The sequence below is a fragment of the Lytechinus variegatus genome, chromosome 18 (assembly GCF_018143015.1).
Source record: "Lytechinus variegatus isolate NC3 chromosome 18, Lvar_3.0, whole genome shotgun sequence".
In the NCBI taxonomy this organism is placed as follows: domain Eukaryota; kingdom Metazoa; phylum Echinodermata; class Echinoidea; order Temnopleuroida; family Toxopneustidae; genus Lytechinus; species Lytechinus variegatus.
The window spans coordinates 19,613,977-19,674,924 of NC_054757.1; the positions used below are offsets into that span (position 1 = coordinate 19,613,977).

Genomic DNA, 60,948 nt, shown 5'->3' on the forward strand with positions numbered 1-60,948 from the left:
TCTACAAACAGGCCCTGCACAAGATATTATATTATTATCACCGTTCTCCAATATAAATGCTGAACACCAAGTTAGAAGACAGACTGAAGTTTCCATTTTTAAGTCTTTGATATGACTCGGCCAGGGGCTCGAACCCAAGACATCCCGTTCATGAGACAGACGTTTTACCACTGAACCACCATGGCTGGGTTGGCTGGTTAAGCATCAATCCTTGAGGCACTTGGTCTTTCTGTTCGAGTGTCATTCTAATCATGCTAATCCAGGTTCGTCTGAAACTAGTTCGTCTACTATCCATGTCGTCTAATTATCATGTAACCCTTTTAACCAATGGTCCAACTTCAAGTTAAAGGTTATACACATTCAAATTGATCTAACATCACTTAGTCTGCATGATTAAAAGATCTGAGGCCCGTTTCATAAAAGGTTTTATAATAACAAGCTTGCAATAACAGTTCAAAGCTACGGAAATCATTAAATTTGACTTGCTGATTGTAAACTTGTTATATAAATTGTGCATTTGTAATAGTAACAAGTGTTTATGGAACGAGACCAATGTTATTATCCATTTTTTTTCCAGTAAGTGCAATGTAATAGGAAGAGGTCGTCGACGTTTTCGTCGCATAAGAGTTACTCGGGAGTTCTTGCAACCACTACGTAGATGCTTTTTGGAAAGCTGAGGATCTATTGTTCAAAGCCTTACATGACAAAGCTACTTTTGTCGAAAATTATTGAATCGGAAACAGGAGTGTCGTCCTAGACAAAAGACACATTTGTAATATTTCGTCAGCTCAAAATCATACGAAGATCTGCTGTCCCGGTTTCACCAATTTTCGACAAGACATATTCATTGAGACTTGACGGTCATTTTCAATAGATTTACTATGTTGTAAAATCCGTCTATGTTGCTATTGCGAAAATTGAATATTAACAATGCTCAAAGTCCAATAATAATCAACGATAGCACGAAAGTTGCCATGTGATTTCAAAGTGACCATAACGGTAACTTTTCTATTCTGAAACAGGATTGGTGAAATAAGTCTCGTAGGAGTATTCGATAACATCCGATGTATCAAAAATCCGCTTAGGAGTAAGTTTAAAGTCGATTTAAAACAACAACAACAACTTGAGTTTATGATACCTCTTGAATAATACTATCTGTTATTTACCAATTGGAGCCACTTCAACCATTAACTGGATTTTCAAGCAGGCCCTATACACAATGTATTATTATTACCCTTCTCCATTCTATATTCATTGTCATCATGCCCGGTTTCGGAAATAATTTAGTGATCTCAGCTAGTTATCAAAGACCCTAATTTTTTTTAATGAATCAACAATTGTGTTGATGAACTGCAATGAAATTGTAAATATTGCTCTTATAACGATGGATGCCTAATTAATGACAGCAATCAAATTACTTATGTTTATCGAACCCTGAATTTACGTACCTGTATCCGAGATGGCGCCATGGTTCTTTTGTATTGGGGGAGGGGCAAGCTGATTTTTTTCTTTTGTGCTACTTTTTCTCCTCTTTTTCTTTTCCCCTTTAATTTCTCTCTTTTTTTCTACACGACTTGGAAAATCATAGGGGAGGGGGTCACCCGCAGCCCCTTTCTAGCGCCGCCCCTGTCTCTAGTTTATCATTCTAGGAATAGATAATCAATCTTATAATTCTACTTTTATCTCGCACTGTCTGAAGTTTTTTATCCCATAATTGTTTGGTTCAATAAGATATATTGATTGCACATAGTTTCTCGCATTGTTCCTTTCGTAAGAGGCAAATTACTGCTTTCAAAACTTTAAAACATAATCAGCGTCTGGGCCGCAGATAAAAACCAGCAATGATAGGGCATTTTTTTATGTTATGACACCTTAACATTTTTCTTATTTTTCAACAAACAGTGATATGCACAACTCAAAATGAGACTTTTTTACATCCGATTTTGATGAAATTTTCAGTGTTATGCTTGTTGGATTTTTCTCTTTTTATTCAAATCAACTTTATGTTGGGGTGGACTTGTCCTTTAAGGCAGCGTTAAAATGACACCGAATTCTCCCGAATAAATTCAGACCTATTCTAGCCCAATCCGGTCTAATTCGGATGATTTCGGTGGATTCGAATGCTCCTGAATTCGAATATCACCGAAACCACCCGAATACGCCGATACGTGTACTCTGATGGATTCGTATCTGATCCGGTTCCGGTGTAACTAGGCCTTTACACGAGATGGAGGAGGTTATAGAGATGAAAAACAAAAGTAAAGTAGTGAATATCATGGTATTTATTAACGCTCTTTTGTTTCTTACTCGACGTATATGCATCTTCTTCTTGTAAATCTTAGTGACACAATAACATAGATGACCTTTTCATCGGTGCCTCTGAAACCATGTATATTTGCAATTTAAGACATAAGGCCCATATTGTCTTTGTTAAATCATAGGTCCATGGTTAAATCGTAGTATTGTATCATACAATCTTTTAACGTATAAATTATTTGAAAAATCGCATTCGACCACTACCGCGTTGTCAATATTTAATGACGAAGGATTACGAAAAGAGTTATACAAATTAAAATGGCTAAAGTCGTGACCTTTAGCAATGCCATGATCTTTATGATGCAGTATCAAATTATCACTTCCAGGGGAGAAAACCATAAACTGTTTGATAAAACTCGATAGAGTCAAAAGTTAGGAGAAGGAGCAGGGGGAAGCCCCTCTAGTATCTCGGCTATATAATCAATCAGCGAGCTTCTTGATCAAATGTTTTACGCCTTGCTCGTAGCAGAGAGAGTAATGTCGTAAAAAATCTAATAAATTCAATTAAATAGGCTGGAGGGGCTGGATTACACAATGTGCAATTTTGTAAATTCTTTGAGACATCGTTGTATATAAATGTGTACACACACCGACGCCAGACATGTTAGATTTTTATTGTCCAAAACTTTCCTTTTTAATTCAAGCATCTCCGAAGAACAAAGTGGCGAAGTTTGATATGACCACCTTTCCATTACCGAGCATAAATCCTCTGCAAATCAGACAGGTATTCTTTCCCAGGGGGCATCTGCTGTTATTCCAGCAAGACAAAAGAAAATACACAATAGTCCCTAGCGAAAAGACAAGCTCATGCACAAGATTTACATTCTCAGATCAAATATGGAAATGATAAATCACAATTTTCGCCCGAAATAAAATAAACAGTTCTTAAAATACACTTACTCCGTCTGGTCGAGTGAGTGCGGGTTTCCGTGCCTCGGAACACGTAAGCTTATCTCTTAATAGATTTATAAGATTTCTTAAAGCAACCTAAGTGGTTGTTTAGATCTTTACTGACCATTAACTTTCGCAAGGCATCGCCAACGAGGAAATTCACACTGTGTTTGATCCTCATCTGAAACTGCCAAGATATTTGGGTAACTTCGCTTTTCTTGGGAAAGTAATCCGTTCAATGTCGTCCGATTGATTTGACAAAAGGCAGGAAACACCTTCCACAGAATGGACTTTGTCGAAAGGACTAAGGACGATCAGGACATTGCGGTTGCAACATGACTGGACTTTTCCCCGGCACTCCCCGTATTTCACACTATCCTTTTCTAGAAAGTGGAACGTATGCTGGTGATCTTGTGATTCGACTGATACTGTCTTCTCGATAGCTATCGGAGCATAGACCTAAACAAAAGAGCAAGAGCAACACCTGATCAGCGGAAGTGAGATAGCAGGCACTAATCTGAAAATCAGTGCCAGTTTTGGCTGCGCCTTATTCTAGGAGGGATCTCTTTTCGCGTTGCAGATATTACTTGAGCTATGCAGAATAAGAAGGTTCCAGGGGCAAAGAAGCTGAACGGGACCGACTTCAAGCTGTAGGTCAGTTGAAATTCCACCGTATCCATGAGCTGTAATGAAAAAGTACCCATTCGTGGAGAAAACCCATATTTTCCATACCTTACATCAATAAAAGAATTGCTAGGATAACAGTTCGGCTTACAGATATCCGACATTACCGGATACATACAATTTCAAGATGAAATATACGACGTAGCGTATAAACAAAAACACAAGATAGCGGTTTTGTATCCTTTCCGAAAATGTACAAGTTTCTACATTAAGCATAGGGTCAGATGGGGTCTTGTTTTGGTGGCGGAAATGTTCCTTCACACCTTGATGGTTTCATTTCATGTTCCTCAGTTGTATTATGAATATTGTTTGCATGATAACATTCCTAGATTCAATACGACCCAGCTAGTCGCGATCGTTTCCTTGACAGAAGGGTGGCGACGGCAACCCTCCCATCACACCACAAAAGTCATAAATCATACCGAAAAACAATCCTACCGCTGCTTCACCCTACGATTTGTGACGACATAGGTAGCATGCTGTAGCATGTACGCCATTCCATTTGAGTTAAGGTGCAGATCTAAACTTGGCGAAAGAAGATTTAAGAGCGTAACAGGTGGGCATATAAAGTTTTCAGAAGGGACTGAACTTGGAGATAACCTAGGAATAAATTTTCTTTTCATTGGACGACGACTGTTTGAGAGGGCTATCCACTTAACCCATTATCAGATTTGCATTATTTTACTTATATCATAAATCATCAAATCATTCACCATGCACACCATGAATTGGTGACATTAAACCAAATGCCTATGACTTGTAGTATGTGCACGGATCTTATACGTCTCTAAAGTACCGCTAAAAGATCAAGGAATGCAACAGGTGAACTTCGGCCTCTACTTCTACTTTTACATCTACGTTTACTAACACCAACTTCTACTACTTCTACCACCACCACCACCGCCACCGCTACTACTACTACTACTACTACTACTACTACTACTACTACTACTACTACTACTACTACTACTACTATTACTACTATTACTACTACTACTACTGCCATCACCACCACCATTATACTATTGCTACTAGTACTATCAGTACTAATTTTACTTCTAGGACTATTACCACCACTAATACGACAACGACGATGATAAGTGCATGGTATAGGTTTAGGTAGTATTGGTGTCTTTGCATGTTCTGTGTTCTTTTCTGATATATATTTTTTGGTATTTATTTGCTTTTTTTCTTCAAATCTCTGTAATACTTGACCAACCCCTATTTTCCATTTACACTCCTTTATAATCACTCACCACTTCTCCAGATAGGAGAAAGAAAAAATCAATCCGACAGAAATTTGAATTTATTGATCTGAACCTTTCTTTAGATATATTCCATTAATAGTGAAAGGCTTTCCAAGGCATGAAACAGTGGTTATCTAAACGTGATTTATTCTCTGATTAAATGGCTTGGCTGAAATATTTACGACCAGCAATAGACCAATTGTAATAACCACCCCGTTCGTGTAAATATACAGGCGAGCTACCCCAAAAGGTTAGATATATTTGAATATATAATATTGTCACGTTCCATACTTTAAAACGGAGTTTTAGACTACACCTCTTTGAAGATGAGAGAGGTTGGCCTATCACTTTGCCCCCATAAAAATGAGTGATATCTAACGTCTCCCTTTAGAGATTAAATTCGGAAAAGTTGTAAAAATCACAGTTCTTCAAGAGAACACTCTCAACCAAATGAATATTCATTGCACAAAAATAATTCTTTACGTTGGTATTGCCAAGACGAGTGAAATTGATTGTAAATGAAATAAGGTAAACAGTTCGAACTCATAAAAATAGTAATCCATTTTCTTGTCATTACGACTCGTTTTGAATAGGTTATCACCATTTGTATTTACTTTGAATAGAAAGTACCAAACATTTCAATAGGTGAGAAGCAGAATTGAATTCAGGAAGACCGATGCGATACAATTTGGCGCCAAACATAAATAGGCCTACGTAAAATCCTGAATATTCTTTACGTCTGCCAGTTAAGTATCGGTATGCGGTGAATGGGGGAAGGCGGGGTAAGTTGTGACACTTTTTGCATTTTGCATGATAGAATTGATATGACTAATGATATTTTAGAAATAAGTAGGGCCTACCTTGCCTTTGAATATGATTCTTCGGAAATCTTTTTCACCAATATACAATTTTCTACCCCCACACTGAAAGTCGTCGTGACCTTTGAAAAAAAGATGTCAAGTGGCATAACTTGCCCCATCTGTGGGGTAAGTTGTGCCACCTTCTAGGGTAAGTTGAGCTACAAAAACTATGTACAAAATGAACGCGGGAAGAACCATCATATCAATATTTTTTATTCAAAGTCTTTTCACTTGCTGATTCTCTATAAATACTAAAATTCTCTAAAAGGAAAAGAACTGTCATGTGAATTTTCTCTTTTCTGCCTGCATATCAATGGCTTTTTAAGGTTTGATTGTTTTTTTATTTACATTACCATAAGGCTCAACTTGCCCCATGTTGGCTGGCTCAACTTACCCCAGTCCGAACTTAATGTGACAAATTCGCATCCACACATTTCTTATGCATCCATCATGTAAAAGACTGTGACAAGAATGAAGGTCCATACCTGGACTGACAATGTTGTTCTTATGTCTTTATTATATGTAAAGACGTATGTGTGTAAAAAAACACTTATCTATTTCACACCCTTTTCTACTTTTTTGGCTGAAATTAGTATTTTTCCCTCTAAAAAGGTACTTTTTGTTTCAAAGTTGAAAACAATGTGGTGGGGTTAAGGGTTATGTAATGGGTCATCAATACATGACACCATGCCACCATAATGTCTGACTCATTCAGTATTGGTCTGGGGGTGGTTGCTCAACTTGCCCCTATGCTCAACTTACCCCGCCTTCCCCTACACGTATGTGGATGTGGAAGAGTGTTCGTGTTTGAGTTGGATACGTGTGTGGGGTGGGTGTGTGTGGGTGAGTGGGTATGGGGTGGGTGGGTACGTGCGTGCGCACTGTATTGGAGTATCGTATTTATTTTTCTAGAGTCTATTTTTCTGGAGTCCTTTGTTTCAATTAATCCACTCGGAAGCAATATCTGTAACTCTGTATTAAGAAGCGAAATTGAGAATTTGGGATTTGCCAATAAAATATCCCATTTCTACAGTTTGACTATACTTCACCTACCCGTCTATAAGCTTGAATAAGCCTAGGAATCCGGCAAAAAGGTAGCCGTGAAGCCGTCTTAAGCTTCAAAGATTGCACCAACCATTTTGGAATTTAGTTATCTCTCATCTACTCTTACATCAAACTCTTCTGAAAGTGAAATCCTGCAGTTAACCCATCAGATATCATTTATCCTGGTTGTTTATTGTTGAAGTAGAACAACTCATCTAGACCTTTGAGTTTAGCTCAAATTTAGGATATATATGATTATCTACCTTTACATCAGTGAAAGCGTAGTGGTTTAGCGGTTCTGATTCTCGCTTTTTTAGAGGGTCATGGGTTCGAATCCCGGCAAAAGGCATAAAAAAGAAATTAATGTCCAAACGAATCTGACTTCAGGTCACAGTAAGTATGGCGATCATAATTGGAGGATATCAAAGGACATAAAACACTTTAAAGGGGTTATGCAACGAATTAGCTGCGTTGTTACGCCAGTGTACAAATCAACTCTCTGCTCCACTTGACGTTTAAGTGTATGGCATCTGAAAGACAAGTTGCCACCATTCATTGCATGGTACAAGAAAACCATGTAACAATGGCTTGCTCAAGGTATCCTGGAAGGAATCGAGCCCTTGACTCGTGTAGGGCAGCTTATAACACTCGGCTACGGATTATCCAAGATATAGGCCTTGATATATGTAGACCACTAGACCAAAAATATACCTAGACTTATTTACGGGCTTAAAACACTCGGAAACGGATTCTGTAACATATAGGTCTACATATACTTAAACACTCTGACAGGAACTTAGACATAGAACACCGGCCACAGATTCTTTATCGGTTTATACTGAAATGGCGTCACATTCCGACACACACAATACGCTAATACGCTATTTTTTTTTAAAATAAAGTCTCTCGTCGGACTAAGAGAGAATCGAGAGATACTCTCACAGTAGATAGGACATTAATGTTGACTTACTCATCGGCATTGTCACGAATTCAAGTTTGATTGGGTGGGCTTGAGGTAGGGACGACCGGATGAGGTCAAAATTAATCTCGATGTTTTCCCCATCTCCGATCGATATTTTAGATCCCGAGCTAATGTCTTGTCTTTATCGGCTTACACGGGCATCTGCATAGGTTCTTTATCCTTTTACTTACACCACTTAGCTTTCACCAATAAACTAATCAAGCTGCATACATCCACGATAATATTGACAGATGGTTTGCAAAAAGATCATCAACTTAGTGAACGGGATAGATGAGGAGGTGCCCCTCTTCCAATAAGTTCTATTAGCGCCTTTTTTGTAAGAGGTTTTTTTTTCACTTTTGATTTCTACTATTACTACTACTAATATGCTACTACTACTACTACTACTACTACTACTACTACTATCCTACTACTACTACTACTACTACTTCTACTACTACTACTACTACTTCTACTACTACTTCTAATACTACTTCTACTTCTACTACTACTACTACTACTTCTACTACTACTACTACTACTACTACTGCTGCTACTACTACTACTACTATAACTACTTCTACCACTACTGCTACTACTATACATACTACTACTATAACTACTACTACTACTACTTCTACTTCTTCTTCTACTACTGCTACTACTACTTCTGCTACTACTACTTCTGCTACTACCACTACTGCTACCTGCTTCTACTATACTACTACTATTTCTACTACTACTACTACTACTACTACTACTACTACAGTATTAGAAGTAGAATCAACTGTTTTCATAGGCCTATTTATTTTTTTAAAGGAAACACCTACTCATTAGTCATGCGTTCATTCCTTAGCTCTGTCTTTCTTTATTTCAAACACAAGTTGTGGTTCATGCGGCTACACTAGAGATTAATGTATTTTTACAAAGGATTTTAAACATTCATCAAGGTATGGCTGTCGAGGGAGTGCTTTATAATTATTTTTTTCTTGAGGTGGAATCTTACCTTTCTAATTCTCTTTCTGAATTTCCTCTCATTCTAACACGCGAAGTTTTAGTTCGTAACTATTCTCTCTAACATCACGGCAGTGCAATTAGAAGCGACTGCTCTGCGCTGACAAACGGATCGAGCATACATGCGGAGGGATTTGTGGTTGGTGGTTTCAGAAGATGGGCGGGTAAATGCTACGGTATCTTCCAGTCGTCTGCCCAGCATGACAAAATCAATTCGAGATTCCTCATCACTACACCATTCTTTTTCAAACAAAAGTGTCTCCGTTTCCTTTCTACTCCTCAGAAAGAGGGAAAATGCGCATGGAAATTAGAAAGTGGATTTCAATGAAAGAAACCACTTTTTGTCGTTTCCTGATGAAAGAGAACTAGAAATTCCGCGGCTAACGGAATGAGTGCGAGCTATTAATTATTCATTACAATTAAAAAATAAAGAACTGGTGCTTCCTGTGAGATACGATGAATAAATTATGTTGCAACCACAAATACATATGTTATCATATAAAAGTATATTAACATCGATTATATCAATTTGTTTACGATCAATTTTGCAAAATGCCAAACGGTTATCATGAATTTATTTACAAGTTCAAGATAGACTGCACAAATGGGTAATCCCAGTATTACTCGGTGTATATTCAGTCTTCATTACAGAAGAATTGCTGCGGAATACTTTGCACATGTTGTCGTTATGAGGACCAAAGGACCAGCTTTTATCGGATTTCAAACCACAAGTACGACCAACAAAGGCATTTCTTGACATCATTTGCTAACTCTTATTTGGAATACGATGTCGTAAATCCGATTAACGCTGTCTTGCCAACAAGAGGTTCGACGCTTTCTTCTTCAATTCAGCACCAAACTATTCTCTGGGTTAAATTTCATCTTTTGAGGAAACCCTGGTGTTTCTTTTGTGTTTAATCCAACTCATTACAGGGGTTTGAAGGTGTATTTTGAAACGTGCCCTTCTCCGACGTAGGTGGTAGCACGGTTTGATAACTTCCCTTTAGAAAGGGTCACACCGACGAGCGACCTGATTGGGTGGAAAATCGAAATGGATGGTTTTGTTCGGTTGTTTCGGCAGAAGTCATAATGATGCAGGAAAACCATTCAATTGATGGAAATTGAAAGGCGATCTCGGCTTGAAAAAGAATGAAGTGCGCACATACTTTTACTAATCTCGAATTCCGCTGGTGTTATGACGTATCCATCTTGGCCGGCCGAGAATGGCTGCATGATGTTAATTATGACGTTTGCAGGGACTTTAACATGGCTTAACAGTAATATTACACTGATCCTTTTTCTTTTTTTGAATTACGTTTCCGTTATCACCACTAACAACCTTTCTTTCGGCGATTATTAAGGTTTCCTTTAACTGAACATTATCATCGTTTCTTTCTATCATATAATATAGTCCTACCTAGAAGATGTTTCAACTAACATCACTAGAGGAAAAAGATCTTGAAATCCAACAGTTGAAAAGTGAAGTGTATGGGCAAAGTGCGTGTACTAAAGAGATGCTCCAGGCTGAAGATATTTATATCTCAATAAATAAACAGAGCAAAATGCTGAAAATTTGATCAAAACTGGACAACAAATAACGAAGTTATTGAATTTTAAAGATTCGCAATATTCCGGTGAAACAGTTCTAGGTATGTCTTCATGAATATTTTTAGGCGGGATGATGATGTCATATACCCACTTGTTCTTTTGTATTTTATTATATGAAATTAGGTTTATTCAAAAATTTTCTACCAAGAACTAAAAAAAATGGATTGACAACTGATTAAGTGCATTAGTTGTTTATGGCTGCAACTTATTCCATCATAATGGAGATACATCATATACACATTTATGAAAAAATGAAACAAGTGTGATTTCATGTAACAACATAAGAAAAAGTGAAGTGGGGATGTGACATCATCAGCCCACCTAATGAATATTTATGAAGATAATGCCTTCAACTGTTTCACCGAAATAATGCAAATCTTTAAAATTCAATAACTTCGTTATTTGCTATCCGATTTTGATGAACTTTTCAACATTTCGCTTTGCGAATTTTACGCTAATTATTTAGATCTGAATATCTTCAACCCGGAGTATCCCTTTAGCCCTTAATAACATCCTACACTGTGAAAAAAAGAGTAAATTTACGTTGGTCATTTTTTTGTTGGGTAATATATACGTTGGTTATTGTTTTGTTGGGCATTATGTGCCCAATACTTAGGCAAATTTTTACTCTGCCGCTGCCAAAATACAGATGTCCAATTGTTGGGCTAGTAATTGCCCTGCTGAGTGGTAAATGTTGCGAAACTTTACGATCACGAGTTGCGCTCGCAGCATGCTACACACGGTCGATAAGATATGGAGGAGCTTCTAGATGACTGGGGGCTGGGAGCCTCGCTGAATCTTTCATAGATGAGTTGCTTAAACGTTTTTTTTATTTTTTTATTTTGGACTTTACGTTAAGCATAATTTGTAAGGAATTTGTCAGAATAGGCCTACATACATGACATATATCTGACGCTGTTTTGTTTTTGCTTCACTCACTTGAGATATGCACTTGCACTTGTATGCAGCGTTATTGTGCATGCAAAGCACTTTCGGATAAGGTCTCCGGATCGACACGGACCAGGTACACGAAGTGAGTGTAGGCCTTGCCCAGATGTTGGGTTAATAACTTTATTAAAAAGTTGGGCAAATTAATGTCCCCCAAAATGTAGTTCAAAATATTACCCTACAGTTGGGCACATTAATGCCCCAACAACGTTGGGTAAAATATTGCCCAGTAGTTGGTAGGGTTGACTATCGGCCCAACGTTGGGCAAAATATTGGGTAAATATTGCCCAATTTTTTCACAGTGTACTAAATGGACTATATGAAAATACATGGGGAAATAATTATATTGACATGAATATTGATATTCAGGCATGAAGCTGGTCCTTGAGTGGACCCTTGAGTGGTAACATTTATAACATTTTATGTTATGAATGTTACCACGAAACGTGCACATTTCATGTATCATCATAAACCTAATGAGAGGTTCTTTTCATTTGACTTTGCAACACTTTGACATTTGAAGAAGAAGCAGAAGAAGAACATTGAAGAGTCATGCTTACAACCTCTTATGAGGCCGCCATCAATTCAAGCCTAACCGCTCACGGTGGCGGTCTCCTGCGTTCATTTATTACATTATATATATATATGTTTACATTCATAAAATATTAATTTATACTCACATCCTTATTTGTATTTATTATGTAATATGACCACATTGTTTATATTGTGAATTATTTTGTATATTGTAATTGTAAATAATTTTGTATTGTATTTTTTGAACGCAGAAATAAATGCAAACAAACGAACAAACAAACCTTATTTGTCTCTGCAGAAGAGAACATAAAACTTAAGTAAAATGTCACAATGTGATCGATATATTGAACATACGAGATAAGTAAGCATCCTTTTCAGTGATTCTCGAATTCGTTTACATGTTGAAAAACCTAAAAGTTGTTCTGTTATGAATGAATAATGAGTATTTTCATTATCGTCAATTCTCTTCGTATAAGTCTCTGATTGGATTATACTGATCCGAGTTTCGAATCTTTAAGAAAAATAATGGTTTACAGAATCAACGGAGCGAAGCTATTATCGTGCGTAATTATAAATTGGCAGTTACACATGGACATGTTAGCCAGCTGGTGCCGACGTTCTGTACGCATGACCAGCCGTTTTATCAACAAATAAACTTTCTTGGTATCAAACATTAAATTCTTGATATAAATATTGCACTTCATTAATAATACAAAATATCAAGAATTCAATTACTCAGTCGTTACAAAGAATCATTTAAGCTGTATTTACAATTAAAAAAATATCAAGAATCAAATTCCTTTTCATGAATAATCATTTACGTTGTCAACAAAGACGGTTGTTGAGAACTAGAAATGGGACCATGAAAACGGCTTGCCATAGCCTACGTATGTCGTCATTAGCTTGCTAAAACGTTCGGGGTGTGACAGCCCCTTTAACCAAGCTGACACACATCACCTCGTTATATTACTACCAAGTCGTTTGACGGATGGGAGACTAAAGGTTCTTGAGGAAAATCAAAAGAAAATCGAAGTCCTGCGCCCTTTGATGTGATCCGTTCCAAGTTATCACAGACCAACAAACAATTAGCCAATCCAACGCAATCGTTCTGAAGCTTTGAAACCGTTACCTTCGCTCTACAATAGATGGTTTCGATTTTAAGGTAACCGAGACGGTGATGATTATACCCTGGACAAGCTGTCGCATATGACCTGCCTCTCGTACGTTGCAGACATGATTTACAGAAAGAATCACTTCAAATAGAAGTGCAATTGTGGCAAACGATTTCAAAATGAGTTCGTTCAAAATTCAATGAAATTACCACCCAAGTGTCAGTATGTATGTATGAATAAAAAAATATATGTGCCCAAAGATTCTGAAAGAAATTGAGTAATTGCTGAGAAATTACAAAAATAAACATGGTATTCCCTCCAAATGTCTTTCAGCATGTCCAGGCAATAAAATCCGCAACCCACATTGTGCTCGTCTGTGTTGGGGATCTTCGGTTTGATTTCTTGACTTCACAAAGTTCATTTTATGTAGCTGTACCAGAACTAGGTGATATGGTGACGATTGACCTTGTTTTTACAGACTTTCTCCTGAAATCAAATGCAACCCACAAAACAAAACGCGAGTCCAAAAGGCGCAATTCGAAAAACAAGCAGCAATTGATTGTTTGGAGATGAGTTTGATTACAACTCTTTCTGTAACGGGTCCCTGTAACCATGGTAACTCTTTTGCTCGATTCGGGCAGGGATATAGTCTACACAACGACCATTGATAAAATAATGAAGTTATCCACAATTATTATAATCTCATTTTCATAGGTTGGAGTCACCGTTTTTTTAAGAGCAGATGTGCGGGATTCTTTTTCCTGACAAAATTTTAAAACGAATGCTTTGATAATACTATCAGATCGACTAAAAGATCAATTCACCAGTAAAAATTCTGAAACCCTCACACCAAACCCATCGCCGCACTGACTAAACATGCATCTCCACGGTAATGAACTTTGCGTTCTTCCCTTCTACACCCGTGGCTGATAAATGATCAGCAGCTGAGTAAAGGTTGGTAGCTCTTTTGATCTTGTCTGTTTGTTCATAAACTCTTGTGCTGATCTCTGTAAAATAAAGAGTTCTTGAAAGATAAAAGAGCTCCTGCAGCTGAATAAGTCACGTTTTGCGCCCCCCCCCCCTTGTCATGCGACAGTCCCGCCAGTGAAACCGACTCCAAACCTAGCGATGATAATGTCATTGGTAATAACGTAATACCTTTGGTCGGTCTGGAGTCGGTATCACAGGTGTGAATGCAGGAACATGTTGGCATGATTGGTCTTCTTGAATACCCATCCCAGCGCTGCAAGGGAATGTCACAATGTTGGACCAGGGCTTCGTTGCATAGAATTTTCATTACTAAGGCAAAATCGCCATTATGGTATTGGGTTAGGGTAAGGTTACCATTGTATTAGTAATCAGCAGACAATAAAAATCAGTTAACCAAATCAAGATCCTGGACTTGGCACATTGTACAGCATTCGAATTTGCAGCCATCAGATTTCTTTGTGCTACAATCATGAAATTGGTTCTTGATAATTGGGCACTGAAGGTAAGGATGGTCTGATGCTCATTATGAATAATAAGAGCATGGAGGTGGCAGTTAAAGCAGAATGAGCTTACGATGTCACCATCATTTTCATTCTTATCATCTCCATCTTTATTATGAACTGTCGTGTTTTATTTCTTTTTAAAATAAATATATACCCATTCTGTTGTTTCAATGTCAGTAATCAATTCATTGAATAGGGATTGTCATTTTTTATTGGAGCAATCTGCCTCTGATGACAATCCCTCTCCTGCTAATTGTAAATGTTGTAACATGTTACTAGTGGATCATTTGTGTGTGGGTGTGTGTGTGTTGAACAATATTTTTGTACACTTTATCTGTGATTAATGGCAAAACCTACAGTGAACAAACCTATGTTTGTTATGTTATGAAAAATGTTTTATACGAAAGAATGTATGCAGAAGAGAAAAACGAGTAAATCAAATCGAATCAGAGAGTGAAGAAGCAACCAAGTTGACGAGGAGAACCCTTCGCGCCCACAGGTGAGGTTGAGGTCATGTTCTACTGCTAAGTCTAATCCTTGTGGAGCGTTGTGGCCCAGTGGATTAGTCTTATGGCTTTGAAACAGAGGGTCGTGGTTCGAATCCCAGCCAAAGCGTAATTTCCTTCAGCAAGAAAGTCATCCACATTGTACTGCATTCAACCCAGGTGAGATGAATGGGTACCTGGCAGGAATTTATTCCTTGTACTGCCACCGCGCTGTAAAAGGCTGCGGGGCTAAAACCAGGGTGATAATATTTCAAGTGGAAGTGCACAGGGATGTTATGACATAATGTGATATGCGCTATACAAGAACTGCGTTATCATTATCCTTATTCCTATAATTATAGACCCTTCGTAGTAGGGTCCATGGTCTAATCATGGGTTATGGACACAAATACGAGCAAAAAGAAAGCACCAGTCTTTCTTGCAGAGGAGGTGAAATATGGTTACAAGCCCGTATGACCCGGTACGGCATGTCCCGAAAATCTTTTTATTAAAAATCTCACACCTCCAAACTTGTAAATCAGTGGCAGTAAATCACCAAACATTGAATCAAACTTCTTGTATCGAGATTCAAGGAGGAAACATTTTGATGTTCGCCAGTTACAGAATGGTTTATTTTGTTTTCTTAAGGCATCATGTCAAATTCCTGAGGGGCCATTTGTGCCACTTTCCTGGAGTACTTTCCAAGTGTGATGATCCAAACCATAAATCGCCATCGACCACACCTGCAATATACCTTTCACATTTTAAAGGGTTCATCGTCAACTGCCTTTGCCCATCAATTCAGGTGGGTGTTTCATAAAGCTATTAAGTTAAAAGCGACTTTAAGAACGACTGGTGATCGTTTCTTGTGGTAATAGAATGGTATAATGAATTGGCGATAGTTTATGGTTTAGCGCGTAAGAAAGGTTCACCAGTCGTTCTTAAAATCACGAACAGCTTTATGAAACGGCCTCCTGGATGTTAGATATTTGAAATGGCGTTTGAGTTCTGTAATACTTTTACAGGTTATCTTGGTAAGACCGTGTGTGGTAGGCTCTATGCTTTATGTTTATTCTTGCTCAACAACGTTCAGAAAGATTCTTTACATGTTTCAGTCGAATTGTGAGACTCATTATGAAGTTGCCGAAGTTCGCACATATCACGTAGTTAATATACAACACAAAATCCATGATACTTTTGTTTTGTTTTTTAATAGATATAAATGTTTTTATCGGTCTATTTGGCTTGTGAGACAAAAAAAAGTAGAACTGCATCGATTTGGTGACGTCACACTATAGACCGCCGGGTTCCCTGTAGATGTTGCAATGTAGGCATGTGTTTCCAAATATCAAGACCGGCAACAAATATGTTTATTCTGGATTTTATACTAGCCTTTGTTTAAAAGAAACAAAACATGTCTGAATAGATGAATTGATTATTTGCTAAATGAACATGCACATAAATATATGAAAAATATATATTATTAAATAAATAGATGGATGAATTTATAGATATATCTATAACTAAATAAATTAATGAATAAGTAAATAAGTAATTGAATAAATAAATAGATAAAGAAAATAAAGAAATAGATAAAGAAATATATAAATGAATAAAAAGAGTAAACAAAGACTTAGATCAGGCAAATGATCACTAACATTTGCAACTTCATAGCGGAGGTTGCTCATGCGTTATCACTATATCACTTGATATAACAACATCTTAAGTTTCCAATTTGGTATAATTTTTAGAGACTGAAAAGTACATACATATTCAAAAACTTAAATCATACAGGAATATCTTTATTTTCTTTATACAAAAGTGCAATGACCTCTATTTATGAATTTTCAAAATCATGTACAGGTTTATTTTGTGTATATCAGATGCACTATACGAAGAGTGTTATCTGAAATTCCTGCCCCATTCAATACGGTTATTTTATACGAAAAAAGTAAAATATTAAACAACCTTCGGATTGTCTATATAATTCAGACATCTTTAGATCAATGGAAATTAATACGAATCACTTTAACCCATCGCCCTCTGCTTGACCCAGTTAGGTCATCACAGGTCGTAGTTTGAACATGCAACAAAACTGATAAGATAAATACTTCGCGTGTCCTTTGACAAGATTTACAAATATCGATGCAGTATAATAGATGTCTCCATTCAAGTGATTCCAATGTTTTGTCTGCCGCTATAACTGACAGATATTACATCAATATGAAAATTATAAAGAATGTTTGGAGAAAATCCATCAAAGAAATAAGAGTTATATTTATTGGCATAATGGGAGCAGCGCTTCATAATATTATGTCATACTTTATCTTTAACATAAAGGTGTCACAATTCCTCAAAATGATCTACCTTATTATACGCCCGACCCCCATTTTTCTCAGGTCTTACTTCATTTCATAAACTGACCAAGTTATGGCCCTTTGAGAACATTACAGACTCACAAAAGAACAAGAAATATTAGAGACAGAAAATTTCGTGAAGGTACCACAACTAGGGGGTCGGACGTACATATTTCATGGGATTGCCCATATGGTGTCATTAAGGACAATTGCCTTTTATTTTCATAGGAGCGTATGTACAAAATTAGGTCCGATACATACTGAACGTACAGATGAAAACAAATATTTTAAATTACACTTAAAAAAAATCGTATTGCATCAAATTCACGGCAATATGGGGAGCTGCTTACCTGTTGATTGTCACAAAATGAAAACCTTAAGAATCTATGGCATGTCTTTTGTTTTAAAATGAAAGGTTCTTAATTTATCAAAAGAAATCCCATTTTAATCCTGAGCGATCTTTCTTTAAAACGGAATAGTGCAAAATCCACAATGCATTGGCGACCCCTTATTCATGTTATTTTTGTTTAAAAAAACCCCGAATGAATAAAACAAATGAATGAATAAAACAAAACGCGATATGATTTGAGTAAAAGAAAAAAAGAAATCGACAAAGTAATTATACTGTACTGTGCTAATAATACCAGGTCTAATGTTACTAAAGTATGATTAAAGTAAAACGTGTTTTCTTAGGATTTCACATGGTATTTACAACGTCGACGACTTAAAGTTCACATAGCGGTTGAGGAGGGCTTATGATGATCAAAATTTTGCCATCATAAATGTGACATTTCAGCGAAAATGACAGGGGAAAGAGAAATCCAAAACCTTTGTGCTACACATGTTCTACTTCTGTATTGTAGGCAGCCTACAGCGTTATCCACGACAATTTCTTTTTCATTTACAAGTATATTGAGACACAGCTTGCTATTTTCTGCTTTATGAGACAATTCTAAGTGAAAACGTTTTTGTTACGACGTAATGAAATCTTTGCACGTTTTCTGCTTCAAGTTCGAAACAAATAATTTTAATATTTGCATTATATGAAATGAAATGAATAGTACGTTGAATGGTTTTAATTGTTGTGAAAGTTTTGAACAGTCACTTCGCACTTCTTACAATAACTTTCTTCCTTCACATTTGTTCGACCAAAAAACCCCAAATGGTTTCACAAGCTAATCCAGGTTTGAAATCATATCATGAGCGGCTATATTTCACTTTCTCTAAAATTCTTCGAAGGTGTGTTATGTTATCAAGCCTAAAACCGCTTTATCTCACATCTCTTGCTGTATATCTTGGCATTATTCATTATAACCTCATAACCTACAAAGCCTAATCCAAATCGTTTTAGAAAATGTTCCCACGACAAAATATAGGGTGTGTCTCACGAAGTATTTGTCAGTGATTTTTCACTGACAAATTTCCTCTGAGCCAATCAGATGCAAGGATTTCAGTAGCGTATAACCATGATCAATGAAAATCACTGTCTATTTGTTTCATGAAACACTCCCATGGTCTCGCCCTTTTGCTATTTATGTATTTTTCTTGTATATTGTGACCTCGAGAAATATTCGCAGAAATACAAATAAACACGTGGCGGGAAACCCTTGTGGGGGAGCCTTTCTCGAACACAAATAGTCAATGGTTTTTCACCGACAATTTGTTATAAGCTACTGAAATGCGTTCATCTGATTGGCTCTTAGAAAATTAGTCCGAAAAAAATCACTGGCGAAATGCTTCATGACATGCTCCCCAGGGTTCTGTACTATCAGCTAGCATTTCGTGCCCAGTTGTTCAGATCTGTTGAATGATCCATTGTAAACTATACATATTGCATCATTCTGTTCCAGATATCCAAGGAGACCAGACCCTAGACATTGATTTGATAAGCAAAAAAGAAAAAAAATCCCATCCCTCCTCCTCTATCAATTGTTCATACTTAATCGAACCTAAGCCGGGAAAATAATAGTTGCGTTTTATATCCTTTGGAAAATGCACTATATAACTCCATATATCATCATAGCAATCATAATTATGAATTTAAAGGACACGTCCATCCCAACAAAAGTTTGAATTGAAAGAAAAGAGAAAAATTAAACAAGCAAAACACTGAAAATTCCATCAAAATCGGATGTAAAATAAGAAAATTATGACATTTTAAAGTTTCGCTTAATATCACAAAACAGTTATGCACACCTTGGTCGGTATGCAAATAAGGAGACTGATGATGTCATCCAGTAACCATTCTTTTTTGTATTTTATAAAATTAAATATGAAATATTCTAATTTTCTCCTCATTGCCAAGTGAAAAAACGATTAATTCCCCCTGAACATGTGAAATTAGCATTGTTTGATAATATTTCATTCAAGTTGTTCCTTATTGTCAAATCTGTAAAAAATGAAATATTTTATAATTCAAGTATTTAAAACAAAAAAAAGTAGTGAGTGAGGAATATCATGGTCTGTCTCATGTCCACTGTATCCGATTTTGATGAAATTGTCAGGGTTATACTAGTTTGATTTTCCTCTATTTATTCAAATTAACATCATTCTAACATGGACTTCACCTTTAAATTAATTGAATTTTTAAAAACATTATTCATATAAACTGGGTCCAAAATAAAATGAACAGTATTTTACGCAGGCTACCTTCAATAATCTTTACAAGGGCACTGCACAATTTTCACTCCGAAAAAATGAACAATATTTTTGCACAGGCTACCTTCAATTAGTTTTACTTAGCATATGTCAGTGATTAAGAGATTTAATCACAGAGGCTATAGCCCCTCATATCAGATGGTTTCTGTATCAAAATTCACAAAACGCCCAAAAGAAATACCTATGAAAATGAGAAGGGATAAAAAATTCCTGTTTATTACAAATATCATTCATGGGTATTTTAAAGTGACTGGTTTAATCACAAAGCAGCTACAAGAAGTTAACCTAAAACAATCACACTGAGACAGGCAGGTTAGCTAACGTCAAAGAATGTTTGGAATCAAATGTCCAAAAAGCCCCCCCCCCCCCCAAAAAAAAAGAGTGTGATATTTGGTTCAGAATATATGGGTAGGCGGAGCTTCACGCCTTTTTATCCCACAGCTGTCTTTTCTTTTGAAAACTTTGGTGAGGTCGTAAAATGTCTGTGCCGGGAATCAAACCTGTACCCCAACTCTTGAGGAGTGCCTTAACCACTAGACCAGAGAGACGAGCGAGAGTGGCTGAGGCGAACCCTATCCGACTGACCGTCAGATAAACAAATTTTCAACTTCACCAATTATATTTCTTTTGTCGGGCGTAGATGAGGAATTATCAGATTACTTTTTTATTAATCCAACGATATTGAGGCGATCATTTCTATCAATATTCTTGATATATTCTGAAGTCAATAACAGCAAGAATGTCAACCACAAGATAGTTTTAATGGATTCTTGAAAAAAAAATCTTGAAAATTGTATATATTTTTAAAAGTTTATTTTCATCCAAAAGATTGAACTAAAATGACCCTTTTAAGTTTGGTTACAACCATGGCTGTCAGACTAAAGAGAGTCGCATTAACTTTGCATTCTTCTAAATTTCAATAAACATAATAAAATACCCAATAAATAAATATAATGCCTGATATATTGATATAAATGACAAGGAGGAAAATATATTGATTTTCGCGTACTTAAATGAAACGTGGGAAGTTAACTGGCCATGGTGACATAAGAGGAGTAGAAGAATATTCTAATTTACTTTTTGATTTGTATATGCGACGTGACCAAACGGTTAACAAAAAAGGGGACCCAACATTTTATCCCTTCGATTTGATTTACAGATCCTTGGCTGGCTTTTCCAAATTCACAACCTTTCATATTTTCATAAATGAATTCTCGTTTGTCAGGTGCCTTTAGGTGCCATTATGCTTGTACATTCGGTACAATCACAGGCGCGGATCCAGGAGGGGGCCGAGCCGCCCCGGCCCCCCTATTTTACTTATCTTTATTCATGATTACCTTTGTTCATGATTATAAAGACTGCTCTGAATCTTCAGTTCTAAGGACATCAAATATTAAAGATTTTTAGCTCGCGCTTCGCGCTCGCATTATATATTAAGACCACATGAGATACCTAATATTGTTTATAGCAATAAAAACTAACATATACTTAAAACTTCAGTCTTTAGTTAGGACTACCCCGTGAAAAACCAACAAAAAAAGCCAGATTTTAGCGGCCAATCGAGAAAAATGTTGATCAAAATATTTTTCGCCCCCCCCCCCTATTGGCGAAAGCTGGATCCGCCTCTGAATCAGAAGAACTATTAATACTGTAAAATTATATAATGAGGGTTTACAATTTGACCTAATTTCGTTATTACGTAGATGATCGTTAATCGTTTTAGCTGAAGATTCTGTCTGTTTTGATAGAAATATGCACAATGCCTTTGATGACGTCAGCACACGTGGATAAAATTCAAATTCATTAAAATCTATTTCTCACTTATGAATATGTCATTTCCTCCTTCCACACGTTCGCTAAACCAGTTGAACTGTATACAAAAGAGAAAATGAAAATAAAAGATTAATAAAAGTTTTAAGTTTTAAGAAAATCTAATAGAGAGTAAACAGGTTATGAGAATTTAGAATATTGAGATCTCTAATGCGATGGTGACCCCCATTTCATGTCATGATCAACCTGTCCTATTGTTGGTGTACATTATGTCACTCCACTTTTCTCTTTTATTAAGTATACTGTCATTATGAGAGAATTTAAACATATTGAAAAAGATGTTTCTCAAAGTATATCATGGATGATTTTTTTAGCATATGATCAGAATGAGAAGAAAGAAATGTTTTATTTTGTATTTTCAGTGTCCAAACTGCCAAAAGGTAGAGTTGTCATTGTGTGGCATCACGGTTCTTCTTTGTTGCGTTGCAAGTGGGAGGATATCCTTAGCATTTGTGTTCTTGACATTCAAATGCTCATCACTTTCTTATTGTGTGTCCAAATTGTCGCTAAAGTTCGTTAATCTTTTTTTCTTTGATTTTTCTGTTTTCTCACAGGCATACTTGTTCGCAGTGTTTACTCTGATTTTGAAGTGATAGATTCAAGAGGTATATATACATTTTCTGTCGTGTATAATCAACAATTCCGATGTTTCTGACCAACTGGAAAGTAAGGAGTTATTCATGTTTTTGGAAGCAAAAACTAGTTGAGGTTCATTCTACTCAATACTTGAAAGCATCAACAGGACACAAGAGGTGCCTGCGACGCACATAGACTTACTTTAAAAAAGAAATTATTGATGGTACTATGGCACTTTAAAATTTTTGTTTAAACGTCGGCTTAGTCTGTAAATTTCACGCATTTCGTATTTGACCTAGATAAAAAAATACAACAGAAGCTGGAATTATGCTTTTTATTCAATTATGAATTATGAACCAAGTTACAGGGCGCATTGAAAGTGTTTTCCTGCATTCACCTATATCATGTATATGGGAAATGTCGAATACATCTCCACCCTTTTTGTTCGAAATTGAAAGATATTCATAGCTCAAAAGCTTTCTGTGGTTAACAGCTAAACGAATTAACAATCAGCGCGCAGTCTCGATATCAATTTGCGATAGAACACTGGCGTTACGTACCCAACGGCCTCCGTGGTATGATGAAACATATGTTTGACCAATTATTTAAAGGTGTTAACAGAAAGGTGTTTAGCAATTAAATGGAAAGCAATTACCACAACAATCTTCCATTGAGACAAATTTCATTGGGAAAGGATCTACATAGACTCGTGCATATGATGGGTGACGGCACAAAACGTGTGACCCTTGATTGATTCATGATTGGTTAAAGCATTGAACCTATGTGGGTCCATGGTTAAAGGGGGACTGTCGTCACAACAATCAGAAAAACAATGACATTTGATGGAAGTATGACACTCCCTATTGAAAAGCGAACAAAAAATAAAAGGTTTTTGTGTCAATATCCAGCAAATTTTGTAGAGCATTTGAATCAATGTCCATCAAAATGTGAGAAGCTTTAGACTCACTATAGCAGAAGGTAGAGATAAGTTTGAGTCACTCTCCAACAAAATGTGAGAAGCATTTCAGTCAATATCCAATAAAATATGTGACCAGCTCTTGTGTCAATGGACCCCATAATTTGAGAAGACATTCAGTAATTTTCCAAACGAAATGTGTTTTGTTTTAGTCATTGTCTAACAAAATGTGAGAAAGTTTGGTGTCAAGGTAGGATACATATTACAGGTGAGAAGCTCTTACGTTAATGGACATCGTAATTTGAGAAGACTTTGGGTCATTGTCCAAATAAAATGTGAGAAGTCGGTGCTTTCAAATGATGTTATCTGCATATTGTTTGAATGTTATAAAGGTTGTCGAACATTGCTTGTGGCGTGTTTGGTAACATACAGACGCAACAGGTCAACAGATTGTTTTATAAATCAATGTATTTCTACGTTGGAGTAGCTAAGGAAAACCACTTGTGTTTACGCTTTGGTGTAGGGGTGATTCTAACTCAACATACATTACAACGCCATCAGTATCAAACATCACCGCAACAAATCAAAGCACAGCGGAAGGGAAGTTTTCTTTCGTATGGATAAGTTCTCCGCCAATTCGTGACAGACCAATCGTGAAAGAATTCCTTGCTCGAATACTGCACCCCAAAGTTCCAGGAAACACTCACAGCGTGTATAGTACACATGGTAGAAGTACAGGAGAGTGAAAAGTTCGAGAATGTAGGAGTCATTAGACATAGATTAATTGTGGACATATCTTAAGCTGATTTCTTACGCTGTAGGACATTGAATTCCTGTTGGGAATTATGAAAATCGGTCTACTTAGAAATGTACTTCGGACCTGCCTCCTCATTCTCTCTCTGTTTGTACACATGAAAATACATCCTCGACATACACGAATTTACTCTCACCCATATCCACGTAACCTTAATGCTCTCCCCTTCTCCCCCTCTTGTCATACGTAAACACACACCCGCACACCCTTATCCTCATACACCCACACCCACAATTTGATTCTGGATCATCTGAACACGAAGATGGTAGTTTCAATTTATTGACGCTCTTGTGGGCTGTGTTCTGGGTAGGATGTGTGCGTATATAAGTGTGTGTGTGGGTGTGTGTGTGGCTGGGTGCGTGTGTGTGTTTGATAATGCGCGATGTAAAATTCTTTAACCCCATCAAAACACATTCATCACGGCAAATGGTGTTAAAAATGTTCCTATTTTGTCTAAAGCCATCTGAACTTTATGAATCATTTTATATTCTTAAACTTATAAACATATTATTCTCTCTATCGAAAGTAATTTATTGACATTAAGAAAAGTTCGATTTTATCAAATCTCTCCATGCACAATTCACTGTTGCCTCTGCTACAATACACATTTCAATTCAATTGCGTATTACGGTTATATTACCTGATATTTTAGAACTAAACCGAACTAAACCTGGGATGTTTTGTACAAATCTTGACTTTGTTGATGTGTTGATCACACCCCTGACCCGTCAGACTCGGAAAATTGAATCATGTCTTTATTTAATGTGAAAGAACATGAAATGATTTCCGCAACCGCTGAGCGGTAATATACTCAATTTTAGAAATATGTATCTATCCACACACACCTTCAAGACAGGTAGCAGTTGGTAGCACAACTAATTCATTTAAATGATTAGGTATCGTCTCTATCGTATTTCAACATCTCATATGTGAGACTTGGTATGTGTCTAAAGCAGTATGGACGTGCCGGATCACTTACTAGCACCTCAAATTAGATAATGAGTGGAAAGATATGATCCTAAGCGTTGATAAAACGTGATACAGGATTTCTTATGTGTTGGTGTCAGTAGTAGAAGTGCTGTTACCGGATTTCTAAGGGGTTCCAGAAAAGAGAGCCTAAGCAAATCCACACGTGGTCTAAGCCATAGAAAAAATGGGAGGGCTTCCAACTGAAGGAATTCCAAGATGGAGTAAATAATTCGCGATAAGGTGGTGTGGGATCTTTTTAAAAAGATGGGTAAAATGTTTGTGTGCGAGAGAGAGAAAGAGATGTTAGGAGGAGCGGATGCATGCAGATGCGAGGAATCATTGTCACATATTAATGATATATACCAAGTATATTTCAGCGCCTTGAGCACATAATCAATGTGGATTTGGCGCTTTAGAAATACTCTATATTATTATTATTATTATTATTATTACATACGCACACACCCTCACCCACAAACACACAATCCTTCGTGCCTTTACACGTACATACCCAAACGAGCGTTACAGAGCCCCCCCCCCCCTCCAGATATAAGAGAGCGAGAGAGAGAGAGGTGCAGGGAGAGGGAGGGAGGGGCGGGAGAGAGGGAGAGAGAAGGAGGAGAAAGAGAGAGGGAGAGATAATGACTATTTCCAGACTATTTAAATATATTAATACTTTTTTGTTTTAAAAATGAAGAAAAAAAACGAATATACATTGAGAGTACATAATCTTTGAAAAATGAAATGTTAGAGAGAGAGAGAGAGGTAAAAAGTGGATAAGAGGAGAGGGGAAAGGGTTGGGTGCACGACACTGGCAAAAATAACCCTTGCAGGCTCCAAAGATTCTAGGGCAAGAATGGAGCGATGCAGACAGCTTGCTTACTTGCTGACATACTCGCCGTTAAAACGGAGGAAAGAGGTGCAGAAAAAAAGAAGCCTGGATAAGGAGGAGGAGAAGAGAGAAATAGAAAAAAAATCACCGCGACCCGACTTTGGGGGTTTTGGCCTCGCAATTCATCGCCCAAGGAGGCCTACCCCTGTCCTGCTGCGATTGAATTTGGAGGGAAAATGTTTGATGAAAAATTGGGATGCCCAATTGAGCCTCCTTTGTGGGGCAATGGAACAAAATGCATATGACCTCACACGATATTATCATCGGTCATGTCATGTCATCTAAAGTGTGCGTATGTGTGTGAAAAGCAATATAAAACTATTCTAAATCGTCCGATGACGACACAATTGCATCATTTTGCGTAAGTATTTATGACATATTATAAAACAAATCAATTTATACATTATTATTAAAAAATCGTATACAATTAACAAAATTAATGAAATGAGACTTAAAAAAATGAACTAATTCAAATGAACATTGTAATCATATTCTCTCCATTCAAAGTACATTTTGACATTATGGGCTAAAGTTTGTAACAATATCACTAATTGAAAATTGTCAAAGAATAACATCACTATTCATACCTTTCGAAGATGTTTAAGTCGCAAAAAGACAGGGATTATCACTGTTTTGTCTATAATGACTCCAGTACATTCGGTTTTAAAGATAAAAACCAGTTGTAGCAACGATTTCAAAATGAGTTCGACTATTACCACCAAGTGTTTGTATGCATGAATAAAAAAATGTGCCAAATGGCTCTGAAAAAGTGTGTATCAGTTGAGAAATCAACAAGATATATAAACGCAGAATTCTACAAAATGCCGGGTATTTTTCTAAACATGGAACTATCTGAACAATATTAATACACTGTCCCACATATACCTTTTTGTGTTAGTGATCATCAGAATTATCTGTTTTCAGCTAAGATTTCATTACTTCACAAATATAAGTTTCAATGTACCAGAACTAGGTCTTTTATAATATTGTGGTATTCTACCATGATTTTATAACTTTCTCATGAAATAATTGTTTGCTGCAACTACCTTCTTTCACGTTTTACTGAATACCCACACGAAAGTTGGCACCATATCAGAAACTAAAAATATTTATTTTATTTATTTATTTATTCCGTCTTATTTTACCAGGGTGGCTCTGTCAGTGGTTCAAACACTGTTATACTTAGAGGCCCTGGAAACAATAACAAAAAAATACATTAGAAGAAAATTACAGTACATGAACATAAAACTTATTGTCATCTACATATGGAATCAGCAACCACATGGAATCGGCAATTAGATTGTTTTTAATTAAAAGGGGGATACATAACAGGTATTGACCGATTGTTTAAATGTCGCTTATTAAAATACTTCTTGGAAAACGTATCCAAAAGGGTAAAAAAATACCTTAATAGGTTTTCATGCCCATGCCACATTTGATGCCTTAAAAATGCAATATGCACATAAAATAATTTTGCACAAACTGTGTAATATTAAAAAAATAATGATTATCGACCCCAACTCTTTCAGCTCTTAGGACACTGTGACAGTACCTTGTAAACAGGCCTATGGATTTGGAAGTTTTTTTTAAATTCTATTATACAAGTCCCAATGCTCATGTTACATTCATTTCGCAATGCGGGTACATAAACCTCTTTGCATGTGCGTGCGTGCGTGTTGGTGCGAGTGGGCGCAGATATGTGTGCGTGTGTCTGAGAGTGCGCCTGTTTGCTCACTATGTTCAACTGTGATCCCTTTACTCGCTAATGAGTGAAGCATTTGCGGGGTCATTTTTAAGTCAACGAGGGCGTAGGTCAAGGGTAGTGATTTTAATATATGCAAATGCGTCAACGACTGCGGTTAACCGTAAGGTCAATGTTATTTTTTTAGCTTCATTTTTTTTCTTCTTGGCAGAGGTTTGAAGAGACATGAGGGAAAAGGGTCAGAGTACATAGAGGTCACAGACATCTGATTTTATTTAGGGACGAATGGAAAACCAACTACATATATATAAAGATTATGAAATGCCCGGATGTCGATAAAATAAAAACAGCTCTGACTGAATATACCGCCATCCACGCAACTTTACTGGATTCGGAAATTTTTAAATAGTTCTAGAGAGGGAACAAATACCTGACAATCTAAATTACATGCTTAGATATATTTAATGAAGCATCTGATTATGCAACTGAGATTAACTGACTAGGTGATCTTACGTCTTAAGTTTTTTAGAGAATGCAGAGCCACGCAGCTCATTATGATTATCATATTGTATCATTACAACAATATTCACAGCTAAAGATATTTTTTCACCATCATAAGATCAAGAAACATAAAAACCCAATCGTGAATATAATTTTGACGACAATGGACCGATAACTATAACAATGATAATGATAATAATGATTATAACAATGATAATAATATAATAACAATGGAAATATATACAAAATAATATGAAGATAACAGTGATGATGATGATGATGCAGATGATGATAATGATGATGCTGATGATGATGATAATGATGATGATGATAATGATGATGATGTGATGGTAACACTATCGTTAGCGGTAATGATATAAACAACATAAATAAAGAAAAATGCAATAATAGGCATTTTCACGGTGCCGTCTTTCTAGAAATCTTCTCCTACTTCTAAATTTAATATTTAGGCCTATACATGATCATGATGATTCATGGCCATTGCTTCTTTGATTTGGATGTAATTTTTTCGTTGATTGATTGACTGATTGTATGAAATTTTCCCATGTTGCAATCACGTTAATGTCAGTTGATTTCATACAGATTTTCATCGTCATGAAACTCTATTCATGTTAAATTACACTCATGCAAACAACGAAATCACAATATGTAGCACATTATACATCTTAACATGTTACACTTATCAAATGCATTCATATCAAGTAATAAGGACTTATAAAAATGACTTTGATTTTTACGCTTTGCAACGCGGTAGCACTATTATTAGAAGTTATGAACTTCTGGCCGAAAAATAAATGAAATGATATATCTATAAATTATCAATTTTAAATTCCGAAAAGATGCAAATAAATGCAGAACAGATACAAAAATGAGTAGTAAAATACAATAACGTAGAAATCAAATCACAATTTAGTAATGCTGATTATAGCATTATTATTCTTATTTGGGCTCCTGAATCAGGATCATCGAAAAGTCTATAAGCACTTAAGACGGCATTCAGCGATTACAAATTAGATATTCCAGTATCTTATTCAAATTCCTTGCCACCATATTGTGTTTACACATTCTACACTCCCTGTGGAGTAATCCAGGCCCAGACTGAGTGCAATTAAAGATGTTTTGGGTATTCATCTTTGCAATCGGTCTTCCTGACGTTAGCCTCCGGCCATAGCCCTGGTCCCATGGACCTAGGTCCATGGTCTTACAAGGAGTTGCGATTTGATCCTATCAACCAAAACTATGGACAGCCAGCAGTTGCAACATCGAAAATGCGCATGCCTCTCAGTATGATTGTATATTCATGCATTCGTCATTGTCTTGGCAATTCAACGATGTGCTCATCTTTGTTTACAAAGGACCATTCTGCCAACTTCCTGTATGAAAATGATGACATTGTTGGCTTTCCATATAGTTTAAATTGATCAGATCGGTCATAACTCTTTGTAAGACGGGGGTCAGGGCTCCGATGCATAAAAGTTACCGTTATGGTAACTTTGGTTTTGATTGGTTGGTGATCAGCGTTACCATGACAGTTACCATTGGACGGCAAAGTTACCAATAATCATAGCAGCATTATGCAACAGGGCCCAGGTCTGAATTCAAGTACATGGAGTTGTGAAAAGACCCGGTGAAAAGACCTCTCATTTAACATTGGATAACGAGAATGGCAAGACTTACCTCTTACAGGATCACACTTACTTCCACATCGGGAACAATCACAAAACTGGTTACAGTACCTTCCAAACATAAGAAACAAAGGAATATGATCAAACTTCGAGACTGATAGATGGAAATAAGTCCAATAAGGGCTCCGACTGGTCCACATAACGTTCGTTCGATTGACTGAATTTGAACTGTCGCGTCGAGCCTTGATATCGTTCTAGGGCAGGTTTTTCGCGGCGTCGGGTCAGACTTGAACTCGTCTTGATATAACCTCTCCTCAGTCTGCAGTGGTGTATTGAGGAAAAGGTGTCTACTTTAAAATCATACGACGGGGAGGGGTGGGGTGCCAAGAGTTGAAATGGGGCCCGATTTCAACATGTAAAGATGGGGCCAACGCTAAACTCACGACCCTTTAATCTTTTGACATGCACCGTTATCTTTCCTTGGTTGTGCATCAAATTCATCTTTCGTGTCCATTTATTTTACTTTTTTACCCCATTTCCTTTCTTTCTTTCTTTCTTTCTTTTTTTCTTTCTTTCTTTCTTTCCCTTCTTCCTTCCTTACTTCTTTCTTTCTTTCTTCCTTCCTTTACTTTTTTTGTTTTCTTTGTTTCTTTTATCCGTGCACGAGTGTTACCGTTACTATTATTATTTATTATTATTAATGTTATTATTATTATTATTATTCTAATCATTATTATTACCATTATTATTTATATTACCATTGTTAAGATGAGTAATAGTAGTAGTAGTATCACTGATATTTATATCTTTATAAAGATTATTATTGCTATAAACAATATTCAGTGTTATAATAGCTTATATTATAACTGTCTATATTATCTTCATTATGTTCATCATCATTTTCATCATCATCATCATCATCTTCATTTTCATCATCATTTTCATCATCATCATCATCATCACATCATCATAATTAAAGACGTTTAATAAAGGAGTATCTTTACCAAAGAACATCAAGACAAGTGATGACGAAATTAATGTATATGGATCCTAAATCCAGGCTTCTTGACAGATGCCATCACAGCCCATGAATGTAGGAAAGTTCGATCTTGTTAACGGAACCGTATGGATGACCAATCCAGAACGGAGTAAGGGGTGAAAGTATACCCCCTCTCTATCCCCAAAACATAATCCTAATCTTAAACCGATCGATAGCTCAATTATATTCGCCAACTCTGTGTTGTAAACAATCCTGACACGAATCAATGATAATGGTTGTTCCCAGTTAACACGCCAATGTAAACCTTGTGATGTATAAGAAAAAACAACTTCGCTGGCGGTGATTATGTTTACGTCCACAGACTGCCCAAGACAACTTAAAGCTCTTCATGACGAATGAAACTATCCAAGACCCAATTTGTTGATATTACTAAGCGAAATAATACGCGTCACAAGGAGTAGATGATGATATACAAATATCGTACAGCAGTGGGTGCAATTACATTAAAAAACTTAAACAAATTAAACACTTAAACGAAAACAAACAAACACACACACACACAAACCAACATGAAGCATAAGTAATTCGTTCTTATAAGTTGAAAAAAAAATCACTTTTATCTTTTAAAGAAGACAAGGATAAACTACTACTCAGTGGCATAGTGGGCTCCCCAAAATTTGAGGGGGCTAAACATGGCTTTCGTGACGATTTCCTTAAGTCCCTAGTGAGCGAAACAAGCGATAAAAATGTTGACCTTTATCAAATGAAAATGTAATTTTGCGATTGATTTTGACATAACATTCTGAATAAACGTCACATCTTACCCTATTCCCTTTCCTTTTCTTTCTTTGTTTTTCTTGGTGTTGGAACTTCGGGGAAACCATGGCCCCTAAGCACCCCTCCCACCTGCGCGCCAGTGCTAGTACTTTGATTAAGGTTTTATTTCAACAATTTCATAACCTGTTAAACACAGAGATATATTTACCAACGAACAAACTGAAAACTGGCAAAACCACATCGGGTTCGTTTTTTATTTCTTACCAGTCACCCCCCCCCCCCCTCCTCCGAAAATAAAAGTCTGAAACGGTTTCGTGGATAATATTACGATTGTGCCGTTTCATTTTTAAATGAGTTGGTTACAACAATTTTTTTTTTTTCTTATTCGCCCTTTTCTGTTCTTATATGAAAGAGCCTCTGACAAGGAGGCATCAGAGCCCCCCTTCTTAAAAAAAAACCCTGTTAGACAGAATAATTAATAAAGTCTCAGTGTGAAAGCATAGTTTCTACGTGAAAATGCTCAAAATCAATACAGTAAATCACATTAAATTCGAGCATTTCCACACTATGTTCAAACTTTACTGGGGAAAGTATTGCTCGTCATGGATTCGGACCCAGGACCCATTGTTCATGAGGCAGGCACTCTACCACTGAGCCACGATACACAATTGCGATGTCATCAGTTTTGATGCGAGTCTTCAGGTCTAGAAATACGTTTTACTGTAAAATATGGGATGTATAATTTTCTTAATTTTAGCATGATAAAGTGACAAATGTGATAACATTTTTTATTTGTTTTACAGTGCATCAAATCGATATCACTGCTCTATAAATGGCTGAGATACTATACCCTTCAAACAGGGCTTGAAGACTATTTTTATTCAATAGTTCACTTTAAGAAATATCCAAGGCTACATCATTGTTCTGATTTCTTTTTACATTTGTCTTTTCTTCGTTTTTTTTTCAGCCTCTTCAATGCCTGCCACCCTATCCTCCCTCCCTGCTTAATTATAGCATTACATTTTAAAGTAGACCCTTCTTTCAAGGGGCACGTTGCACAAAGAGTTGTGTCCAAACCGAAACTCGAGAAATCTAGCGCAAGTTACACATACGCGTGTATCATTGGGTGAAAATCAATATGCGTTTGGTTTTTTGAGTTGCAGTTGATCGTAACTTTTCCTGCAACGGGCCCGATCAGAGGTAACTCCTTCGAAGAGGATAATGACTTATTGTCAAAGTTTTTTGAGCGATAGTTGTCGCTGTGATCGATAGTATCGATCGGAAGTAATCCCTGTTGATTCTTTACATGTATACCGGAATCAGTCAGAAACGGCAAAGGGTGCAAGGATCACCGGTTGGGGGTAAAACCTCACCCATGTTTTGAACTCGGGGAGGGGGATAGAGTCAAATATATTGCTGTACACACGCATGACCCCAAAAACGCGTTTAAAAGGTTTTTTCTCAGTTTCGGACGCGGTCCGCGCGTGGAAATATATTTTCAAGAAAAGGTGTGGTGAAAGACCGGTCAATGGTCAATCGCGGGGTTAAACGTATATAGGGTATTTTTCCCCAAAAAAACTTTTTTTAAGACTAGCCAAACGTGTTCAGGGTATGTTTGTTTCTTTTTTGCCCAAGCTTTTTGGCGACAACATGTTTAGGGTTCAACATGTTAAATAAAGCCCGCGAAAAACTTGTTTAGGGGGTTATTTTGCACACAGAGGAAAACTCGTTTAGTTTTTTTTTTGGAAATTCCTTGGTCACCCCTGTGTACAGCAATATATTTGACTGCCCTCTGGTATTTCGGAGGGGGGGAGTGAGTGGGAGACCGCTTTTTCTCACTGATTTGCGTAGGTAATAATTATACCGTAATACGACTAGTATACCTCTCTTTTCCTAAGCTATTCTTTCTCCAATCTATCTTGCCTTACTCTTTTTCTTCTTTTCCCCTTAGTTTCTTTTGGTTTCTTTTCTCGAAATATCATTTGGGCGATGGCCCCTTGCCCCCCCCCCCCGTACTGAGCAGCCCCTGAGGTGACAGTTCTTGTCGATCGATCAGAATTACAGTTTTAAAAGAAAATGCAGTTGATTAGACAGATGAACCTCGATCACAATTTAAAAAAGAACTGTTTAAAATGTTAAAAAATGCATTTTACTAATTCAAATTTTAATGTTTCATTTTCAATATCCAATCTTCGATGAATTAAGCATGGTTGTTTTAATTGTTAAACAACTACTCAAAGTTTATATATAGGACACAGCGCTGTATAAAATCTTAAACCGCGTTTTACTGTCAGTGTAAGTATTATAACAAGTTACCCCATGTTTACTAACACACACACAAAAAAACATACCAGACATAAATGTATGTACCAACACAAATGTGTACCCATATTTGGAAAGGAGGGGTAACTTTTACTGTGTCTACACGCTGCCCAAGATCCAAGAGCCGGAGCAGCGTGTAAACACGGTAATTATAGTGTCTAACAACCTGCGTCGCATTGCAATAAATGAACTTGCAATTTGAAAGCCGAACTTTACACTTTACCCTACACCGATATCCAAGCGGGATGATATTGCTACATGACTATACCTTAAGTGCACATCTGCCCAGGTGAGGCAAACATTGAATCATCGCTGATGCTCACACAGCGAGCCAAGTCAAGACAAAACATACTTTAACGCAGTCGGTATATCATGTTCCATAAATTGACAATTTAATCATATCATTTAGTTTACAATGACCGAGTGATGGAAGGGCTTGGACCCACTCAGGAGGTCTGCGTTTCCATTGGCGTCAAATTTGAACGCAGCTATTCGCCCCAAGACCATGGCAGGGTCGCAAAGGGTGACCAGGCAATATGGGGGAAAATACGGGAGAAAAGTGAAAATCTCGCTATACAGTGCGTATCAAAAAAAGTTTACACTTAGAAAAAATGCTGTAAAATCATACATTTGTCATATTCTGAAGATTTTTCCACATTTTATCATTGGTACAGATCCATTTAAACAAATGACGATATAATTGTCAAAAAATATTTCCGCTTGAGTGAGCACCACTGACTTTTGAAAAGTTAGTGAAAAATGATTTGCGCAGAACTTTGAAATAGTTATGCGAATAAAAGTAGACCATAATCATGGAGAACACATGGAATTTATTTGTAAAATTGATTTGAAGATATCTTTTACCCTTTTAAACTTGTTTCCTTACCCGAAACACTTCGAAGAGTGCATTGAGGCCTACCCCACTCCCCCCACACACCGAGGCCATCGTGACGATATTTGCTTTACACTGAGCTGTCATTTACATGAAATGGCTTAGGCTTGATTTTTATTTTGTTAATCATTTTCAAGCTTGGAAAAAGTGTGGAGGAACAAGTATTAAATGAAAAATTGAATGTAAAACCCACTTTAAATGATAAAAACTTAGTGAAAAATGCTGGAGATGTCTGAAATAAACTTTTGTTCAGAATCAGTTATGTCCTCAGATCTAGCTGGCACAAAAAGGGTGAAGGCTGTGCTTACTAAGTGTTGAAATTTCAATTTGGGTGGCAAAATTGCTACAAAATGCTTGAATGTATCTGTTTAATTTCAGTTGACTAAAATTGCAAGGGAAATGTATGAGAAACGTTATGCTGGGTAAGATTGATTTCGCCCTTTCCCCTTGACACAGCGTGAAAACGGGCATTTCTGCGCAAACAGATTTCTGCGAGCTTTACAAAAACGGACAGTGCTCACTCAAGTGTGACTTTCTGTCAAAACTTTTACTTTCATCGGATAGATGAGACCCAAACCCAAGAGTGTATGTGAAAAAATTACCCACATGTTGTATATTTTTTTATTCACAGGGCTTTTTCAAAGTGTAAACTTTTTTTTGAAACGCACTGTATAGTTATGGCATAGCAAGGAAGAACAGTATCGTTTTGGCCAAACCAAGAGTACTGCGTTGATCCCATGAATGGTGTATGCAAATAATCTGCCTAACTTTATTTTAACAGATAAAAGAATCATGATAATTATACAGGATGATATTCATTTGTCTTCATGCTATATTTTTTAATCAGTAGGCTACTCACAACGCATCTGTATTGGCGGAGGGACCGTCAGGTCACTTCTACTTTAAAAAACACAAACATTCCTGCAGCAGAGTCTCGAGAACACCTGTAAGCTTACTGCACTGTGTAATCTTACATTAATTTGTGTAAAATTACAGAAAATTGGTATGTGGTGTGTGTAACCTGACAAATTAATTCTTTGAAATAAAACTGTATTCCCTTTTTTAACAGAGCTTTAAAATTATAGAGAAATTGTCACTAACAAAAAAATCTTTCCTGTTGTTTCAATTTTACAGAATGATTTGTTTACTTCTTTTTGTAAAATCTGTTTTTTCATTTTTTTCTTCTGAAAATTCGTCTGTTTTTTCCGTCTTTTTAGAACAGTGTACAATGGTTAGGTTTGCTTTCCTCTCTCCTGACCGCAAACTGATGCATTCGAAATATTACATTAAAATTGTTTTTGTATCTTGAATAATATGTTTGAAGTGCCGGAGAAAATTGGGAGGAAATTGATTTTGAAACAGGAGGTTAATCATCATGAATTCATAATCACAAGAGAAATTATAGTTCCATGAAAGAAAAGAGAAGCTGTTAAGGATCGGTTACTCTAACTTTCAAACATATGGCCCGTATTCTGAAGTCAAAGTCAGGTTTAACTTAGACCACGGTCTAACTCTGTGCTAAAATTATATGGAGCCAAAATTTCAAAAACTATGTTTATATTGTATTATTATTTTTCCCTTTTGCTTTTCATAATGAAGAAGAATACTTCAGTTATTATTCCCAGACAATTATGAACAATTTGAGTGTACAATAAGTTAATAAATTGGATGTGTACTGCTAATGATTTGTGCCCCATTTGGCTCTCCATACTTAAACCGCAGGGTTTAATTTGAGCCCGAGTTCAGAATACGGGTGAATGAGTATAGATAGCAACTCGTGTTTCCTTTGGCGCTTCATCATGTTCATATCAAAGGGGAAAATAGAGCAAAATGTTATTTAGAAATGTGCAAATTGACGAAATTCATTTTAAAAACAATTAATTTAAAAATATATTATGGAGATGAGAAAATGTTGGGGATTTTAGATCTGGTGGTGCCAAAGCGATTTTCATTATCGCAATAGTAATAACATGGTCACATTTGTTCTACGGCGGCCGTACGGCGAGTCGAAAACAGCCGTTTTTAACATTTTTGTCCAACTACATGAAGGTGATTTGAATCGAAATTGATAAGACGGCTGATTTCGACTCGCCGTACGGCCGCCGTAGAGCAATAATTGTGAACAGGGTATTAGAGCCTGGTCACACCGCCCGAGTGTTGTTTGAGTGGTCGTGGAGCGGTAGGGAAAGGGGGTCGAATTTCGCTCACAAAATTGAGGAAAAAATCGAAAAAAAAAAACAATCGAAACCGAAAATGGTGAACGGTAGCGAGCGGTGATGATTTTTTTCTCTCCGCTCCACGACCGTTCCAACAACGCTTGGGCGGTGTGACCATGCCTTAATACGATTTGTCCCATATAGGCGTAACGTTATGGTAATTGTGAGTTTGGGTGGTGCTGACGGGTGATTGCTTAACTAAACCATGAAATTCATATGTCATTTGCAAATATATACCAATCTTATGTAATACTTATAACTCAGCACAATAAATCCTCAAATTTTCTTTGAATTTGATGATTTCCCTCAAACATTACTAAATAAAGGAAGAAACTACCGTTTATTTTATTTTTTGTCCATTTTTTAAATTTCATTTACACACGGCTGTGTTTCGCAGTTCTATTTATACGATTCCAAGTCACTCTCTTTGACTGAGCATGAGGACCAGTTAAATTGGATAATTAAGCTCATCGATTAGTCCAAATCTCCTGTGGGAACTCAAGGGTATTGTAATTCATGATTGAAACGGTATTCTTTTATTCGAATTTGCAGTAGACCGTGACTTTCGTCGTAAAAGATCCCATTGTAGTAAATAAATTTTATTACAGTCGTGACAGTTAGGCTTATTGATGGTAGAATGTCCATGTTTGATTGAACATACTATAAGAAATAGTTTATGGAATAGCTATAATTAAAAAATTGTCATATTTTCTTTTCACTTGATTATGGTAATTTATTACAAATCAGGTTTTTTTTCTTGGGAGGGGGGGGGGGGGGCGGTGACCCAACTTTACTAGAGCACACTGCTTTCATGGGCATTCAATTTAACTAATATCTTTTGTATTTATAAAACAAACTATTATGTTGTTCTTTAAATATGATACATCATCTGAATAATGTCTCATTGTTATGCTTTGTATATATTTTTACATTCTTCATTTTGTATATTTTAATGGAATATAAATGAATTCAATTCAATTATAAGAGAAATAGAAATATTAGATTCACAGCACTCGTGTATAAATTGTGAACAAGGACAGCCACTGCCTATATTTCCTTTTTTTATCGTAAATCAAATGAATGGAAATGATTCAGACATTATGGAAAATATGTCTTATGTTGTTTTTTATTGTTAAATATATTTGTGAGTATATAGTTGCACACTAGTATATATATGTCTGATAAAGCATTTCGTATACCAGGGAACGCCTGGCAATGTTTGGCGTGTGATGGCGCTCTTTAAGAAGATGCTATAAATTTACATTCATTTTATATGCACTGAGATACAAGTTCACTTTTTGTAACTGGTATCAACTTTCCTTTATGAGAGAAATGAAAATTTTGATAATCTTTAATCGTTGTTTAGGTTTGATTGTAGCAGTGCCATCAATTTATATTCAGCCTTTCATGACTTGTATTACATTTCCTTGTGTTCTGTTTATTGTTTTTTTTCTATTTTGGGGGCAAACAGTAATACACATCAAAAAGGAACAAGGGCAATGAAAGAAAAAAAGCGTTGAATGTGTCATTTACCAGACCAAATTCCGTCAATGAATTGCGATGCAACGAACGTCAAAACATATTTATATTCATTTACAGGATTTTTAATCAAATGATTTTTCGTGAACTTTTTTTCTAGGTATTTTTCATTTCATTAAGTGTTTCTGCACTTTTCAATTGTATACAAATCAACACACACACAAATATAAAGCACGTGACAAAATATCAAACAATCAAAAACAGTGAGCAAAGTTGTATTTTCTATAACATAACGATTTAAGAAAGTTGCAGGGGTTGCCACTATAATCATGCCTGGTCCGTCTTAAGAGCTCTTAACTAAAAATCACCAGGTTCCAGTTGTATAAAAGTTACTATATATATCAACCTTGCCATCCAGTGATAACTACTTGCCATTGGATGGCAATGCTCAGCTACCACTCGAATTCAAGATCTCCATTGAAGATATCTGTGGATGACAAGGTTGCTATATAATGATAGTTTATTTATTATGCAAAGGGGTCCAGGTATATTTCTTAAATATACTGTTTTGAAATTCAAGCTGTATCAGCTGTATTAATGATTTCGTAGTAGATGATAACCTTTAGACCCATCTTTATTTCTATAATTTTTTGAAGCTCAAAACAATCCAAAAAATACATTAGTTTACTTGATACCCTGAATTAAAAGCATATGAAGCGGCGATTTAGTGATTTTGGTCAATTTAGGGGGTGAGGGACGAGACTACAGGCCCCTGTTCAAAATTTGAAAATCGAGGGAGTACGTCCTCCCTTCTCCCGGGATAGCCGCAAATATTTACAAGTACGGGTAAAGAAAATCGGAAATAAGACAGTATCTCTTTGTGCACACGCCGTGAGATCAAACAAACACACGCCCTTTTCTAGTAAAGACGCATTAGGCTAAATAGGTGCGTTGCCCGTTTTGGGTTGTAAAAGAAAGAATAATGACCCCCCCCCCGAAATATGCTATAGGCCTATTGAGTGCCCCCTCCCTGGTCAATAGATCCCGTTATAGACATAGGGATTTTCGAAGAGAAAGTGACTTAGATTGTGAGAGTAGGCGGACAGGGGGTCCATTTTGGGCGACCTAAAACTTGACCCCTACACCATAACCTTTATCTAACAGTTTCACGCAGCCGACGGAGTTTATTTGCACAGCACGACGAGCGCTGAAATTTTAAGGCGCCATATATCACATATACCTGATCCGCTAGAAGAATACCGCGAGACATGACGGAAAGAATCCCCAATTTCTGACAAGAAAATTAGATACCAGAAAATGAAAAATTGTGATGAAAAATTAATGTCGAGGATTCCGGTAAGGCTTGAGCATTCTGAAAATGAATTGAATCATGTAACATACAATGGAAAGAAATGAAGTGAAATGAAATGCAAATCGAACTACAATAAATTTCGCACTGAAAACAATTCATTGCTGTCAATACACGTTTTGATATGCAGACGCTTTTTGTCTAAAGTTCCAGGACCAGTCATGCATTATTGACCTTAGGGGATTAATAATGATGATGATGATGATAATAATGATAATAATAATAATAATAAAAGTAATAATAATGATAATAATAATAATAATATGTCCATTTATATAGCGCAGTTACTATATGTGCATGTACTCAACTGCACTTTGATACTTGGTATCACAATATTACCCCCGGCTGTAGCTGAGCCGCCATATCAATAGGCACTATTTAGCGTTCAAGGAAAAATCCTACCGGGTACCCATTCACCTCACCTGGGTCGAGTGCAGCACAAAAGTGTGGATAAATTTCTTGCCGAAGGAAATTGCACCATGACTGAGATTAATCAAACAGAAACATTTAAATATACTGATGAAAGAGACAGGCACGCTGTATTATACAGAAAGAAAAAATATATTACAATTATTTTTTTCATTTGAAAAAGGAAAAGAAATTGCCAGTTCGCTTCGCTCGCTCGGGACTTTCAATATATTTTTCCACACGTGCCATGCTGTGCCTCTTTTTTTTTTTGTTGCTCAATTTTCCAATGGTTAATAGTGCGGACGATTCAACACCAGACCACCCAGGGCAGCAAATTCACCCTCGACACCATAACGTCAACAACCTATGTACCTGATCTGCCATCCATCCAGTGGGGGCCCTACTCCCGTGCTTGCCAGCCGGCTGAGCAGGTGACGACACATTACGGACGCCAAGGCAATCCCTTCAGTAAACCAAGGGGACCCAGTTAACACAGCTGTGCACCCGCAAGCTATCATACTATGGTATCCATGGTCGTCGCATACAGTGAGGGAAGAGACACCGTGAGTGAGTGGGAGAAGGGAGGGGGGGGGGGGGGGGCTCTTGACAAGAGAAATTTTTCGAGACCTACTTTCCATTGCAATTTTTTACCCTCGATGCAAACTGGCATTCAGAGCATAAATCCTCCAGCGAACCAATTCACTTCAGCATCCCGAGAAAGAGTGCAGTAAAATGTAGATTTTATTTTGCGGACGGCAGCTATTTACGGCTCACCCAGCCTAATAAATGAGCCTATGACTGGGATTCGAAACAAAAACCTTCTGTCATTACAACTTTGCCGCGTCCGTAAACCAGATCGTGTAGATACGGTATACCCGAATAAAACGAACCACGAAACAGTAATTTTGAAAGTGATTCCTTCAATTTTAAAGCCCCTGCCCCCTCATTCTCTTTATCCGACAGTGGTGTAATGAACCCCCCCAAAAAAAACAATGGAGCGCAAATAATGTTAAACATATACTGTTGTGGATTTGTTAAAGTCACGGGTGAGTGAAAATGTTGACCTTTTTCAAATGAAAGCTAATATTGTGATAGGGCCTGCATATGTCACCCTTTCCCCCCAAAAAAATCATTTTTTCCTCTTTCATTCCTTTTTTCCCTTCGTCTTTAAAATTCAGTGGAGGAAGGGACGGAAACCCCCCACCCACGTATATGTACTCCAATGCCATATTCCAATATAATTCATATAAATGAATCGAAATTTTTTAGACAGATTTTAAATTTTGGCTATTCTCGAATTTTAATTTACATTTTTATTTTCCATTAATTCGGCAATATCATGTTTTTTATTCTAATGACTGAGCAAAAATGATTAAAGGATATAATGCCGCAAATTCCCAATAAGGATTGTTGGTTGAACCTCTGAATTTTATTAGGCCTATTTTCATGAACTGTATCGAAAACTAACATGAAACCTTCAATTTGGTATTCAAATTCAAAGAAATGCTCATTGTTCTAAACTGCAAGACTGCTCCTTTTTTAAACAGGGCGCCATCACATGTTGCAACCATGCCAACATACCAGACGCTTTCGAATGAATGAAGAGAATAACGGGAGCTGAAATTTAAAAGATATTTTAATATTATCCAAGGTATGTAATGAATTATGTGTTAAATAGTATAGGGAGAATCATACAATATATTCAATTCAACCGTGAACATCTATAGAGTTTTTGCTGCTTGGAACTGGTAAATTAATCGCAACTTTGTTTTTCTGCGGCATTCAACGGTGTGTTGACATTTGTGTCCGCAGAGTTTTCGGCGTAAATTATGTCGAGGTGTTGTGGTCTCGAAATCTCGTCGCATGACTTCTGAGCGCAATCTCGATAACGTAAAAAAGAAAGAAAGGATTGTTAGTCGTTACACAACCCGCCAAGCCAAGGCCAACACCTACTCAGCAGCTGCCTGCGCCTGTCATCTGTGGAGGAAGGATAAAAATGAGATAAAAATAAAGTTGGCAAAATGGCATCCGTCTTTTTTGAGGAGTTATTTAACAGTTTTATTTTTTTTTTAATTTCTCCTCGTACACAGTCACAGACGGCTTGCTATCCTTCCTTCCTGATTTTCTCCCTTCGCTGCTTTCGGAGATCAGCCCTATGAAGGCAATAGCAAGGCAATATCGCGCAGCCACCATTAGGGGGTTAACAATGCAAAATCCCCCCGACGGGGCTCATTGAATTTTGTCTTTATTTCATAAAAATATATAGAAAAAGAATTGTACCAAAATAAAGATTAGTATTTCGTTTTGTCCTGAAATGCACCAAAACGTAGAAAAATAAACTTAAATTTAAAGGGGAAAAAGCAGTGACTTACTTTGGCTGTCACGCAACTTGACTTCCCTATTTTATTCGAACTTAATACATAAACATATGGGCATTGAGTCCCTGTACAGATTGAGGCATTGAGCTAGAACTTCGGTCTCTGTAATGTGTATTTGGTGAGTGGAGCCAATGGAGTTCAGCGAAACAACCAACATAACAAGACCGAAGCTTTTGGTTTAATGATTGATATACTGTCTTGATTAATTTAGTCTTGATGTAGTCTTGAGGACTCCAGTCTCCATGTCTAATATTTTGTAATATTTAGACATATATTTCTCAGAGATGTCAGGTTAAAAAAAATATGCGTGAGATTTTTGTGACTCGGCGTGACTTAACACTTGTACGTTTCACAACGCGCGTGCGAGATATGGGCTTCATCATGATATTGATCCATACTACAAAACCATGCGATGCATGCACGTGATTCGTCGTATCACGTACTAGCTGTGCGCTGACTGCACTCACGTGCCGGGGCCATTGCGTATAATCTAACAAATTATGCTACTTTATCTCTTTTTTTTTCTGTCGGGTCCCGATGCGTGAGAAAAATGGGTGCCATGCGTGAGATCGTGATACGGACCCTGGATGCGCGAGTCTCACGCACAATGCATGAGACTAGGTAGCTCTGACTTCTTTAACCCAGGGAACAAAAAACCGAAAAGTTCTCTCCTACCCCAGTCTCGATCGGCCATTTTGTTATGATTCATAACAAAAATGGCCGATCGAGACGGGGTTAGAAGGAGAGAACATTTATGTTTTTTGAGGCTCCAGTTTGTGCCCAGATGTCAGGAAACTGCCACTCGTTAGACCTTCATCCATATAATCTTGGCAAGTGCTTGATTTCTGTTTTAACTATTCAGAGAATTATTTTGACCATACTTCACGCTAGTCAGGTGAGTATGGTTAATTACACGTAAGGTCCTGGGCTCCCGCCCGCTATGCGGGCGGGAGTTCCCTGGGTTATGACTTCTTCTGACAAGGAGTCTTGATCCCCCGGTCACATATATATAAGAGAAGCATCCCAAACATGGAATAGTATGTGTGCAGCGCTATGTAACTGAAAGGAAAAGGCACTATATCAAATGACTATTGGAAAGCAGAGTCTAATATTAACTTGTTGGAAACTTCATAAATAATGTCTCTAGGCTACTCAGCACTTCTGAAGGGATGCTATTAGTTTTATTACCCTGGTTTTTGCATGGCAGCCTTTCAAGGAATGAATCCTGTGCCAGGTTTCCAGTAACCTCACCTGGATCTCAGTTAGTGTTTCTTTAATAAAGTTGTTCATAAGTTTCAATTACTTTTTGAACAACTGGTTATCCTTTCTTTTAGTAAGAGGTGTACACCTAATTTTTACCAGTCCTTCGTAAAGTCGCTTGTATTGTAGTTTACAAACAGTTTTATGAGACACCTATCGAGGTTGAGTGAGAAGCACAATGGACGTAATTCAACACTGGTTTAGATCTGTATTCTGTAACGCAGAAAAGCATACGTAAACAAATACCAGTATGTGGTAAAAAAAAAAGCAGTAGGCCTATGTCTGTTAGAATGCCGTACTTATTTGTGTGGCTTATTACTATATATTACACAGTGATTGCTTATTTTCTACAGGAAATCCAGGCATCATTTGGCAGTTTTTGTTCATGCTTATTGTGTCAAACAATATTTGGTAGTCATTATTTTCTTTAGTCAGTTTCTATCGAAATTCTTTTATCCTAACTGAAAAATGTGTTTAAGCAGTTCTATACCAAAGCACACACACACATATTCTAGATCTGTAACTACATGTATCTAAATACTCTGTTCCCAGCCCTCCCGGGATTCTGTTGGTAAGCAATGAATATCATAGCAGTTTCATGCATTCAGGAATTGATTTGACTTTTCACATAACTTTTGCAGAATTGCAGCATGGACCTGTCTATCCGGGGAGGGCCGACACCCCGCCAGGCTCGGGTCTCCAGCGCTAAAGGGAAGAAACCGAACAAGACAAGTGGATCGTTGTACAGCACACCAGATGCGCCAAGACAAGGAGGTCGACCTCCTGCCGGCAAACCACAACATCAGGTAATCATGTTGACTGGGCTTTTTTGTGACCTAGTGGTTGAAGTGCCCATCTGATTCATGTAAGGTCATGGGTTCACTTGTAAATTTTGTCTCTGACCAAAGCATTTACTCAGGACTTAAACTTCACTATTATCAGGACAAGGCCAGTGTTCTAAACGGCACATTCCTATAGTACAGCACAGATAAAATCTTAAAGGTAAAACTTAATTTACTGCGCTTTTCCCAAAATAGCCCAAAGCGCTTACAACAAGAAAAATATACATCAAACTATAAAATGAAATTTACAATCCTAAAAGAAGAAATGTCTTCAGTCCCTTTTTATATAAAGAGAGAGATTACGATTATCTGAGTAAAAGAGGTAACTTATTTTAATATTTGGAAGCAGTTACAGTGAAAGTTCTATGCCCAGCCAGTTTCCATGTAATTTTGTATGTGAGCCAAAGTGGGTCCCTGGAGGCTTGTACATTCCTGCAAGGAGTGTACAGGGTTAAACAATCATTTAGATATTGAGGTGCCTGTTAACAGAAAAGTTCTAGCAAAAGTAACTTGAAAACTTTTGGATCTTTTTGTGGAGCGTTGTGGCCCAGTGGATTAGTCTTAGGACTTTGAAACAGAGGGTCGTGGGTTCGAATCCCAGCCATGGCGTAATTTCCTTCAGCAAGAAACTGATCCACAATGTGCTGCACTCAACCCAGGTGAGGTAAATGGGTACCGGTAGGAAGTAATTCCTTAAAAAGCTGTGTGCGCTATGAACGCCTAGCTTAGCTGGGTAATATAGGAGCACCTTGAGCACCTAACAAGGTGGATATGTGCGCAATATGAATACCCTATATTATCTTTCAATCATTAGGGCATCACAGGCCATGGTCTTTGATGATCTTTAATTAATTTGAGCCATGTTTTCTTCTTTACTTATAGATAAAGTCAAAATTTTATTTGATTCTCCATTGATTAAATGATTGTTTTCTTTCTGTGTATCAGACACTAAAAGGTACATGTCATATAATTTGAATTGATTCTTGTATATTTTCAATTTTTTCAATCACCTTTTGAAATGGCAGGGCACTGGTATAACCCAATCTCAGATCGATAAATACACAAGACCAAAGAGCCATGGTCCAAAACCAGACAAGTAAGTTTTTTTTTTATTCAATTTTCACTTTTTTATGTGTCTTCTAATTAATTGATGAATAATTGTAAATTATGATGCAACAATGAAGCTAAAAACATTTTTTTTTTCATTTTCTCTTTTTCAAAATAAATGTCCAATACTTGTGTAGGATTATGATCAAAATTTGAATAAAATCAGTTAAAATTTATCTTATTCTTGAATGTTTGTGAATTTGGAAAGTTTGAAGAACATTGCCAGAAAATAATACTTGCTATAACATTGCAAGATGTAAAATATATTTTAATAAAGATACACATTATGACCAACAAATCAAATGTCAAAGTATTTTTGGTAACGTGCCTAAAATAGAATTCCAAGAAGCCTTTTATCTCAACGATTCATAAGCAAACTACATGTGTTGGAAATTGTACCATCAACAGTGTACCATCTTTAGACCTGGCTCGACTTGCTGACTATGACAACACATTATCAAAACCTATCGAGGACTATGAAGAAAAGATGTCCATTCCAGATACCGCTAGCACGGTCAGGTAAGAAATAGAATGATTTATAGGCCAAATCAACTGTGATCATATGAAAACTGAATTACAAATCTTAGTGGAATTATTTCTTTCTTGTTCAATTTTGTTAAAATTGTCAGAATTCTGCTTTCTTATTTCCTCTTCTGTTAAAACATCTTGTCAGTTGGGGTTGATTTCCTTCAAATCAAAATGTCATCAAAGAGATCTTAACCAATCACCTCTCTAATTGACAACAATTACTTGTCTTATACAGAGTTAAAAAAAAAGATAAAAAAACGATGGAAGCAAATTAGAATTGATTATTGATTAAAAGTGTGATGCAAATTACACTTTGAATCCTCTGCCAGTTGAAATGATTAAATATGAAATTGTCTGATAAATTCAGAAATAAGAAATGAGGCTATTTAATGCATTGAAATCAAATCATTCAGGATCTATGTGACATTCTGTCAATGAAGTTAAACAGAAAAAAGAGGGCAAAGTTGGGCATTGTGCATAAACTATGATGGGCAAAAATGACAAGTGTAATGTAATAAGAGGTATTGTGCTGCCGTAGATTAACATACTGTACATGTAGCAGGTTAATTGCAAATGAAATTGGAGACAATCTTCACAAGTTTCAGGTTATGATGAATGATGCATTGTAATATACACACATGTCTATGACACACCTCATATTTTGCTTCAATAATTGAATACTTAATTTACCTGAAATAAATCTTTCCAATTTTTCTCATGATCTTCCCAACAGTTGGGGATACCATGACTACAACCCAAAACCGTCGGGAAGGAACAGCGCCCTCAAAGCCCCGTTTGCACTGCATCACACACCTGACACCCCCCTCTCAGCTCAGAGTGTGTCCTGTCGGCCGGCCAACGTTCCTAAGCTGAATGTAGGAAATAAAGAAAAGGTTAAGGCAAAGGTATGTCAGGGTGTCTGATGTTAGAGCATTGGACTCATAATCGCAAGGTTGTGAGTTCGAATCCCAACTCTGCCATTGGCTCCATTTTGATAAAAAGGCTTGAGAGTGATATCTGTCGTCTATAAGGTCAGCCAATATGACTGATTAACTTAGACGTAAACTGATTCATAGGTAATTGGATATATACATACCAGCTTGGCATTTACCAGCAAGATGCTGTCCTGCTGAGTTCCTATGGGAGTTATCATAAAACAGCAGCAGTTTTCCCTCAGTATTGTTATGAAACAATAAAGCAAAATTTTATATAGCACTTTATTATAAACATTTCAAAGTGCTGCATGAAATCGCTGCTCTGCTAAAGCCAGGGTAATTAGTTATTAAAATCAGTGCATTAATTTAAAGCACTAAGAGAAAGTGTTAAGCATTATGTAAGCAGTTAAATATGAGCAATTGTAATAATTGTTATTATATGTCTATCAGGATTGTACCTTCACTATGATATACTGCATTCAGGATAAATATCATTTCACTAATACACCTTCTGGAGGTTTCCTTGAGCAGTATGAATCCAACCATGCACATGCCCAAGAAAGAATATATGGTGTACCTTGAAGCCTCTGCATTTACCCCCCCCCCCCCCATAATGCACGTGTTGACTCCTGGCATGACTCTTTACTTTTGAGGAAGGCATGTCTTTACAATAGCTCTTCACAATTTATGGAAATGTTGGTCCCTCACCCCTCATGATAATGTCCTTTATTACTCCCCCCCCAGTTTTGTTTGGTTACTTGTTTGGTCTATATAATGTAAATTGACATTCAGATAATGTTTTAATTGGAAATAGACTGCATGGGATGAACCTGCTGTTCCAGATAATGTGCCCCTCCCTCTGAGAGGCAGAAGAAGCAGTTGAAAGAGCACCAGGTAGAAGTGAAGCAGCAGTACAAACAACAAAAATCCCAAGGGGGTGCAGGAAAACAAGTGGAAGATCATGAACAAAAGCCAGAGTAAGCGACATACTATCCGCCCTAAGCCTGAGTCGAATCGATTTTAAAATCGGTGTTCGATCGATGTCATCGAACACCGGTGCAGATTTTGCAAAATCGGTGCATCGAAAAAAAAAAAAATACGTCGGCCGGCCGATTCGTTTGGTTCACACAATCAATCATCAAAATATCAGTAATGTCCAACTTGACTACTACTTACTTACTTGATTTCTATTGCCCCCCAAATGAAACCGATTGTGCAATTATGATGCCTATTCACCATTAATTTGAAGTTTATTTCGATCATACTTCGAGTCTTACTCGTCTGCTCGTGCTGAGATAATTTATGCACGATGAATTCATGAATGGAAGTCATGGCCATCGATCGCGCATGCGCAGTACTGTTCTTTAATCAAACCAGAAAATGGCCGGAGATTGACGCGATCAACGTAAAATAAATCTTGCTTTCATGAACAATATTAATATTATGACCACAGAACATTATTTAATCGTAATATTTAACAATAATTTGCATATGATAATCATTAATATGAATTTAGAGCTTGATGTGAAACGTTTGTATTTCGTTTCAATTTTCAATGGCGGACATCTCATGACGATCGACTTGAGTCGAGAGAGTGCACTTGTCTAAAAAAAAATAATTATCACATCAGGATTGATTCTCGAACATTGCCTACATTAAAAAAGTCTTTTCAAGGTCGTAATATAACCATATAATAACATTTTACATGACAAAACAGAGAAAATTGCGTTTGAAATTTTTTTTCCCCATCAATTTGAAGCTAGTTTGTGCCCAACTTTGGGCTCTGATTTCATGAATGGAAAATATGTCATACGTCATCGAACATGAATGCGCATTGTGCTTTTCTCGGAGCTCGGAGAAGACGTCCAGAGATGGAATAACAAAAGAAATAATGCCAGTATTAATTCTTCCATATGAACATAACATACTTTGCTGATATCGTCAATATTCTTAGTATGACCATAAAATCTTGTTAAATCGTAATAATTTATATGAATTTAGGGCTCGATTCGAAACATTCGTATTTATTTCGATCGCATGCTCAATATTATTGTCAACAAAAAAAATGGATTGTCATCATCATATCAGGATTAATTCTCGAACATCGTCAAAACTCATATTCCACAATCTTTCCTCACAATCGTTATATCAGCATTGAATAGCAATTCAAATGACCATCCAGAGAAAATTACGTATTTATTCGCATAAATTTATTTGGAACTCATTTTGGAGCCAACTACACAATCTCAGGCAAGTTATAGCGCTCTCCGTTGGTTGCACTTGTTTGCTGGCGCTGACAAGCACGCCTGTCGTTTCGGGAGAGTGAGTGTACGGGGCTGCGGACGGGGCTGGTGAATGCGAGTCTGGACTGCGAATGCTAGTTGACCGAAAATCATTCGGATCGACTCTGCGTGATTCATGTCTTTATTATTGTTTCACTTTAAACTTATATGTTGTCATCTGCAAATACCATTGTTGAAGATATTTTGGGAAGAATTCTGCATTGGTCCCCGGCCTTTTTTTGTGTGTTTTGTGGTCATGGAAAATACAAACGAACTTTGCTCTGTCATCTGCTTTTGCAACGCTCACCCGGCTAACGCCAGCGCATACCGTCAGTGCGTAGTGCATGCATCGACGCGATGGCCGGAGCAAATTTTTTCCCGCCTTCAATATTCGATGCATCGATGTTCGATCGAATTAAAGCTGTCGAACACCGGTTTTCAAAATAATCGATATGACTCAGGCTTAATCCGCCCCCTTTAAACATCACAAATTGCAATGCATAGCCTTAATAATTCGGTCACAGATGATATTAGGTATTAATGAACATGGTTTTATGCTGCCATCAAAATTTTTTTTGAGATAACAAGATAGTTTCATATATGGGTACAGGAGCTGAAATGAATTTATTAGATATGTTGTGGATATTCACTTATATGTTAAAGGTAAATGCCTGTCGTGGAAACAATTTAAAGAAAGATTTGTGCAGAATCCAATAAAATGACTACCCAAGTGTCTATTGGCATAAGTAAATAATATATGCCAAATGAATCTTGAAAAAAAATGTAATTGCTGAGAATTTGGCAAAATAAGCATGGGATTCAATCCAAATATTAGGCCTATTTTGAAGAAATAATGATACACTGTCCTATATGTGCATATCCGTGTTGGCGATCTACACTGTAATCATGTCTCAGCTTAAATTTCATGATTTCGCTCAGTTCAGTCAATGTGGCTGAACTCCATCGAGATTAAGAATGATATTATCACTATTAAATCTTGGTTTTACAGATTTTCTTGTTAAATCAGTGTTTACTGCTACTACTTTCATTCATCTTTAACTGATTTCACTCACTGTACCTGGTAGAGTTGACTTTTGAGAATCCATCTTCTTTCTTTACATCTATCAGACCAGAGATGGCGCCGCCAGATGATGAGCCTCTAAATACTAACTGGAATAATGCATCACTTAGCACAAGGCGAGAGATCAACAAGAGGGTAGCAGCGGTTAGTAATCATATATGTAGTTATGGTTTTAATGTTATACCATATTTAATATGGACCATTTATATATATGGCACAGCTACTATATAAATATACACCTGTACTCTACTGCACTTAACTTTTTGTATCACAATATTATTATCCCAGCTGTAGGCATACAGACGCCCATGGGCAGTGATATGTCCTATACAAGCAACGTTGTATTATTACTATTATTAGCCGAGCAGCCATATAGGCACTCAAGCATTTGAGGAATTTCTTCCTACCTCACCTGGGTTGGGTGCAGCACAATGTGGGCAAATTTCTTGCTGAAGGAAAACACGCCATGGTTGGGAATCGAACCCACGTCCCACAGATTGAAATTTAGTGGTCGTAACCACTAGACCACGGCAACCCCATCTGATAATCAGGCCGGATTATCAATTTAGTACATACACTAACTTGTAATGGAATTTCCTCTTTGAATTATTGTCATTGGGCTTTTTTGTTTTTTCTCTCTGTTGTTTTGCACTCTTTTGTTACATTCAATTTTGTTATGATGATGTTTTCGATTTTGTTTATAGTGTTCAAGATGTTCATTATTGTAATGTTTTTGTATACAGGGCACCCTATTAAAACAATACTGACAGGACCAACAATTATTGACAGGACCAACCTGTTGAGAGAAAACAAACTTAAGAAAATGGAGTAAACATAAACATTTAATTGAACAGAGCATGTTACATATAAATGCACTTCTTCACCATGAAAATTATACTCTGATTGTAATTTTTATGCTTTAAATATCTAGTAAAATTTTACAGAAAAGTCATGCTTGAAATGCTATTTGTCATTAAAGCTGGTTAGTTTCTTTTGTAGGAATCTGTTGTTGCAGAAAGGAGAAAACAGCACATAATGGAGACTGTACTGGTCGACCAGTTGTCACGGTAAGGCACCTTTCTAATAAATCATTGCTATGCCATTTTAGTAGGATTCCCACTCAGTGTCTCTCTTCGTGGCTTTCCTATATTCCATAGTGTTTTGTGTATGTAGAAATGGATTAGAGAGGAAAGACCACTGTGCAAGAATCCCACTCATACCATCTTCACAATCGTTTTCAAATTTATCCCGATGCTGTCACGGGACGGCGACACAACTAGAAACCTAGAAACCTGCAATAAATTCATTCACAGTAGAAAAGTTGTCCCGGCACAGTCCCTGGATAAATTTCATGTATCCATTCACACTGCAGTAGGTGATTTTTATGACGATCCATAACAAAACACGTGGAGGCATGTGACCCGTGAGTGACCCAACTTTGATACACCAGAAACAATCGATGGTCGGAGAAGTGAACCCACGTCCTTCAGATTGAAATACGAGTAATAACCACTAGACTACGGCGCCCCCACATTATAGTATTCATATCACAAGTGGTTTATCCTGGTGTTGTAGCGGTGCGTCTTCACACTGAAGGAACATAACCACAGTCGCAGGGCTGTCCTGCTGCCATTACTATGGCTTGCCTCGCAATAGTTTGTTGCGGAGTTAGATTGAGACGAGGTTATCCCAAGGTAATTTATTGCAGGCCCGAGAATTCAAACTAAAGGCAACACCACTACAGTCTTGAGACAGTCCCGGTACTGTAGCGGTGTTTGAACCCAGTGTGAAGATGGTATCAGTGTCTCACACAGGTGCTTTCCTGCATTCCCCATTAAACGGGAAGATGCTGGCATGTGATGTCATAAATTTATTTTTAAAATTCTAACAATTTATTTTTAATCTTTGGTGCATTTTCCTGAAACCTTCAATATTTTTTTTCTGGTATTTCAACAGTAAACTTTTTTAGGACGAACTTCCTCTTAAAGGGTCTTTCAGCAGGTATGGTCTCCATGTGTCTCAGGTGTCATCAATTGGCTACGTGTGTGGTTTGCCTGTTGAGTGCTCTCAGGCAGGCAGGCTTCACAGCAAATCTTGATTATTTATTGTCTTTATAGAACTTAATGAATTCGATTTGAGATATTTCCACATATAATTCCATTGCACTTTGCCTATTTCAGAGCTGCCAAGTAGTACAGATTTTCCATATTTAGTACCGAAAAATGAGAAGAATACTGATGGTGTCATGCAAAAAAATGATTTCTAAAGCTCCAGTTTTATGTGTTGTCGTATGGTATTTCTTTGAAAATACTGATTTCCTCACCAAAATACTGATTGTCAGCTTTGAAAATACTGAAATGTTCTTGTTCATGTTAACTTAGACCATGGTCTCACTCTGCTTAAATTATAGGAAGCCATAAGTGTCAACATTTTTATTAATGTGTATGTTTCTTATGTAATACTGTGCTCTTTCCTGATTCATCGATGGTGAAGACAATCATCTAATCATACTTTCTAGACAATTATGAATGATTTGAGAGCCAAATGATCTGAAATATGATATCTCTACTGCTAGTGATTTATGTAACAATTGGCTATCCATACTTAAACCACAACTTTAACCCTGAGTTAAAGTTAAACCTGACTTCCGAATACAGGCCTATGGGTTTTGTTTATTTTCAGAGCTCCAATAAGTGACCCAGAACAGGACCAGGTAACCACACCGGGATCAAGCCATCGCTACTACGCACAATCTCCTATCAGACCGCGCAATCTACATGCTACCAAGTAAGGAACCTAGTCGAAAGGCAGAGCCGCGTCTTTCCCACAGCAAGTGATTCATAATTACTAATTCTTGCATTTCATCAAGTACTCGATAATGGGAAATGTTGGAAAGACGCATAGTGCAAGTCACCCGAACAAAAAGTTGATTTGAATAAAAAGAAAAAAACTCAAACAAGCAGAACACTGAAAATTTCATCAAAATCGGTTGTAAAATGAGAAGTTATGACATTTAAAAGTTTTGCTTAATTTCATGAAATATTTATAGTCACATCCTGGTTGGTATGCAAATGAGGAAACTTATGCCATCATCCACTCAATATTTATTTTGTACTTCATTACATTCTTGGAATAAGAAATATTCTAATTTTCTCCTCATTGTCATGTGAAACAAAGTTTGATTTCCGAATATATATGCAATTATTGTTTTAACATGTTGTGGTTGAAACAGGAGGGTCTTTATTGTCAAATCTGTAAAAATCATCAACTCATTTACATATCAACGAGTTGTGCATATAACTGTTTTGTGAAAAATTAGTGAAATGCTAATATAATAGACTTCTGTAATGTAGGAAAGACGCATAATGCCTTAGACGCTGTAATGTAGAAAAGACGCAGAGTGCCTGTAGGAAAGACGCATGATGCCTTTTGTAGACAATGTAATATAGGAAAGACGCATAGTGCCTTTAATAGATGCTGTAATGTAGGAAAGACACATAATGCTTTTCCCACAGGGATCCTGCAAATAACTTTTCATTACCGATTCTTACATGTCATTATGACTAAATAATGGGGAATGTGGCAAAGATGCATAGCACCTTTAAAGTGGGATTTGTGCTGAAAGATGTGTCACAGACCATTGGCAAGTTGCTTAAGTATTTGACAGAAAAAAATGAAGGAGAAAGGAAGGGGAAAAGGAAGAAGAGAAGAAAAAGGAGCAAATAGTGTTGTGTATATAGATTGGATGAGAATAGAAGAGTGGGAAAGAGAGGAAAGATGAAGAGAAAATATGGAAGGAAAACAAAATCAAAGAACAACAAATTGGAAGAATAAAAAGAATGAATCACAGGGAAAGAAAGAACACCCTTTGTGGGGATAAGGAAGAAAAATGTAAAGATAGATGTATAAATAAAATAAGACAAAATGAGGGGAAGAAGAGATGATAGAGATTATCAGGAATAAAAAGAGGAGAAATTAAAGAAGGAAGATGAAATGTGAAAAGGCCGGAAAGAAGGAAGGGAAAGATTGAGATATATATAGATTGATGTCATAATACTTAGTAGTATATCAATGACTTACGAACATTATATACATGTAGTTCTGTAGCTGACACCTGGTAGTTATCATTTGTTGAATAACACACAAAAAGATTCTCTTTGTTTTCCTCTGTCTCTGTCTTGCTCTCTATTTCTCTCTCTCTCTCTTGCTCCCTAGGACCAATCCTACCAACTCAGTCACAGAGAAGATGCTTGCCAAACGTCTCAGCTTCAGTTGTCGGGTGGTGTCCAGGAACGGGAACATGGCCCTAAAAGAGCTCTGTGGTTTCTATTTCGCTCTCGACAAGACAATGACCATCTACGAATTCAGGCAGTTTGGTAAAAAGTGAGTATGTCCAAGGCCCTGTCCTACAATGGAGCAGGATTGATCCAATCATTCTCAACTACGGACAGCCAGTGACACCAGAATTCTTAGTTTATAATCAATCACACCTATCCCTTTAAAAACAAGAATGATCAGCACAATGAGAGCTATAAGAATACATGTACATTAATATTTTTCTTATTTATTGGACATGATACAATATTTATTAACAACAGTTGCCTGCTTAATCATTGTCATTTCTTAAAGTAACCAAATTATTATGAATCAAGAAAGCAATTGCATGAACAAATACAATTTCAAACATTGTGGTATAATGCCAGTTCTCTGATGTTTTGTTTCGTTTACCCAGAGCTTCAGCTTTGCCATTCATCAAGAGAGATAAATACAGAAGGAGAGTTGGGAGGAGAAAAGGAATGTTGTACACTGCGCAGGATTTAACAAGGGTAAGAAGGACTTAACATGCAGTTTGAAGATAATGCATACATGTATATGTGATCTGGGTAACTGCACTCCTTACGACTGGTCCACGATTCAATTTTAGAACAAATCGCATTTAGCTCATTTTCTGAAAATGTGAATGAAAATTATATTTTTGTTTGAGGTGGAAATTTTACTCTGCTAATCCTCCATTTACAGCTTAAAAGTATTGGAAATGCATAAAAGGTTCTGCGAGTTATTACTGGAATTCTTGTTAAAAAGACATGACAGAGACTTCTGATTGAATGCCTAATTGTACTTTCTTTGATATACCTGTCTTTATATTCTCTTGCTGAATTTTGGTTAAGCTAACAGTTTTCTATTTTTCTTTCCACAAACAAGGGTGAAGATCTTAGTTTTGAGACAGAGGATCAGCCATCTTTACCGGAGTGTCTTCAAAAGAAACCGGTCGTCGTTCTCAGAGTCACCGATGTCGATGAAGATATGAAGAAAGATTTTATGTAAGTTTTCAATTGATACATTGAGATAAACTCATCTTTATGTAATCATAAAATTTTAGCTAAAAATCGATAATTCTGATGATCACTGACACAAAAAGGCATATTTGGGACATTAATATTACTTTGGGGAAAATATTTTATGGAATTCCATGCTTATTTTGCTAATTTCTCAGCAGCTACACACTTTTTTTCAAGAGCCATTTGCCACATATGTTTTATTTATACAAACATTTAGGTGTCAGGTTTTTTTTAGTTCAGTTGGAACTCATTTTGAAATCGTTGCCACAGTTGGAATTTATCTTTCAGTATACAGTACTTTGCACACAATTGCAATGGACGTGCTTGATGCATATTGTACATGTAAATACCCTTGAATGCGCTGCATTGCCACATCACTTTCATAATTGTGTCATATTTTTTAATAAAAAGGAAATGGTGATTACATGTCATCAGAGTTTCCCTCACTTGCATAATTGCCTTTTATGTGCATTTCAAATACCGAAAAGCAAACGTTTTCAAATATCATGCATATTCATTCAGTTTCGATGAAATTTTCTGTGATCAGCTTGTTTGAACTTCATATTTTTGTTTATTCATATCAACTTTTTGTTACGATGAACTTTACCTTTCATATAATATACATGTAAAACTTCATATTCAAGTTGTTTATAAAGTCAGTTGTTGTTTCACCAATCGTTTTATGAAACACCCCTCTTGATATTTTCAAATTATTTTTTTGTTTAGTTTCGGAGATAATGTACCATACAATGATGTAGAGCTGAGGAAGGGAATGAACCCGCAGAGAGCTCGTCAAGAAACAGAGGACTGGAAACTAATATCTCATGTTCAAAGTAAGTACTATAAACATGTTTTTTTATGATGCAGGGAGAGTCACAAGTTGAGTCCAATTCTCTATGGACATGGTATGTGAATGGAACTTGATTGTTTGTGTTTGTTGTTATTTTTGTGGTTAAAAAAACAGGATGCCTCTTTTCAGACTGAAGTCTGAATTAAGACTACATGTATATCATCTTACCATCAGCCATAGAAAATACATTTTTATGCATAAAAGTGCTGATTCTAGATGATTTTCAGACTTATTTTTTTGTCAATTCTGAGTGGCATCCCTGAATATTACAAGTGCTTAGGACACAGAACAGTTTGACATATTATTTTGCTTGTTAACTCTGCAATTTTGCATTTTCTTCAAAACACAGTTTTTTATTTCATGCATAAAAATTCTTTGTCATTTTGTTTAATTTTGCTGGGATTCATTTGTAATGTGTTACAACAATTCATGTTTATCCAGATGAAGTTCATAAGCAGATCAAGAGCCGAGCATCACGGACATTAACAGGGCTTGGGAAACACTTCAAGAAGCTTGACAAATCAGGGGATGGTACTCTAGATAAAGAAGAGCTGATGGAAGCACTCAACACTTATCGCATCAAGATAGATAAAAAGGTGAGTTTTCATGGTAGCTAAATGTAGATGATAGGCTGGATGATCATGGTGATACATTTATTAATAATAATAGTCAGCTCTTGTATAGATCAAGAAGGACTGGATATTATTACCCCGCTGTAGCTCAAGCAGGCTTCCAGTGCTCAGTGCATTTCAAGAAATAAATTTCTACTAGGTACCCATTCACCTCACCTGAGTTGAGTGCAGCACAATTTGGATAAATTTCTTTTGCTGAAGGAATTTACGCCATGGCCGGGATTTGAACCCACGACCCTCTGTTTCAAAGTCCGGAGACTAATTAATTCGAGCTTAGTGAAATAGAGTGAAAGACGAAAAACAAATTGCCAAAAATTCAGAAATAAAGTGGTTCCTTTTTTCTCCAAGGTCTTTGCTTGATACAGACAGATCTCTATGATATTCAGTTTCAAAACTTAGATTTGAAACTTTTTTTGGGGGTCCAAAATGCAAAAATTTAAGATTTCGGTTATTTTAAACAATTGTTGATATTACAATGGTGAAAAGGAGCATTACTCTTTTTAAGCATTGTGAATAGAGAATTTCATTTAAGCTTATATTTAAGTTCATTTTAATAAATTACTGCTTAGAAAATAAATTATGTTTGGTTCTGGTAATGCGCACAGGCGATAGTTAATTCATTTATTCAAGTACAGGCCCAGAATTCGGGTATTTTAAGGTCAAGTGCTCTTTTCTCTTTGTTGTGAAATGAGGGGAAAATGATCATATGAGCATACAGTGGATTTCTATTAATTCTTTGGTGCATGTGCATTATCTTTTCCATGAATATCAAAGGAGAAAGATCATCACTAGCATTCCATTCCATGTGCCTCTCATTGAATATAAATATTTTTCTTTTCAGCTCTTTGATCAGCTTTGGTTGATAATTGATCAGAACGGAGATGGAGCAATTGATTATAGTGAATTCTGCAGAGCATTTATTGGTGAAATGAATGAATTCAGAAAACATTACGTTATCAAGGTAAGTGTATGTAGATATTATCATCATTATTCCCATCTTTATTATCATCATCTTCATCGTCATCATCATCTTTATCATCATCACCATCACTATCATCATTATCATCATCATTATCACCACCACTTTTATCATCACCACCATCACCTCCATCATCATCTTGATCATCATCATATCTTTTTCACCAAATTTGTTCATTTCAGTAATGTAATATTTTATTTTGCACAATTGGACATATCTTTGTTATACCCGGGACACATTTGCTGGTATTTTGATAAGTAAACCTCTACTTAACCCTAGCCTACACTAGAATTTTAAACTACAGGTTTCATGATATTTCTTCCATATTTGTAGCATTTATAATGTACCAATTACATGTACTTCCTTCAAATGCATTATACAGTGCATTTTTGCCTTTCCCTATTCCCATTTCACAACTCAAATCATTTTTGACCACTTTTTGCTGCAGGAAAAGAATTAAAATTGTTCAAGCCAGTGATGCATGCATGAGTTCACATAATATAAAGAAAACACATGAACAGACATATGTATTTAAGATTTTGACGTCCCTGGCTTTCCATACTCATGGGATTAATCACAATTCCATGAGATGCCATTCTGTAGTTGAGGGTGTTTTGTCTCCATCTCAATGATGCGCTGCTTGTGATTTTGTAAGGCTTTCAAGAAGATTGATCCGAATAAGTCCGGGACTGCTGCATTGATGAAGTCCAATTTTATTATTTTTTTTTAATAGCCTTTAAGGTGATTGATCCAAATAGGTCTGGGCCAGCTGATAAAAAAGAAGTCAAGTTTTTTTTACAGGCATTCAAGAAGATCGAGGCCAAAAAGTCAGAGACTGCTAACACAGATGAAGTCAATATTTTGTTCACATGCATTTAAGAAGGTTGTGCAAATATGTGTACATGTAAGTCTGGGACTGCCAGTATGGAAGTCAAGAAGTCATTTTTTTTTTTACAAGCATGTAAGATTGATGCCAGCAAGCCCGGGACTGCTGGAATCTATAAAGTACATAAAGTAAAAAAAGTTCTTTTTTTTTCAACAGGCATTTAAGAAGATTGATGCAAATAAGTCCGGAACTGCTGGTATCGATGAAGTCAAGAAGTTCTTTTGCACTCACAAGCATCCTCATGTTATCTCAGGTAAGAAAGAAAGTAAAAAAAAGGAAGTTGTTGGACAAAGGACAACAAACATAAGCTTTTTATTTTTGTCTTATGTAGGAAGCATAAAATATTAAAAATTACACTGCAAAGAAAAAAAGTACCAAATCTTTTGGCAGATAATCTGTTCAATGAGAGAAAAAACAAAACTTGATCTAGAAGAGGTACATGTATATAACATACATTTTGTATTGTTTAGTTTAAAGAGTTGATTTAACGTGGGTAAATGCTCTTTTTATTGAAGGTAGATAGTTTACCTGTATTTGAATTTGTTTTTTTCAGGCAAGTCTACAGAGCAACAAGTTCTGACTGAGTTCCTGGACGTGTTTGGACCTCGAGTGAAGGAGATATCTTATGGGGAGTTTGAAGACTACTATGAGGGTGTCAGCATTGCTACAAAGAGCGATGACGATTTCATGAACTTACTCCAGGGGTGTTGGACGTTGTAAGTGATGTATGAAATAAAGTTTAAGAAGTAAAAAAACTTGTCTGGTCTTCTGAACTTTGCTTTAATGAAACTCTGGTCCTTATCTCTCGCCCCCCTTAAAAGGACAACCATATGCTTGTTCCAGTTTCGTAGAGATATCCCCTGAGGCAACTTGTTAAAAGTCTGTGCCATGTCTTCTATCAGGACTTTACTACAAAGACACTATGCATCTTTCGACAGCAGCCTTCCTACATTCTCCTTTATTTTGTCTTCGATAAAATGTGAGGATTTGTATTGAAAATTTGCTAGTATTCTGTATAGTTTCTTCAAACTTTTCTGCTCACATTTTCGGCATGATTCAGCTTCATGTCACTGTGCATAAATCACCCTTCTAAACATGAATTTAATATTCCCCCAAGTCAAAAGCGATAATTTCAGGGTAATCAAAACATGTGTTAAATTCAACTCTAGTGAAACATGTTTCTGTGGTCTCAATAGCTTGACTTAGGCATAATCACCTGGGCTGGTATTCAGTTAAAAACTTGGATTAGGCAAATGCAAAATAAGTACATTTCTCAGTTGAGTTAAATAGTTTGTATTCAGTTTGATAATTGCATTTTACGTTAGTAA

General features: G+C 36.7%; 1 protein-coding gene across 1 annotated transcript; it reads left to right on the plus strand.

Annotated features, from left to right (window-relative positions):
• Positions 1–42,083: 42,083 nt before the first annotated feature.
• On the plus strand, positions 42,084–60,730 carry LOC121431966 (calcyphosin-2-like). Its single transcript, XM_041629765.1, is given in 18 exon segments — positions 42,084–42,172; positions 44,801–44,965; positions 46,027–46,097; positions 46,517–46,627; positions 47,370–47,541; positions 48,386–48,419; positions 48,422–48,548; positions 50,982–51,078; positions 51,934–52,001; positions 53,617–53,721; positions 55,150–55,317; positions 55,667–55,760; positions 56,137–56,255; positions 57,000–57,106; positions 57,565–57,719; positions 58,597–58,716; positions 59,777–59,873; positions 60,174–60,730. Coding segments are annotated over 17 exon segments (1,968 nt in total). The 5' UTR covers positions 42,084–42,172; positions 44,801–44,809; the 3' UTR covers positions 60,341–60,730.
• The last annotated feature ends 218 nt before the right edge of the window (positions 60,731–60,948 follow it).